Source organism: Nomascus leucogenys, chromosome 19 (assembly GCF_006542625.1).
Source record: "Nomascus leucogenys isolate Asia chromosome 19, Asia_NLE_v1, whole genome shotgun sequence".
Taxonomy (NCBI): domain Eukaryota; kingdom Metazoa; phylum Chordata; class Mammalia; order Primates; family Hylobatidae; genus Nomascus; species Nomascus leucogenys.
In genome coordinates, this window is record NC_044399.1 from 11,905,055 (window position 1) to 11,977,143 (window position 72,089).

At 39.7% G+C, this 72,089-nt stretch overlaps 1 non-coding gene across 1 annotated transcript; it reads right to left on the reverse strand.

Moving 5' to 3' along the window:
* Positions 1-32,270: 32,270 nt before the first annotated feature.
* LOC115831694 lies at positions 32,271-32,374 on the reverse strand. The gene has a single exon (XR_004027200.1). It is a non-coding gene; the product is annotated as a U6 spliceosomal RNA (small nuclear RNA).
* Between the last annotated feature and the right edge of the window lie 39,715 nt (positions 32,375-72,089).

A 72,089-nucleotide genomic window follows, 5' to 3' on the forward strand; every position in this document is an offset into this window, starting at 1 on the left:
TATTCAAGGCCTCAGAGTTTGACAAATTGTAGCAAAGAATTGGTGTAGGAGCTTCAGCTGGACAAAAAAATGGGAGTTTTGAATTCAGCAAGCTCTATGATCTCTTGAATGGAGCCTACCAATTTTACTCTGTGCAGTGCAGGCCCTTGAAAATATCAAATAAAGTTGAAGAGCAAAATGTGTGGAAATTACTTAATTTGTTGATTGCAATGGTTTTCCCCATTAGGACTATTACTCAAGAGTGAGGTTAATGACCGTGCAGGAGCCAGAAAGAAGCAAGAGAAATCTCAGGGAGCTCAGAACACAAAGCCTGATGATGAGAAGAAAATGTTAAGAGAGCAGTACCCAGCTCAAAGGTGGAGACATCATGACAAGGTGAACTCAGGACAAATACAGGGATTCTGCTCTCACTGTGAGCAGCATGGAGGCCCTCATTCTGAGCCCTAACTCCTTGAGGGAAATAGAGAATCGAATAAATCTCAGTCTGGAGTCATGGATTTATTTTTTCTTATTCCAGTTAAGAAAATCATTGGATTTTTAACATTTTGGGCCCAAGGTCTCACTGTGAAAATCTGATGAAAAGTCATGATCATGCCACCAAAAAAATGCACATAAGCATACTCTAGCAAAATTTTGCTTGTAATTTCAGGTATACATAATCTAAAAGCTTTCCTTCCTACTGGTTAAGAACCTCCACTTTATAAGGCCAATAAAAGCAGGTAACTCCATTCTAGGGACTTACCCTGTGACACTCTTTGACAAAAATCATCTAATTGAATCCTCGTCACAACCACATGACATGGGAATCTATATCTCTATTATCTAGAAGAAACAAAGTGCAAAGAATTTCAGTTATCTAGAAAGTGAGGGTGACAGTTAAGAAGTATGAGGCAATGACATTATTGGACTGCGTGGCACCCCTGTGGCCCCTGCTCGTTTTTATAGCTTCATGGAGTTAGGGACAGCTAGAGACCAGTTCTGTCCAATGGTTTGAGAGCAAAAGCAGAGTGTGCCATTTCTGGACCACAGTTAGAATCAGTTTGTGACTCACTGGCTTTCCTCCCCTACCCTGCTGACCATGGAAGCTGCATGTTAACATGGAAGACAGGTTTGCTGCTGCTAAGAAATGCAAATCCTAATTGCTGATGATGTAAAACCACAAGTTTGTTTCTCCCTCGCTCTACCTGTACAAGAAAGGATTGGTGGGGGCCGTGCTCATTGTAGTTACTCAAGTACCCAGGCTGATGGTGGTCCATTGCATAAGTGCCCATGATTGCTGAGATGGGAAATAAAATGTTGGATTGTATACTCTACAATTCAACAATTCTTGGTCTGCCTCTCAGAAATGATGAACATTAATTCCCCTTCATTTCATTGGCAAAGATATTCACTTGCCCGCTGTGATGGCTAGTATTCGATTAAACACCAGACTACGTGGCTGTGAAGTTATTTTGTGTATTTTATTCATATATAGAATCAGTTGACTTTAACTAAAGGCAGTTATTCCTGATCACCTGGGTGGGTAGGCTTAGTGTAATCAGTGACAAGCCTTAAGAGCCAAACTGGGGTTTCCCTGAGACAGAAGGAATTCTGCCTCAAGATTGCAGCATGAGCTCTTGCTGAAAGGTTCATAGCTTGCCCATCTGCTCTATAAATATTGGACTTAAAAACCCCAGCAATGATGTAAGCCAATCCCTTGAAATTAATACATATAAATGTAAGTAGATATCCTAGCAGTTCTATTTCTCTGGAGAATCCTGACATATACAGCTGCACTAAACTTCAGTAGGGCATATCTACTGGGCCTGGAAGTAGAAAATCTCTGATCATCTCTAAGGAACGCCAGAATGTCTGAGTCATTATCTTCCAGAAACTACTTGAGTTGCATTGGGTTCTGTGTGAAAGAAAAATACGTTTACGATAAAACAAGGCTGAAATATTTTTATTTTTTTGTTTAATTTTTTAGAAACTGTATTGACATTTCTTCAAAGGGTATAAAATTAAAAAATAATCACTGGGTATATCTTTAAGAAATAAATACATCCATGTAACCAGTATACAGATTAAGGAAGTAAATATAGCCAACACCCTCAAGAAATCACCTTTCATTCTATTAAGCTGCTGGATTTTTAAGCTGAATTTTTCTTCACACGTATCTTAGCCTATCTTATCTAACGTACAATCCAAATTGAACTTAGTGTAGTTTATTTGTTTTCAAAGCCAACAAAATTGTTGCCACAAAGAGTACCGCTAGGGTCTGTTCCCAACAGAGCACATATATACATAACACATTATTGTTATTGCTAATTAATATTTATCAAATACTTAGAAGCCAGTCACTATGAGCATTTTACTTAATGATAACATAGATAACAATGGTGAAAATATCTCCCAGTCACTGGGCTAATTATCATAGTTTGCCTTAACATTCCTAAAAAGAAAAATCTTGAAGTTAATGCTACCCATTTTACAGATGGGAAAACTGAGGAGGTCACCTGACTTGATAAAGCCAATCTTCAAAGAGAGGGTGATCTAACCCTGTAGCTTACACTCTGAGCCACTATTTTGTACCTTTTCTTGGAGTCGGGACTCTGCACCATGCTGTGCAAAAATGTAGACTGCTGTGCTTGGGGTTTGGGTCCAAGTTGGGAGGCTTTTCTTGGCCCATGAATGACAGGGAGTCCTCAACAAATTTCTCTCCCTTCTGGCTTCTGATTCTTCTCCTTCTGGATCTGTGTAGGCAGATTCAACCTTGACTAGTGATGTACAATGTCAGGTCCCTGGACACTTAGGGTTAGCAAAGCTGGAATTTGTGAGCTGCTTTTCCCCAGCTGTTATTAAAAGTTTCAAAAAATGTAAAAATTTGAAGAATATTTTAACAGACATCTGTACACTCTCCTGCATTTGTTAACATTTTGTCATATTTGCTTCCATCTCTCTGTTTCTCTTCCTTTCTCTCTCGCTCACACACCCACATATGCACACATACACAGAGATACACACACACACATATTTTAGACATCTCTCATATAAACCTTGAACATTTAAGCATCTATCTCTTATCTCTCAAGGACAGTCTCCTTCATAACCACAACTACTATTAGCAGCCCTGGAAAAATTGGCAATAATTTAAAAATATCACCTAGTATCCCCTTCTTGTTAAAATTTTACTAATTATTCCAAAGATATATTTTATAGCTTTTATTGTTTTGAATCAGAATCCCATCAGGGTATGGGATCTCATTTGGTTCTTATGCCATTTCAGTCTCTTATAGTCTGGAAATACCCTATCGAATATAAGTCCTTGGTATCACTAGCTATACTTCAAGTGCTTAATAGCCACATGTGGCTAATGGTTACTATATTGTACACCAAAGATAAAAAATATATTCACCATTACTTGAAGTTTTAATGGACAGGCCTGAGTTGGAACAATTCCTGCGTATTTTCTTTTCATGATGTTGGCCGCCCAAGAGACCTGTTTTCAGGAACAGAAAATCAAACACCACATGTTCTCACTCATAAGTGGGAATTGAACAATGAGAACACATGGACCCAGGGAGGGGAACAATACATACCAGGGCTAGTCAGAGGGTGGGGGTCGTGGGGAGGGAGAGCATTAAGACAAATAGCTAATGCATGTGGGACTTAAAACCTAGGTGATGGGTTGATAGGTGCAGCAAACCAAAATGGCACACATTTACCTGTGTAACAAACCTACACATTCTGCACTTGTATCCTGGAACTTATAGTAAAATAAAAAATAATCTAAAAAAAAGTCCTGTTTTACAGAATTCCCACGTTCTGACTTTGTCTGATCAGTGCTTCTTGGTATCTCAGAACTGAAATTTAGATCTAAATCTTGATTAGATTGAGATTAAACATTTTTGACATGAATAATACACAGGCAATGTTTTATTTCCCAAGGTATCACATCAGAAAGCTCGTAATAACAGGTCATATTACTGTTGCCAATATTATACTTTACTGCTTGGTTACAATCATGATATCTCTCCATTGTTAAGCTATGTTTCTCCTTTGTAACTACTAAGTAATCTGTGAGGAGATATTTTGGTAACGTGCAAAGTCCCTATTTTTCTAAGCAGATATTGCCCAAGCTTTCTGGATCCATCAATGATTCTTGCCTGAATCAATTATTATCTATTGAGGACTGAAAAATTATTTTTCTAGTTACAATTTTATCATTCTTTCTATGTTTGTTAACTGACATTATTTTGTAAAGGGAATATATCTTTTCTCTATTTTTTCTTTCTTTTTCTTTTTTCTTTGTTGGAATGCAACTATGAACTCATAAAATTTTACTTATTTCCGTGATTTAAATCGGGTAGTGTCTTTCTCTCTTATTTTACTCTCACAGCTTCTAAATTTGGCTAGTGAGAGCTCCTTCAATCTGGCTACTCAGTCATTTTGTCATGACCACATTAACCTTCAAGAACTTTCTTTTTTTTCTGACACATCAAAATTTCTCAAGTTCATCTTGAGATGTACTTTCTCTGGCTTAGGCCTGGAGCAGTCATTTCTCCAAGGAACTGGTTGTCTCTTTACTGGAGAATGGTATTTGGCATTCAATATATGTGTGACCAGTTAGTTGTCTGTGACCTATTTTAATATTTAAAAAATCTAACTGCTAATTAAACAGCAAGCCTCTTTACTTTCAAATGGAATTATATCAGTTTTGTAAAAAAGTAATGGGTTGATGATTCTAAACTGATTAGAAACTCTGAAGAGTATTTCCATTGACATAGTTTAATTTATAAGGGGAAACGAGACATTTCACCACTGCAGTAGAAAAAAAAATCTCAATCCCTTTCCTGTTCTTCCTCTCTATTTAAAAGAGCAATGCCCAGTTTCTAGCCATCTTTAATGACGTTTTAAACTGTGATTCATCTTAGTACTAATAGTGTAGCAAGATTATAGTTAATGATTTTGAAGCTTCCAGCTAAGAAAATGTCCTGGATGGACATTGGTATTCCAGATTCTGAGGCTATTTAGTTCTCATGTAAAGGGATCATCTATTATCATGCAGGTCAGTAAAACAAATTTGACAGAATATTTAGGAAAGAACCTCTTCTGGTGAATTTTACACATTATATATATATATATATATACACACACTGTATTTTATATATAGTGTATATATATTTTATATATCTAATAGTTCACCAAATATATATATATACTATATATAATATATAGACTAAATTTATATTGTATATATTTATATTATACAATATATATACTATATATAGTAGTCCACAAAATGTGTGTGTGTGTATATATATATATATATATATATATATATATATATATATATCAAACCTGTTTTATTTCTCTTTTCCCAAACGTTAAAAGCTTACCTTTAAAACTTTAAACATTGGGAGGCCTAGGTGGGCAGATCACGAAGTCAGGAGATTGAGACCATCCTGGCTAACACGATGAAACCCCATCTCTACTAAAAATATAAAAAATTAGCTGGGCGTGGTGGTGGGCACCTGTAGTCCCAGCTACTTGGGAGGCTGAGGCAGGAGAGTGGCGTGAACTCGGGAGGCGGAGCTTGTGGTGAGACGAGATAGCGCCACTGCACTCCAGCCTGGGTGACAGAGCGAGACTGTCTCAAAAACAAAATAAAACAAAACAAAACAAAACTTTAAACAATGAATTATTTGTTATATGCCAGGTGTTCGATAGAACACTTTTTACATATGGCATAGTTTCTTGATTTTAAGATGTCATCAATTATAATACACACCATAAATTAATGAGGACAAAAATGAAACATGTTATAAAATCTATAGTCTATTTTAATAGCTGTCATGACCATGCATTTAACCATCTATAATTTGTTAGAAACCAATTTATTCTTTAGTTTTTTAGTGAAGTTTGATTTAAATCTTTTCACAATAAAGGTAAAGATTCATTTGAATCACCTGTGGCTACTGGAAAACATTCGCAGATTACTGACCATGATGGGATACTGCTTTTCATAATTCATGCTATGACATGCTTTTCAACAACTGATAGACCGATGTCAAAGTATGTTGAGAAGCAACAGGGATTTGTGTGCATTTCCTCTTTGGTTAATCTTGGCATTTTGTTTTTAACCAGATTGAAATTCTTTAGGTAACATATTTTAATCAGTTTATTGAGATATAACTTACATATTGTAGCCATCTAAGTATGCACAGCTCAAAGCATTTTGAAAGATGCATATACAAAAGATAATGTTGCTACCATTGAAAGACAGAATATTTCATCATCACCTTAAAACTTTCTGTGTACACACTTTTAGTCCCTCAACTCCAGGAAACCACTAGTCTACTTTTTGACCCTGTAGGTTAGCTTGTATTTTACAAATTTTTAATAACAGAATTATCCAGAATTTTTGTATCTAGCTTCTTTTACCTCATGTAATTATTTTGGGATTCATTTATATTGGTATATTCATTTCATTTATTTTTTACTGAGTAGTATTTCACTGATTGGAAACATATTATCTGGTCACCTGTTGATGCACATTAGGTTTGTTTCCAGGATTTTTGCTATTTTGAACAAAGCTACTATTAATATTTACATATAAGTCTTTGTGTTTTCATTTCCCTTGGGTAGCTATCTAGAAATGGAATGAAAAAGTCATGTGTTCAGTGTAAGTTAAACTTCATAAGAAACTGTCACACAGGTTGCTCAAGTTGTTGAAACATTTAATATTCCCCCCAGCAGTGTATGGAAAACCCAAGATGTCTTATTTTACTGATTTCTAATTTAATTCCATTGTTGTCAGTGAACATACTTTTGATAGCTAATATTGAGTATTAACTTGATTGAAGGATGCAAAGTATTGTTCCTACATGTGTCTGTGAGGGTGTTGCCAAAGGGGATTAACATTTGAGTCAGTGGACTGGCAAAGGCAGACCCACCCTTAATCTGGGTGGGCACCATCTAATCAGCTGCCAGCTCTCCCAGAATAAAAAGCAAGCAGAAGAACATGGAAAGACTAGACTGGCCGAGTCTTCTGACCTCCATCTTTCTCTTGTGCTGAACGTTTCCTGCCCTCGAACACTGGACTCCAAGTTCTTCGGCTTTGGGACCCTTGGACCTTTGATCACAGACTGAAGGCTGCACTGTCGGCTTCCCTACTTTTGAGGTTTTGGGACTCGGACTGGCTTCCTTGCTCCTCAGCTTGCAGACGGCCTATTGTGGGACCTCACCTTGTGGTCGTGTGAGTCAATAATCCTTAATAAACTCCCTTAATATATATGCATCTATCCTATTAGTTCCGTCTCACTAGAGAACCCTGACTAATACAATACTCTTTATTATATCAATCTTTTCAATTTACTGACATTTGTTTCAAAGCCCAGAATATTGGCTGTCTTGGTGAAAGTACCACATGCTCTTGAAAAGATGGTAGATTATGCAATTATTGGTAGTTTCTATGAATATCAATGAGGTCAAGATGGTCAATAGTATTATTCAAATCATCTGTGTCTTTACTGAATTTCTTTCAGGTTGTTTTTCCAATTGCTGAGAGAGCTATAAAAATCTACTGTGTGAAATCAACTATTCCTCCCTTTAATTCTATTTTTTGCTTCATATATTTTGAGGCTCTGCTGTCAGTGACAAACACACTTATGGTTTTATGTGTTTGTGATGAATTTTCGTTTGACTAAATCACTATGTCATGTTGTCTAGTCAGTTTAGCCTGCTATAACAAAATACCAGAGGCTATGTGGTTTACACAAAGGAAATTTATTTCTCACAGTTCTAGAGGCTGGGAAGTCCAAGATCAAGAGCCGGCAGACCCCATGTCTGCTGAGTGGACACTTCCTGGTTTGCAAATGGCCTTCTTTTCCTTGTATCCTCACATGGCAGAGAGGAAAGAGAGATAAAGCTCTCATCTCCTCCTGTAAGTGCATTAATCCCATCCATGAGGGCTTACTTCACCCTTATAACCTAATTACCTCCTAAATACCCCACCCCCTAATACCATCAGATTAGACATTAGGATATCAACGTCTAATTTTGGAGTGGAGGGCACAAACATTCAGCTTATAGTACATGCCCATGTTTACAGTATGCTTTTTCTTGTCATCTAGTTTATCTAATATCAATATAGCCACTCTAATTTTCTCATGCCTATTATGTGCATGGTACCTTTCCCATCCATTTACTTTCCATCCATATGTATACAGTTATGCATCACTTAACAATGGGAATATGCTCAGAGAAATGCTTTATTAGGCGATTTAGTCCTCGTGCAAACATCATAGAGTGTACTTACACAAACCCACACACCCATTAGCCCAGGCTTACACGGGGTCAGGATCATCAATATCACTACCTTTCATCTCCATATTTTGCCCCACTGAAAAGTTTTCAGGGGCAATCACACACATGGAGCTGTCACCTCTATGATAACAATGTCTTCTTCTGGAATGCTTCCTGAAGGATCTGCCTAAGGCTGTTTTACCATTAACTTCTTTTTTTTGATAGGTAAAACACAAGTTTAAAATTGTAAATACATAAACCAGTAATGTAACTTCTAGTTATCATTAGAAAGTATTATGTACTGTATATAATTGTATGTGCTAGATTTTTATATAACTGGCAGTGCAGTAGGTTTATTTACACCAGCATCACCACAAACACAGAATAATGCATTCCATTCCCATGTTACAATGGCTACGACATCACTAGGCAATAGAAAATCTTCAGCTCCATTAGTCTAATGGGACCACCATTGTATATGTGGTCCATCCTTGACTGAAATGTATTATGTATTACATGACTGTATTTATATTTATACAGCATATATTGGGGTCTTGCCTTTTTATTCATTCTAATAATCTGTTTTGAATTGAAATGTTTATTCCATTAGCATTTCATGTAATTATTTACATAGTTGGATGTTGGCCTACTACCTTATTTACTATTCTGTTAATTATATTGTTTGTTCCCACTGCTTTTTGCTCCTCTTGTTTTGCTTCCCTGCTTTCTTTTTATTAGTAAAATTTTGAGCAATTACATTTTACTATATCTATTGGCATTTTAGCTGCACCTCATTGTATTTTTAGTAGTGATACATGGATTGAAATATGCATGTCTATCCTTTCACAATCTGCTTAGATTTTATATTGTGCTAATTCACATAAAATGTAGAAACTTTGCAGCCAAAAAGGTCCAATTAGTCTTTCTCAACCATGCCATATGCTAAAGTTTTCATATGCATTATATCTCATTTTTTTTATAAAACCTACACAGCAATGCTGTGATTTTGCTTTAAACACTGATTTTTGAAACAAGTTTATTTTTAAAAAGTCTTTAATATTTATTCATGTATTGAGTATTTCTGACATACTTTTGTCATGAATATGAGTTTTACCCTGATATTTGCCTTCAGCTTGAAGAAATACCTTTTTTGCATTTCTTGTAGTGCAGCTCTGCTGGCAACAAATTGTATTGTTGTCTTTAACTGAAAATATCTTTATTTGTCTTTATTCATTTGCAAGATACAGAATTCTTGGTTGAAAGTTTGTGTTTGTTTAGTTTTTGCCGACACTTTACAGATATTTTTTCAATGCTTCTGACTTCAGTAATGATGAAAAATACTTGGTAATTTCAAATTGTTTCTCCTCTTTATTTAATATGTAGTTTTTCATATTATGCCAAAATTTTTGACCTTCATCATTTCTGACAAGAACCCTTGGTACTTAAAATTGTTGCTCTTCTCCATGTAACATGAAATATTTCTCTGATTGCTTTAAAGTCATTCTCTTTATCTTTGATTTTCAGTTGTTTGGTGCTGATGTTCTTATCCATGCTTTTCTTCATATTTGTCCTCTTTGCAATATATTGAGTTTCTTGAAATTAGGAAAATTTTGTGCAATTATTTTTTCAAATATTTTCCTGTCCCATTCTGTCTCTTCTCTCTTTCTGAGACCACAACCACGTATATGTTAAACATTTTAATATTGTACCACTGGTTCCTGAGGTGCTGTCTCTCTCTCTCTCTCTTTCTCTCTCTCTCTCTTCTAATGTTTAGTCTATCTCTAGTTCAGATTGGATAATTCCTACTGATCCGTCTTCAAGTTCATTGAGTATTCTCTGCAATTACAATTCTGCAATTACACCCATCCCTCTTTTCAAAATATTTCAGATATTATTTCTTTGGATTCTAAGACTTAATTTTGGTTATTTTTCATATCTTCTATTTCTATGCTGAGATATCCTATGTTTTCAGTTAAAATTAACTTTCTTCTTTAATTTCATTGAGCACATTTAGAGTAACTATTTTAAAGCGCTTGACTGCTAGTTTCAGCATTTGTATAATCTCAATATTTCGCCTCTGTTAACTGTCCTTTCCCTCGAGAATGATGACATTTTTCCAATTCTTCTTAAGTCTGGCAATATTAGATTGCATCCTGAGTATGGAGAATGTTTTGTCAGTGACATCGTGGATTTATTACATTCCTCTGGAGAATGTGATGTCTTTGTTTTAGCTGACAATTTAGTTGGCTAGACTCAAACTGCGGTCTTGTCTCACCCGTGGTGAGCAGCGGCTCAAATCACAGTTTGTTTCTTTATCTTTTAATGGAATTACTTTCAGTTTGTTTAGGGGTCAGCTAGATTCTTACAGCGTTTGCACGCAGAAACTAGGGCTTTCCTTCTCTTACTTTCTCCCTTCTAGGATTCTCCTCACCTTCTGCTGGTTATGGTTATCCTGGGTTCCCTTGTTGTATTCCTCAGACCAGAAAGTCAGTGGGTTTTCCATTGGAGCTTGAGTCATCCCATGCCACGCTGGAATGCAATAACCCTCTGGCAAAATCTGCAAAAACACAGAACTCAAATCATGTTTTTCCCACATTCATCATGTCAATTCCGCTCCAAAATCATTCTGCCTTTGATTTCTATTCAGAGTCTTGTGGAAGTTGTTTTGTACATTTTCCTCATACATGTTGATCTGCTAGAAGCTTACCCTACCATATCAGAAGTGGAACCTTTTTAGCTGAAAATTATACTTCTGGGCATTACATAGTTTCTAGTGGAAGTCAATGCGAGAACAACCTGTTAAAGTTGGCCTTGAATTGTCAGTGAAAAGACAAAGTGGAGAATAGTTTTAATAGGAAGAGACCAGAGACCAGAGCTGGTAAGACAAGCTGGGAGGCTTTTACAAAAGTTATGTCGTGAGAAGATAAGTGCTTGAGATTGATGAGAGGAGGCAGATTTTAAAGATATTTAAGAAGTAAAATTGACAGAGCTCGATGTGCTAGCATTTGGCAAGTGAAAGAGAGGGATATATGAGAATGGGTCTCAATGTTTTGTTTGGATGAGTGACAACATAGATTGAAATGAAAGAAACAGAAACAGCATTTTTTCAAGGGAAGGAAGTGGGTAGAAGGAGTCCAGTTTTGGAAATTCTGAGTTTGAGAAGCTTGTGGACAACCAAAATGAATATGATTATTATATGCAATTTGATGTATGGGTTTGGGTTTGGACCTTTAGCAAGGAAGTCAAGATTCAAGCATGTTTGGCACATGTGTGGCAGTGAAACTCTGGAAGTCAATGGTCCTTTTTTCTTGTGGGCAGAGGCAGCTGATGGAGCCTTGTGGGGAAAAAATTGAAGGGACGTCATGGTGAGCTTCATCTGGTTGAGCAGAGGGCAGCCTGGATTGATTGGCCAGGGGCTTGAGAGTTTGTAGGCCAAGTAATGAACCTGTTTCAGCAATTTAAGCATGATGGCCTCTGAGATAAATAAAGAGGGTGCAAGGATAGCTAGAGAGTGAGACTTTCTGGACATTTAAAGCCAACTGAACGTGTTAAATACTTGCATATCTTCTTAATGCATGTTATTCTGGTCATGAATGAAAAGCAAATAAACAAAAAACAAGGTTTCCCACAAATGTCTCAGCTCTCACCTGCAGCCAGTCCCCCATACTGCATGCAGCATTTCTGATCTGGTGACAGGGAAGGAGTTCATGGTCCCATCATGTTGATGTAGATCAAGGCTGGATAGAGCAATGACTAAACTTATGGTGCGACCATGAATTTCAAAGCAAAGGCTTAGGGAAACACAGTATACCTCCAGTGATCACATTCCGCCCTAGAAAGTCTTAAATTATTTACTCTTTTTATCACTTGCAAGTTCTTTTCTCTGCTATTCCACTGGACTATTTCTCTCCTCTGAATCCTTTAGAGCCTTGCTTTTATCACTTGCAACATTTAAAGTAATCCCTTAGACTTTGGACCTGTCAGTTATTTACAGGCAAATGGCAGAGCTGCCATGTCAACACTGCAGATACAGAATGCTTCAAGACTCCTTTCTATTTTGCATTATTTATGTCACAATGAGCCTAGCTTTTCCTGAAATCCTCCCTCCTCACTCTCTTTTTATAGTCTCTGGAGCTCTGAAACTGAGTTCTGGAGGCAAGAATAGTTCTTATCAGAAGGCAAAAAGAAAAACAACTTCTTTGTAAGGAATAGGGCTATTTTTATTCATAGGCAAGTCCAAATAATGCGTTTCGGTTTTGTCTATGATATCCCATGACACAGTGAGCTCAAAACGTTTTTGTAAAATTCAAGACAGTCTGAGTGCATCCATACTTTGAAACAGGAGACATAGACTGTATTACCTGTAAAGTTGACTTCTGTTGGATAATCGGACCCAGATTTATCTTAGGTATGTACACATGTATGTATGGATGTGTGTTTGTATTATTAAACATGTATAATGCATACTAGGTGGCCAAGCCATCTTTTAAGTGATTTACAAATATTTACTTTTTTAATCCTTGTAATAACTGCATGAAGTTGATCTGTTTATAGTTCCATTTTATGTATGAGCATGCAGAGGCACAAAATTTTGAGGGACCAAGGGCATGATAAAGTAAATAGCTTCCTCAATGTTATGCAATCACAGGGGCAGGATTTCAGTCCAGGTTTGGCTCTGAAGTCAGTGTTTTTAACAAGTGTGCTTCAGTGCTTCTCTTAATTCTGAACCACCCCATCCTCACTACAAAAATGGAAAATTTCAGCAATTGAATTCCAAGATGTTTTTCCCTATTTAAGGTTTATTATAGTGTTAGTCTCTTGAAAACATCATGAAACCTTGATCACTTGTTACCTAACAAATGAATGTTCTCATAGTTCAAATATTTTTAAATTAATAATATTCCGTTCATGCATTAGCGATTACTAAAACACACTGGTCTGATAGAAATGCCAATTATGTGTGAAATATAATGCAGAAACCTGGCCTTACACTTTTAGGCTTCCATTAAAAATTCCATATGCACAGAAAAGCCTTTTCTTCCAGTGTACATGATGGTCAGTGGTGATTTCCTGAGTGTTTTTTTCTCCCCAGTACCTAGGATTGTGTGGCAGATTAAAGATAGCCACACATTCTTTGACACTCTTCCCAGTAAGAGAAGGAGTCCATGTTCTTTCCCTTGAGTTTGGGTGGGTTCTGTAACTGCCTTGGTCAATACAACTTGAAATAGTGACACTAAATCAGTCTCTGTGTCAAGGCTGTAAGAACCTGGAAGCTTCTGCATCCTATATTGACATACTCACTAGAAGAACCCAGATGTGATGCAGGCACCAGATCCAGGTGGTGGAAGATCCTTCAGAGAGGAACCATATCCCCCAGCCCAAAGCCTTGGTTGAGCTTCCATCAGATCCATCATCAGCACTGACTTGCCAGCCACGTCACTGAGCTGTCCCAGTTAATGCTGTGTGAGATGGATAAGCCATTCCCAATGGGCCTTACATATACGTCATCTTCAGCAAAAACAAATGATTTTTGTTTTAAGATGCTAACTTTTTGGGAGTAATTTTTAATGTAGCAATAGACAAAACAAGCAGAGTGTAGATAAGTTGCAAGGGCTACATTAATCTAAGTGTGTCAGTTATAAATACTATAGGCAGGGTACCATCCAGGTTTTGTGGGGCCTGAAGATTATACAGTTAGGGGGAGGCATATTTAAAATTAATTCAAGAATTATGAAAAAAATTAATTTTTTGAGTAAATATTTATTTAGATTGAGAAGATAAATTACTAAAAGATACCAAAAACTTAGAGATTCCAGTCCTTTTCTTCTGAGATTCCTTTAGTCAATTTGCTAGAAAGGCTACTGCTGGCCCTGCTTCCTGACTGCCACTGAGCATTGCTCCCCTATCTAGAGCATTCTATAACTCCCAGCAATTTCCACTACTCAGAGAAGCCTCATGCAGGTGGGGGCCCTGAGAGGCAGGTGGAGGTTAGCTTCTTGGTGAACCTGCCTTTGAACATGAGCAGCCTCTACATTCTGCTTCCTCAGTGATTGATGCCTGTTACAGGCAGAATGTTCGTGTCTCACCAAAATTCCTATGTGGAAGCCTTATCCCCCAATGTGATGATATTTGGAGATGGGGCTTTTGCAGGGCAATTAGGTTTAGATTAGGTCCTGAGGGTAGGACCTTCATGATGGGATCGATGTCCTTGTAAGTGGAACATTAGAGAAAGTGGCCATCTACCAGCCAGAAGAGGGCTCACTTTAGGAACCAAATCTGCTGGCACCTTGATCTTGGACTTCCCAGTCTCCCAGAATCGTGAGAAATAAATATCTATTGTTTAAGCCACCGATTTTATTTTTTAAAAATAGTAGCCTGAGCATTCTAAGAAAATACTCACCAAGATGAGGTAAACATGATCATAAGAAACAGGTTATACAATACAAAAGCATATTTATTTTATCAAGGTAGGAGAGAGAGAAGAAGAAGAAAAGAAAGAGGAGAGGACGTGGAGAAGGAGCAGAAAGGGGAAGAGGAAGAAAATGAGCAGGGAGGGAATATTCCACCTGACAAGAAAAACATTCTCATATAGTATCTGTCGGGTGTATAACTTAGCACAAACTTAGTGAAAGTCAATAAGGCAAAATGTACCAAATGTTTGCAAATATATAGGCACTTACAATGCAGAACATTTAAATTAAAATTCTCAAGCAAAATCTGGATGTAAGATATGGTTATTGTCTTAGGGTCCATCTACCAACCCTGATCAAGATACACATTTTAGTTTAGTTTTGTCTTAGTCCAGGCTGCTGTAACAAAAACCATAAACTGGGTGGCTTATAAATAACAGGCATTTATTTTTCACAGTTTTAGAGGCTGAAAGTCTGAGATCAGGGTGCCAGCATGGGCAGGTTCTGGTGGGGGCTGTCGTCCTGGCGTGCAGATGAACATTCACCAGGTCCTCACAAGGCTGAGAGAGACCACAGGGTCTCTCACTCTTCCTCTTCTCATAGGGCCACAATCCTATGGGATAAGGACCGTACCCTTGTGGCCTCATTTAACTTTAATTAACTCCTTAAAAGCCCTATCTTCAAATACAGTCATATGGGGGTTAGGGCTTCCATATATGAATTTTTGAGGAAAACAAACATTCTGTTCATAGCAAGTTTAGTTCAATTACTTTTTAAAATTCTTTCACTGTGTCCTGCATCTCACTTGGCTCTGGAGATGCAAACGTGACTCAAACTGAACCGTCTTTCTCCTTCATGTGGCAGTTTGAGCATGTCCTCCTGAAATACACATGAACATATATACTTCTGCTGATGTGATCTAGCCCTCTCCGCTACTCTGACACTCACACACAAATTTAACTCCACTAACAAAGAGAACCCATATAATTATATTAGCAGAGTGTTGTAGGTAAACAGAAGGGATTATCCACATCACACAGCAAAACTGTCCAACCATCTCCCTTAAACTCTCACCCTTAACAACCATTCTGGCCACACTCCCTCATCCTAATATGCTTTCTCCTTCTCCTCCTCCTGTCTCTCACTAGCTCTTTCTTTTTTTGTAGTCCTATTCAATTTTTCCGTGTATTTTCTCTTTGACTAGACTCTCATTGTCAGCTCTGCATATAACTTTTCAGCTAACATTCTGAGTTGATTTTCTACTTTTGTAGAACTCATTTGCATTTGATCTACCACCTTGACCAGCAAAACAAAGTCTTCTTGTGCATGTGTGTGCATGTACATGTGTGACAGACAGAGGATCAGAGAGAGAGAAAAAGAGGGAGAGAGAGACCATGTCAGCTTTCTTTTGACTAGTGTTCGTATATCGTTTTCTTATCCTTTGACTTTTAATCTATCTGTATTTATCTACTTAAAATGTTTCCTTTAGACAGCATATAATTAGGTCTATGCTGTTGTTGTTGTTGTGTGTGTGTGTGTGTGTGTGCATGAGAATTCAATGTAACAATCTCTACTTTTTAATTGGGTATTTAGACCATTGTTATTTAATGTAATGTTTTATATCGTTGTATTAAAACCTAGCATCCTGCTAACAGTTTCTTTTTGCTTATCTATTATGTTTCTTTTTTCGTCTTTTTCTGCCTACCTTTGAATTCAAATGTTTTATTATTCCATTTTATGTCCACTATTGGCTTATTAGTTATATCTCATTTTGAGTTTTTAAGTGATTGCCACATGGTTAACAATATCTACATCTCTAGCTTATCACAGCCTATGTTCAAATAATATGGTACTGTTTCATGAACAGTATAAGAATTTTACAACCATATTTCTGATTCATCCCTTGCATCTTTTGCACTATTGCTATTATAAGTTTTACATTTACTACAAGGTAAAAACTATAATTAGTACTATAATTTTTGTTTCAGACAGTAAATGTTTTAATTATTAAAAATAAAGATTTTCTTAAATATTTACCTTATAGCACTTATTTCTCGCTACAGATCCATGTTTCTTTCTATCAACATAAATTTTTGCCAGAAGAACTTCCTTTTGTTTTCCTTGTAATACTGCTGGGAATGTAAGGTTATGTGAGTCTGAAAACTTCTTATATCTAGATTCTTATATTGTTTTAATTTTTGGAAACATTCATGCTGACTGTAGAAGCCCTCCCCAGAAGCTGATGCTAGTGCCATGCTTCTTGTACAGCCTGCAGAGCTCTGAGCCAAACCTCTTTTTTTATAAATCACCCAACCTAAGATATTCCTCTATAGCAACACACAAATGGACTAAGGCAGGTGGGACTGGGGTGCCAGAGATTTCCTCAAAGCCCCTGCTCTGCCTTCAGCTCTCTGATATTCCTGCTTGCCTGTGCCATGGCGGTGGTCACCCTATGCTCCTGCTCGTGCCCCAAACATACTGGCTGCTCCTTCTTAACCAGTCCAGGTTCACAGTGGGTTTGTGAGGACAACTCTGTTATTTGGGGCCCTGTCAGTTTGAGACTGATCCTTATTTCTTGGATTTTGAGGCTTTCTTAACATTCCTGTCTCTCCTCTCCATGGCATTGACACTTTGTCTAGTATCTGTGGTTGCTTTTGAGCTGGAGCTTCCTCTTGTCCCTTAAAATAGTTTGCCTCTTTTCCCTTAGAAAAAAGTCCTTTAGGGTTTGTTTGTTTTCTTTTATCCTTCCTACACTGAAATTGGTTTTTGTTTGTACCTTGGGAATGACGTACTTTACTGCTCCTCCCCTAAGAGCACTGGGGCCCAAGAAATGGTAGTGTTTTGTGAGTGGTCTCTCGGAGCGGTCAAGTACATCCTGCATATGCATAACTGAAGAGCGTCCCTTTTGGTCTCCTGCCCTGCTCCCAGTCTTTCTGGTGAACAGCTGGGGGAGGCCATGGCAAGAAAGTTGGGAGTGAATGCAAATTCCTCTTGTGTCTGGACCTGCAGTTGCTCTGAACTGACACTTGACCTTTAATAATTTGTTAAATTCTGGTCGTCTTCTTCTTACTCACGTGAGTGGCAGCCACTTGTATCTCTGAGTTCTGTTACAAGTGAGAGAACAAGAATTTCATGTTGGAAAGGGGTGCCCTCATTTGGAATTCAGGATATGTAGTTGCCTTGCAACCTCAGTTCTCCGATGGCCTCAAGGAAAGTGACTGATTGTGACCAAACCAGCTACACGGTAGGAGTTATGCTCTTTAAACTTCTCCTCATCCCAAGTGGAAGCAGAATTCTATTCTTTTAGGAGATTAACAATAATATAAGACTCTGAAATGAAAGAGAGAGGCAGGGCAAGGAAGGAAGGAAAGAAGGAAGGGAAAGAGGAGGAAAGGAAGGAAGGAAAGAAGGAAGGCGGGCTGTATATAGCACTTTATTATTCTTAATATGCAATGCCCACATCTTACATTACTAACCAAATTTTATTAAGCCCTCACTGAGCCAGGTACTTATTAAGCCAGGTCCTGCCTATTTTAAGCTTTCATATATGTAATCTCATTTAATTATCATGTCAATCTTATGACATGCATACTAATATTACACTCATTTTACTAATATTTTACTCAGTTATAATACTCATTTTCTAAATCCCGAGACTTAGAAAGCTTGATTTGCTCACGATTATACAACTAGGCTTTTTGTCATTAGTACTAAGCTTGTTCCTTTTTATGTAAGCTGTCTAAACATGTTTGTGGTATCTGTAGATATTATTGCTTTAATTTACAGATGAAGACGCTGAGGTTAAGAAACAAGTGACTGCTATGAGATCATAAAGAAAATGCATAAGTCGTGGAAACAATTAGAAAATAGATGTTTTGATTTTAAGTTGCAAATGCTCTCCATTCCACAAAGATGTTGGAAATGGCTTGAAGCAGGGTCCACGGAGTATCTTCTCTAAATTCTCCACAGCACTTTATACAGCTCCTAACGCATAATGAAACTTAAATAAATCTTACTGAATTAAAAAGAAGGAATAAACATGAGAGGAAGTCATCGAGAATGGAGAGAGGGAGAGAAATAGAAATAGAAGGGAGATTATAAAGATGAAAAGGACAAGAAGAAGAACAGTCCATATTTATAAAATACTTTAGAAGACAAATAAAATTTCCTTCTACGTGCTGTCAGGACATGCTTTTTAATTTGTGGAAGTCACACACTGCAGATGTTGCCTTCTGGGTTGCTGGTAGGATCACCATGACAAAGGCGCTGCCTCATCTATAAATAGACGGTCAGATTGATTTCACATCCTGCCCTGGTTCTTCCGACTGCTTGATGGGCGTGACAACACAATCGATGAGTGATCCCATCCACTCTGCCTGCGCAGGCCTCGCCTGCACTGTCTTCTGGAAGATGACAATCAGGCTCATTAAATCCAGCACAAAGAAGCTTCAAAGACATTTGTCCTATCAGAGAAATTGAGCCTGAGTCCATTACCATTGCATCAAAAGGAACTGAGATTTAATCAGCCATCTCGCCCAAACCTATTGTTAGTAAGACAGGTTGGATCTTTCCTTTGCCTGTTTGGATCGATGTTAACTGGAACTTCAATGGCCAGAGCTGATGTCCGTTCCAGCCCAGGTATAAAAAAGCTGTTCAACTGGACATTGATAGGTTTCCATCGTAAGTTTTGCTTTAATGTATTTGAGGTACCTGGAGCTGTGGCCTGAAAAACTAACCCTGAGTCCTGCCACAGAAATTCTTGACTTTGGGCAAGTCATTTAACTACGCTGAGCCCCAGTGTTTCCTTCCCACTGTGTTTAGGAGCATAGATTATGCACTGGGTCAAAGCCTCTGCGAACTTGAGAGTCTCTAAAAGTCAGTGCCGTCATATATGAATATAAACAACAGTAGCATGTCCCTCAGAAGTTGCTATGAGCATTACATAAAAGGAGGGCCTTGTCCATGGCTTCCTGGTCACATGATGATGAGAATGATGACAAACTAATCATTCAGTGTATGAATGGAAAAAAGCAGTTAAATTGTAATTTTAGAAATATTAAGGTGACAGCTATTATTATTATTATTGTTATTAGAAATATTTAGAGTGCTTAGTCAAGGTGTCTATTAATACGTATTCATTCATTTAATTAGCATGTATTATGGACATATTATGCAATTGAGCTATAAAACCAGAAACAACTTTTGTCTATTATGACAAAGATCAAGAATCACATACTGATTTCTGGTTTTGCATAGACCAGTTCCACAGTGATCTGAGAAGTTTCACCCCTACATAGATGGTCAGATTCAATGCCATTTCTCATGCTGGCCTTCAAAGCTGACACGCTTGTGAACAAGAAAGACCAGGTCTGAGGGCCTAAAGGCAACTTTGAAATTGCTTTGTTAAGTATGTGGAATTCAAAGTTTTTTCCATTTAAACTTAACCCTATACTTGTGAGGGAAGTCTCCATTTATTTGAAGATTTCTTTAATGCTCTGCCATTGTTTTAATACCACGCTTGTTTTACACTGTAGAATAGTATATAAACAGTCACAGCAAACCCAGCACATCTATGTAAAAGCCAGTGATGGAACTGGAGTCCCATTTAGGGCAGGAAACTCTCTAACTAGAAACTCAGCAAATACATGTATTGTCACCTCCCCAGGTGGCGAAACCTGAGCCCCAGAATAGAGTGTGCTGGGCTTTACACAGCCCAGCTCTGAATCTAGATCATAAGAGGCTGTCTGTGTTGTGCTAACCTCCTTCCTCCTTGATGGCAATGCGGAGCCAGGCAGAGGACAGGTGAAGACAGAAATATGACTGGATTTACATGTTATTATAGAAGACATTTGGGACTGATTTTGCATTTTCACTTTGCTATGGTGCTGAGAGGTTTTCTGTATTCTATCTCAGAATGTTACCCCGGCTATGCAAGTCACCTAAGTCAAAGAACTGGTTTGGCAAAACCCAATAACCAGATCAGTCTGAGGTTTTCATTTGTAGCTGGATTGACTTAGGGATGGCGTAGATAACTCCTGGGTGTGGAAAAAGTCCAAACTCTCACTCATGAAGAAATGTCCTTCTCCTAGATGTAACACCTTTCATTCCCCAAAGGATTTAAGCTTCCAGAGCCGAGACCCTTGGTTGGAGAACTGCTTTTAGGAGTGAGTCTTCAGCATCTGTTCCTTTCTGTTCCAAATTTTTTGAGGGTGGTGTTGGAGGAACCCATGGGTTCCTCCAGGGAGATGAATAGCAGAGGGCAGCCTGAAAACAGAGGGAGAGGAGGCTTGGAAAGACCAAGACAAATTAAGTAAGTTATATTTAGCAAGGGAGAAAGCAATATTTGTACTTTGTATCAGAGGCTATATTACCCCTTTCTCTCCAATATTCTTTAATCTTTTAATTTTCACAGCATTCTATTAGAAAGTCATTACTATAATCCCCATTTTCAGATGACAAATGGAGACTCAGTGAAGTTCTGTAGCTGGCCAAGGTCACAGGATTACTAAAAAGCAGAGCTGCAGGAGTCCAGCTCTGCCAGACCCCAAAGCCCCTGATCTCCACTCCACCTCATGCATCCAGGGGTGATACTGTTTGGGTAGGTGGGGACAGTCATCCCTGAAATGCCCTTTCTTTTCATATCTGCCATCTAGAGGAAATTCTTCCTCTGAACCAGCCCCAAATCCTCTGTTCAGCCTCCCTGTAGCTTCAAGCTGTTCTCCCTCCCTGTCCCCTGGATTCTGGTATCACATGTCTATATCACACACTGCAGATAGCCCAACCCCCACAGTTTAGGGGAGTATCTCATTGTATTTCAAGCAAAAACCTGATTTCATGTGCATCTTATGCCTTTTTCTTGAGTGGCGAATATCTTGTCCACATTAAGTGCTCAATAAATCCTGCTCTGGATACTAGCAGATGTGGATAATTAATGCTAAGGAAACCAAACAGTAGCCCAGTGAATTTCTGTGACCAAGATACTGATCGTTGTCTGAACTGGCATGAAAACAGGGTTCATCCAGGCACACACACCCCTGGGCCATGTTTGCACAACTCTTCCATTTGCATTACCTTCTCTCCTGCAGATAAATAGTAGATGACCCATTACCAATGAATGGAGCTCATTCTGTTCTTTCTCATGGGAAAGTAAAAAAAATCTCACTCCTTTAGAATGTGGCTTCCAGAAGAAGGAGGTGATGTGAAGGTCGCAGTAATCCCAGAACCAGGCAGATGGGTGCACAGGACTGAACTCACTGTATGTTGTGGCTGCTACAGCACACAGTTGATTTTCCACAACAACTTAGTCTAGATACTGGGAATTTTCTGTTTATGGCTGCATTTTCTCATATTTGTGGGATTCTACTATGTTGAATTACAAGGATGAAGTGAGATGGAGGAAAATATCATTTATTATGAATAGAGGATATCTAATTCAGTCCTTTGTTCACATTCACTCTTTGATATCATTTAAAAAATACATTATATGAATATGCCCTAGCTCTTGTGTTTTTTATGCTTCACCTGTTAATGAACATTTGGGTTATTTCCAGGTTTTGGTTATTTTGAGTAACACTGCTTTAAAAATTCATGTAGAACTGTTTGTGTGAACATATGTTTTTATTTGTCTTGAGTAAAACTCAGAAGTAGAATTGTTGAGTCATATGATAAGTAGATATTTAAAATTATAATACCCGCCAAACATTTTTCTGAAGGTCTTATGCCATTTTACACTCTCACCAGCAATGTATGAGTTCCAGTTGCTCTATGTCCTCATCAACACTTGCTGTATTGCTAGTCATTTTAGCACATGCCAATCTGGTTGACATGCGACTTTGCAATAATCAAAGAGCAGACATCACCACCATACCTCTTCAGAAACACAAAACTGACTCAGAAAAAGAACAACTGGTGGTATGGTTTGGCTGTGTCCTCAGCCAAATCTCACCTTGAATTGTAATAATCCCCATATGTCAAGAGTGGGACTGGGTGGAGATAATTGAATCATGGGGGCAGAATTCCCCATGCTGTTCTTGTGATAGAGAGTGAGTTCTCACAAGATCTGATGATCTTATATGAGGCTTCCTCCTTCGCTCAACACTCATTATCTCTCCTGCTACCCTGTGAAGAGGTGCCTTCCACCATGAGTGTAAGTTTCCTGAGGCCTCTCCAGCCATGCTGAACTGTTAGTCAATTAAACCTCTTTCCTTTATAAATCACCCAGTCTTGGACAGTTCTTTATATAATAGCAGCATGAGAACACAGTAATACAGTAAATTAGTACTGCAGAGAGTGGAGTGCTGCTATAAATATACCCAAAAATGTAGAAATGACTTTGGTTCTGGATAATAGGCAGAGGTCTGAACAGTTTGGAGGGTCCAGAAGAAGACGGGAAAAATGTGGGAAAGTTTGGAACTTCCTAGGGACTTGTTGAATAGCTTTGACCAAAATGCCGATAGTGATATGGACAATGAAGTCCAGGCTGAGGTGGTCTCAGATGAAAATAAGGAACTTGTTGGGAACTGGAGTAAAGGTCACTCTTGCTATGCTTTAGCAGAGACTGGTGGCATTTTGTCCCTGCCTTAGAGATCTGTGGAACTTTGAACTTGAGAGATGATTTGCAGTAGCTGGGAGAAGAAATTTCTAAGTGGCAAGGCATTCAAGATGAAGCAAAGCAAAAAGTTTGGGAAATTTGCAGCCTGACAATGTGATAGAAAACAAAAACCCATTTTCTGGGGAGAAATTCAAGCAGGCTGAAGAAATTTGCATAAGTAACAAGGAGGAATGTTAATCACCAAGACAATGGGGAAAATGCCTCCAGGGCATGCCAGAGACCTTTGTGACAGCCCCTCCTATCACAGGCCTGGAGGCCTAGGAGGGAAAATAGTTTTCTGGGCCAGGTCCAGGGCCCCACTGCTGTGTGCAGCCTTGGGACTTAGTGCTCTGCATCCCATGGCTAAAAGAGGCCAAAGTACAGCTCAGGCCAATGCTTCAGAGGGTGCAAGCCTCAAGCCTTGGCAGCTTCCACATGATGTTGGGCTTTAAGAGGCACAGAAGTCAAGAATTAAGGTTTGTGAATCTTTGCCTAGATTTCAGAAGATGTATGGAAACTCCTGGATGTCCAGGCAGAAGTTTGCTGCAGGGACACAGCCCTCATGAAGAACCTCTGCGAGGGCAGTGCAGGAGGGAAATGTGGGTGGGAGCACCCACATAGAGTCTCCACTAGGGCACTATCTAGTGGAGCTATGAGAAGAGGACCACTGTCCTCCAGACCCCAGAATGGTAGATCCCCCAACAGCTTGCACACTGCATCTGCAAAAGCTGCAGACACTCAATGCCAGCCCATGGAAGCAGCTAGGAAGGGGGCTGTACCCTGCAAAGCCACAGGGGCAGAATTGTCCAAGGCTGTTGGAGCCCACCTCTTGAATCAGTGTGACCTGGATGTGAGACAAGGAGTCAAAGGAGATCATTTTGGAATTTTGAGGTATAATGACTACCCTATTGGATTCTGGACTTGCATGGGGCCTGTAGCCCCTTTTTTGTGGTCAATTTCTCCCATTTGGAACAAGTGTATTTACTCAATACCTGTATCCCCATTGTATTTGGGAAGTAACAAACTTGCTTTTGATCTTACAGGCTCGTAGGCAGAAGGGACTTGCCTTGTGTCAGATGAGACTTTAGACTTGGACTTTTGTATTAATGCAGGAATGAGTTAACACTTTGGGGGACTGTTGAGAAGGCATGATTGTGTTTTGAAATGTGAGAGCATGAGATTTGGGAGGGTCCATGGGGGAAAATGATATGGTTTGGCTCTGTGTCCCCAGCCAAATCTCACCTTGAATTGTAATAATCTCCATGTGTCAAGAGTAGGACCTGGTGGAGATAATTGAATCATGGGGGTAGCATTCCCCATGCTGTTCTTGTGATCGAGAATGAGTTCTCATGAGACCTGATGGTTTTGTAAGAGGCTTCCCCCTTTGCTTGGCATGCATTCTCTCTCCTGCTGCCCTGTGAAGAGGTGCCTTCCACCATGATTGTAAGTTCCGTGAGGCCTCCCCAGCCATGCTGAACTCTTTCCTTTATAAATTACCCAGTCTCAGGTGTATCTTTATTAACAGCATGAGAAAGGACTAATACAACTGGCAAAAAGGAGTTCACATTGTAAATAGACAACTAAACATTTAGCACTTTTCTACCTAATTTTGCTTCTGGCAAGAGCATGAGCTCTAGATTTCAGTCCTGGCCCTGCCACTTACCAGCTTCATGGCTGTAGGCAAGTTAGTCACTCTGAGCCTTGCTTTTCTTATCCTTAAAAAGAGGCAGTTATACCCACACTAGTGGGTTGTTGAGAGAATTACATTTTATTAAAAAGTAAATAGAAGAATGTGTATTGAGGATTCAATAAATAAGAGGAGTAGTAATTATTTTTATTATTTCCATGGCCAGTAGGATTTTAAAAAAAGTGTTACTCTTTGCAGGTAGTTCAAAGACTATTTGGAAGGACAGAGAGGCAGACAGGCCATGCAGGTGAGGTCAAAATCAGTACCTCCTTCTGAGACTCCTCAGAAGGAAGAACTACTTCAATCAATCAGGACTCAAGGCAGCAAGGCTGGTGTTGGGGGAGGGAGGGAAAAGCGAGGAGGCTTCTCAGAGAAAGTAATGCCTGAGCAAAGTTATGGGACAGTGAGCATCGCTGAGCCGTTACATGGTTTAGAGGCAGAGTTTTAAATCCTTTTAGAGTAGGTCTTCTTTCTAGGGAATAAAATGTAAGACATGAGATTCAGATTCTTGTGGATTTGGTTTTCTTTATTAATGGTGCCTAATGGCCTGTAATTAAGGCACAACTTGTTAGCTAAACCAACAATTACCATTTGTTTGAAGTGCAAAAAGAGAATAATGAATGGCTTTATTCAGCAGTTTTTCCCTTCTTTAATGGTTTGAGCAAGAGTTGGTTTTCAATCTCTCTCTTTTTCTCACCCTCTCCTTACCCTCTCACTTTACCTTCTCTTCCTTCCTATTTTTCTTCCTCACTCCCTTATCCTTCACTCCACCCAGACACAGACACACACACATACACACATAAACACACACACACACACACACACAGAGGAATTCCTCAGCTTATATATAAATTGGCTCTCTTTTTAAGCATTTAGGGAAAATTTCCCATCATTTAAACTTATTTCACAGCTTTCGTTACCACTCGACCTTTGCCCCAACACCTGATGTCAGTTTAAAACGAGTTCCCAACTGGAGGCAGATGAGGCTGGGTGGGAAGGATGGAAAAGCCAAGTGGGCCTGGTGTGGCTTGGTTAGAGGCCGGGCTGCTCTGACGCTCAGCTCAGCTCTAGTATGAGACGGATTTTCTGTTTGAGAGAAACATTGCTGCTGTAACATAGGCAGAAATGAGAGAGAGAGAGAGAGACTGAGACTTGGGGTAGTGTCTTTGGAGACAAACACATCTGATGCAAATCCTGGATCTGGCCCTTATTTACTCTCAGTGGTGAGTTTTTAACCCCTCTTTCATTTTTCTTACCTTTAAAATCAGATTATAGACACATATACACACATACTCATACATATATGCGTGTTTATGTATGTAGGTAGGTATACGGAAGACTTTACCAGAATTGAATGAAATAATATGAAATTCCACAGTATGATGCCTGCCACATAGTGTCGCATGTATTTTAATAGCTATTACTTATTTTTATGAGCTAATTCGCCCCCACCCCAAAGTCCTCAGCCCCAATATGACTGTATTTGGAGATAGGGGCTTTAAGGAGGTAATTAATTAAGGTGGTCATACGGGTGGGGTCCCTATTCTGATAGGATTGGTGTCTTTATAAGAAGAGGCAGAGACACCAGAGTTCTCTCTTTCTCTCTCCCTGTATGCGCAGGACAAAGACCATGTGAGGACACAGTGAGAAGGCAGCCATCTGCAAGCGAGGAAGAGGCCCTCACCAGAAACCAAATATGTTGGTGACTTAATCACAGATTTTTAGCCTCCAGCACTGTGAGAGAATAAATGCCTTTTGTTTAGGGCTCCCAGTCTATGGTGTTTTGTTATTTAGCATGAGCTGACTAAAATAGTTATTAAGTGTCACCTCTTGTTTTACCTCAAGCACCTCAGAGTGACTCCTATGGGACAAAGAACAGAAAGCCTTATCATGAAACGAGTGGGGAAGGGTCTGGGTTTTAGAGGATGAGGCGCTCACTACTCAGAACATTCACCTGTGGATTCCCTCTCACCCTTGCTGGTCCCAGAGACCCTTAGCTCTAGCTTTGTCTAACTCTTTAGAGTTTTGAGGTAATGCACAAAAACAGATGCACACAGAAGAGGCAAACCTCTGTGTTCATCATTCTTGCATTGCTGTAAAGAAATACCTGAGACTGGGTAATTTATAAAGAAACGAGGTTTAATTGGCTCACAGTTCCACAGGCTGTACAGGAAGCATTGTGCTGGCATTTGCTTGGCTTCTGGGGAGACCTCGGGAAACTTACAATCATGGTAGAAAGCAAAGGGAAAGTCCACATATCACATGGCTGGAGCAGGAGCAAGAGAGAGAGAGTGGGAGGTGTATTAGTCAGGATTCTCTAGAGGGACAGAACTAATAGGATAGATGTATATACAAAGGGGAGTTTATTAACATGTATTGACACACATGATCACAAGGTGAAGTTCCACAATAGGCCATCTGCAAGCTGAGGAGCAAGGAAGCCAGTCCAAGTCCCCAAACCTCAAAACTAGGAGAGCTAATAGTGCAGCCTTCAGTCTGTGGTCAAAGGTCCAAGAGTCCCAAAGCTGAAGAACTTGAAATTTGATGTTCAAGGGCAGGAAGCATCCATCACAGGAGAAAGATGAAGGTAAAAAGACTCAGTCAGTCTAGGTCTTCCACGTTCCTCTGCCTGCTTTTATCTTAGCTGAGCTGGCAGCTGACTAGATGGTGCCCACCAGATTGAGGACGGGTCTGCCTCTCCCAGTCCACTGATTCACATGTTAATCTCCTTTGGCAATACCCTCATAGACACACCTAGGAACAATACTTTGCATCCTTCAATCCAATCAAGTTGACACTCAATGTTAACCATCACGGGAGGTGCTGCACAGTTTTAAACAACCAGATATCAGGATAACTCACTCACTATCATGAGGACAATACCAAGGGAGATGGTGCTGGACCATTTATGAAAAATCACCTACCACCAAGCCCCACCTCCAACGTTGGGGATTACAATTTGACATGATATTTGGGCAGGAACACGGATGCAAACCATATCACCTCTCCTCTGCAACTTACATAAAAACCATTTTTTTTTCCAGATTAGGTGTGCTCCAGATTACCTGAAGAATTTCAAAGTGTGTCCATGGTTTCCCAAGGTAGAGGCATATGTTTTTACATAGAGGGCTTCAGTGAGTCTGTAATAACAGAAAGAGTGAGGAGACAGGATTTTTTTTTGAGGTTAAATAAATTAATACTGTGTGGGCCAATGGTGGCAGTGTGTAAGGAAGACAGAACTGTGCAAAGTCAGTAATCAAACATGATCAAATCATGCTGCTGCAGACAACTGTTCCCCAGAGTTAGAAAACCAAGCTAAAAATATGACTTCTTAACACTCTGCACCTCCGGTGCACTCACTGCACAGTCTATAGCTGCAGGTAAAATTCTACCACGACAAACTTAAAGGTGGTGAAAAGGATACCCCCTGCCATTTCATGTTGTGCAATTGCAGGTTAAGGCTTAGCATAGACCAGAACAAAAAAGAGCCATTTGCAGATTCTTCATACACATAGTCCCTTCTTTGCCCCTCTCTCACATAGATCATAAGGGGAAATGAAAATAGCCTGGTATATAAGATTAACTTCTCTGGGTCCAATTTTTAAAATCTGCCAATGTATAAGCTAGCCTATTGCTCGTCAGAACTCCTCTTCTGTTAAGTCAAACTAATAATTCGTATCTCTCAGGCATTAGGATTAAATGAAAATATTACCTATGAAGTCTGTAGAAAACTTCCTCGCACATGAAATCTGCTCAGAAATGGTCTGGTTTGTTCCTCATCTCATGACATTACTGTATTTGTTCAACATTCAGAGAGAGAGCAGAATGCAAATGCATAGGTCTTGAAGTCAGAAGATTGCTTGACAAAATGACCATAGGAAAGACTTCAAGCCTTTCTGGGTTTAGATTTCTTCATCTGTACAATGGAAATGATGTTCCCTATGCTTTTTTGGCTTGTATTTCATTTAAGTTTAAATGGTATAGCTGGAAAATGTTCATACTGTAAAGCAGTATACCAATGGTTGGTAAGGAAAGGGCTTTGAGTTGGGAGTACTTTACACCTCAGAATCATCTGTACATTAATAGCATAAAATTCAAATCCTCTAATCTGAAAGATGAGAAGTTCTAGGAGAGAATCGGGTATGGTACAGGCATGGATTTTTCCTGAAAATAGTTACTTTCCCAGGTAATACTGAAATTTCCTTCTCAGTGAGAACTATCTCAGTGCACAAAGATATATTTGTGAAGTATAAATAACGGTGCTATCACTAATTTCAAGTCTTCTGCATATATTATTTGGTAAATTATAAAGTAGAAGTTATTGTCCCTATATTTAAGATAAAAATATTTTTAAAACTATGAAACTATTTTAAGAGAAGATGAATCGATATCATGGAACTTGAATTCAGAACCGGGCTTGTCTCACTGGATCCATCCTAACTCTGTGCCCCTTAGAGCATCTTATAGTCCATTAACTGATCTCAAAGGCCAAAGGCTCAGGGTGGAGGCTCGAGTTTTACTCCACAGACAATATAGACCTATTTCTTTGATCATAACGTTATGAGTAACAGAGTAATAATGAAATATTAAAGGAAACTTAAGTAGATCAAGGCATATCCTAAAACTTGTGAGATCAATGTCTAAAAACTGCCCTAGAAACACATCAGTAGTATTCTGTAGGATGTATATGGGTGGGAGATGCATTATATAAATTGCACAAATCATGAAATATAACTTAAAAGTAATTATTTACCAATATAAATACCACACTTAGTAAGCAATAGAAAAATTACAATCAAAGATAAACTATAAGAATCATCTCATGGAGAAACTCACAAATGAATACTCTGGAAAGTCATCACAGATGGCCATAAAGAATTCCGCCCCTCCCTGGACATACATCTTACTGTTCTTACCAAGGGTGGAGTTAGTTTCCTCTTTTCTTGAGTCTTTACTGGCTGATGACTTGTTGTAACTAATATAAAAACGGCAGAAACCACCCTGTGGTCTTCCAGGCTTAGCCTTTTAGAGTCATGGAAGATGGTTCTTTTGCCTTCTTGACACCCAGTTGTCTTGCAAAGAAAATCCAAGCCATCCTGCAGAAGAGAGATTACATGAAGAAAGCTGTGAGGATGAGAAACCATAAGGGGAGAAGGTTCACATGGACAATAGAGATGCCCTAGTTGACAGTTAGCCCCAAAGCCCCAGAGAGCTGAGAGAAACAAGCCACCAAATGAATGCAAAACCACTTGAATGGCCATAGCAGATGCCACTGTGTGCTATGTTGTAAATGTTTGTGTTTCCCTCAAAATTCATATATTAAAACCTAATCCCTAACATGATCGTATAAAGATGTGAGGTCTTTGGAAGGTGATTAGGCCAAATGAGATTCATGCTGTTATAAAATAAGTCTCTGAGCTGTCTTGCCCCTTTCACCATGTGAGGACACAGCATGAAGGCGCCATCTGTGAAGCAGAGGGGAGCCCTCACTAGACACCAAATCTGCTGGTACTATAATCTTGGACTTCCCAGCCTCTAGTGCTCTAAGAAATAAATTTCTGTTATTATAAGTTACCCAGTTTAAAATGTTTTGTTATAGCAGCCTGAAAAGATCAAGACACTGTATGGAACAGAAGAGCCACATAATCAATCTACACCATGATCAGAAAAAGTAAATTATTGCTGTTTAAAACTATGGAGTTTGGGGGTAGTTTATTATATAGAAAAAGTGACTAAAGTTAAACCTGCAGTCAAGGTGTCATTGTTGTGCTGCGAGGTGGGATAAGCTAGCATGCGTGTGTACGTGTCTGGCTGATGGGAGGCAGATATCTGCAGACTTTCCCTGATGCCATTCTATAGAGTCTCCTGGTACCGTTGATGAATACATAACTGATCTGTTCAGCAAATGGCTACAATTTGTTTATGATGTGTCTTGAGAATGTTCTGCTTAGCCTTGTCTCTGATGTTTGCAAAAGTTGTGAATGAAAGCTAACTGTAGTTCACTCCATAGGGCTTCTGATTAAAGTTATACAGCAATCAGCTCCCTCAAAGTCCATCACGTGTTTGGATCCCATTGAATTCTATGTTTATCCCCTAGATCAAAACTACTACATAGACACTTGCAGGAAATGCTTCACTTGTTCCTTAACAAAACTGATGTGAGGCAATCAAGCCACTGAAGGGAACACAGAGCAGGTCATGCAAGAGGATTCAATTCTATATGAGATATTGGGCTGAGGAATTAATGAAATTTCAAACCCAGACTCAATGCTCTACCCTTAGTGTCACCTTCTTTGTGGAGAGGAGAGGACCAAGAAAACATGTAGAATTAGCTTCCCTACTTCAGACTTCTCAAATAAACCAGTTGTGTGTATTATTAATAATTTTCTTTTAAATTTTTTTTATTTCTTCTAAAAAAATGGAATACACATGCAGAACATGCAGGTTTGTTAGTTTGTTACATAGGTATACGTGTGCCATGGTGGTCTGCTGAACCTATTGACCCAGCCTCTGAGTTCCTTCTCCTCACCTCCACCCCCCAACAGGCCCTGATATGTGTTGTTCCCTTCTCTGTGTCCATGTATTCTCATTGTTCAACTCCCAATCATGACTGAGAACATGCAGTGTTTGGTTTTCTGTTCCTGTATTAGTCTGCTGAGGATGATGGCTTCCAGATTCATCTGTGTCCCTGCAAAGGACATGATCTCACTCCTTTCTATGGCTGCACAGAATTCCATGGTGTATATGTATCACATTTTCTTTATCCAGTCTATCATTGATGGGCATTTGAGTTGAGTCCATGTCTTTGCTATTGTAAATAGTGCTGCAATAAACATACGTGTGCATGTGTCTTTAGAATAGAATGATTTATATTTCTTTGGGTATATACACATTAATGGGATTGCTAGGTCAAATGGTATTTCTGATTCTAGATCCTTGAGGAATTGTCACACTGTCTTCCAGAATGATTGAACTAATTTGCATTCCCACCAACAGTGAAAAAGTGCTCCTATTTCTCCACAGCCTCACCAGCATCTATTGTTTCCTGACCTTTTAATAATCGCCATTCTGACCGGCATGAGATGGTATCACATTGTGGTTTTGATTTGCATTTCTCTGATGATCAATGATGTTGAGATTTTTTTCATGTTTGTTGGGTACGTAAATGTCTTCTTTTGAGAAGTGTTTGTTCATATCCTTTGCCCACTTTTTGATGGGGTTGTTTGTTTTTTCCTGTAAAATTGTTTGTCTTGTAAATTCTGGATATTAGACCTTTGTCAGATGGGTAGATGGCAAAAAACATATGGAGTACTTCACGAATTTGTGTGTCATCCTTCCACAGGGGCCATGCTGATCTCTGTATCATTCCGATTTTAGTGTATGTGCTGCCAAAGTGAGCACTTATTAAGAATTTTCTATTGCTGTGTAACTAGTTTCCATAAACTTAGCATCTTGAAACAATGTAAGTTTGTTATCTCCTAGTTTCCATGTGTCTGAAGCCAGTAAAGCTTTGCTAGGCCTATGCTCAGGATCTCCTAAAGCTGGAATCAAGGGAGTATCTGAGCTGCATTTCTTCTAGAGCTTAGAGTCTTTTTGTCCAAGTTCATATAGTTGGAAGAATTCAGTTCCTTGTGGCTGTAGGACTGACGTTCTTGCTTTCTTGGTGGCTGTCAGACAGGGCTGCTGTCAACAAGTACAGGCCACCCAGAGTTCCCAGACACCTGACCCTCTTGCAGGCCTTCTCATAACATAGTAACTCATGTACTCAAGGCCAGGAAGAGAATCCGTCATTTCAGCTTGCTGTGATGGAGTCTTACGTGACGTATCATGATCATGGGAGTGGCTATCCTCAATTTGTCGTATCTTACTGGCTAGAAGTAATCATGGTTTCCGCTTGCACTCAGGAACAGGAAATTATGAAAGGACATGACTTATTGGAGGTCATCTCAGAATTCTACCTACCACAATGTGTTAGGAGAGGTTGCTCCCACATTATTTTCAGATAAATATTGCAATCACAACACCAGCAGTGTGCAGAATAGCTCTCACATTCTTTTTTTTTTTCTTTTTTTTTTTTTTTTTGAGACTTGATCTCACTCTCTTGCCCAGTCTGAGTGCAGTGGAATGATCATAGTTCACTGCAGCTTCGACCTCAGGGGCTCAGGTGATCATTCCACCTTAGCCTCCTGAGTAGCTGGGACTACAGGCACATGCCACCATGCCCTGATAATTTGTTTTTTTAATGTAGAGACAGAGTCTTTTTATGTTACCCAGGCTGGTCTTGAGCTCCTGGACTCAAGTGATCCTCTCACCTCAGCCTCCCAAAATGCTTGGATTACAGGCATGAGCCACCGCACCTGGCCTCAGATCATTCTTGACCCCTTTATGAGAAGGCATACTCAAAGCCATTGTTGAACTAAAGGATGAAGACTAAGTTCAGTGGTAGAAAGGTGTGAGGAAGCACAAAGATTCTGCTGTAAAACTGCAAATTCAAAGGACCAGGGGCATTGGAATGAAAATTGCTACATGAAAATCTGAAGGCCTTGAGTGCTGCTGAAAGAAATGTGTCTTCCTCCTTAATTGTTTTAAATATTGAGGCATCCATTGAAAACTTTTCAGTAATTATTTTTTTCTGGGTCTTCTTAAATTAGGATAAGTAGCTGTATGAAGATGGATCTAAATAGTGAAAGGGTATGCATTGTGATGACTCCTGTCAACAAGAATTTTCCAGTGAAGATTGTATTTACTTGTGCGGAGGCACATTTTAACTGGGCACCCATATTATGCTAGGCAATTTCATGTAAAGAACCATATTTAATCCTCACTGTGAGATGATGCTATTTTCACTTTCAGTTACAGAAAACAAGGCCCAGAGAAATAAACAATGTCCTCCATCTGGATTGTGTCTGCTGTAGGAACAGGAAGTAGGCTCTGCTCATGTCTGGGTATCCACTGCTTTCAGATCACAGACAATCAGTCACTGCTCATCACACAGCTGCTAAGTGGTGTGATCAGGACTGAAACCCCAGTGCCTCTGACTTCAAAGCCTATGCTGCTCCACTGCACCACAGCATCCATTTCATCAAAGTCAGGAATTCCCCCGTTTTATCTTGAATCTCTATCAGCTGGCCCTGGGTGGTCGTTGTTCATGTTACTCATCATCTGTGTTATCAGTAGGAATGCTTCCGGTAATACAGAAAGGGGACCATGCATCAGAAAATGGTTACAAAGTGGCAAACACTGACCTGACTGGGGATGTAGTCGAAGGGCAGGAAAAGATGGTGGGACAGGTCAAGGACGTGAGCAGAAAGGCACTCACGGTGGGAGCAAAATATAAAGAGGCACCAAAACACTCAGTGATCCTGATAAATAATATTTTAGTGCAATATTTTAAAAATCAGAATTTTTGTAAAAATATCCATGGTAAAGAAAATATCAACATTGTAATTAAAGATGGGATCGCACCCTGCACTTGCCAGGCTCACTCACTTCATCCTCGTTACCTTACAGCCCTGAGAGGAGGCAGAAGCCATAAAGAATGAGACCAGAGGAAAATACCTCTCCTACTCCCATTTCTCCAGGTTTCAAGGGACAGGAATGAGGGAGAAGCAAGGGAATTCTCATCTGCAGAGGTCAGGTTTCAGAGAAGTTACCATGATCTCTAGGAAAAGCATAGAAGCTTACCCATGGGAAGATCAGGAATCAGGAGACCTGTGTTCTGGTCTGGGTACCAGCACTAACTCACTGTGTGATTTGGGGCTAGCCCTTTTCTTTGGGCCTCAATGTACTCATTTTTAAAATGGGAGTTTTGAATTGAGTGCTTTCTGGGGTCCTTTCCAACTCAGACATTCTAGAAGGCTATGGACTAGCAGATTCCAGGGAGAATACTCTGTCCTTTATGTGGAAGTGCAGAATTCCAGAGAAAACTTCAATGGGTCAAATATGGACATCTTCTGTCTATTAGCTTTCCTTGCCGCTTTTCTCTTTCGTTTAGTGGTCAGTGGGCCACAAGAAGAGGCTAGTGGTCGGTTTCCACTGGTCCCTAGAAGTCAGGTCCCATGGAAGGTTGAAGTACTTAGCTTCTTCTAACTCTAGAACATCAGAGCTGACAGTATAACATTGGCCAGCTATGCCATAAGTCAGTTTGTACTAAAGATAATAACTACTGCAATTAGCTGGGCATGGTGGCACATACCTGTAGTCTTAGCTACTTGAGAGGCTGAGGTGAGAGGATTACCCGATCCTGGGAGGTAAAGGCTATAGAGAGCCATGATCTTGCCACTGCACTACAGCTGGGGTGATAGAGTGAGACCCTGTGTCAAAAAAATCAATCAAACAGACACACAAAGATAATAGCTGCTGTGTATGGATATGTAATTTTGTAATGATAGCTGAGAGGCTGTATATCATAATGGTCTGCTCCTGCACACAGCTGCTGGTATAGTGTTCTGTTTCTGCCTCTTACCAGATGCATTGGTCAGGGGGCTGCCAAGATGCAGAGCACACAGACTATTTCAATCATCAGAGAGAATTTAATAGGAATTATTGTTAAAGAGGTATAAAGTTGTTAATTAGGTAACTGAAAGTGTAAGAAGAAATCTCAAAGGTATCACAGAGGTAGCAACTGCAGGACACATGACAGCCCCTACGACTGAGGGAACAAAATGAGTGTGAGGTGGTTAAATCTTTGAACCTTAGTAGAGGGCCCCTTGGAACAAAAACAGAGACCTCCGAGAAGATGGCTGGCCGGCTGGTGTTGCTTTGGGGGCACACGATTGAGCTTGTCCTGCAAGTGGAAAAAACTGTAAAGTGGGTTCAGCTACTGCAACTGGAAAAAATTGCTCCTGGCAGGGAGAACAAGTGTTAATGGTGGAAAGGCAAGTGCACAGAAAGTGAGGCAAGCAACAAACAGGAAGGGGCACGTCCCTCCAGCCTTGTAGAACATAATGGGAATCCAGTTGGCAAGGCAAAATGTGCTTTTCTGAACCTTGGCCCCAGCTCCACAAAGCAGCATACAGAAGGGTGGGTTTAGAGCTGAGAGTCCGTAACTTAATAACTGGCACACTAGCTACTTGACCTTAAGCAAATCACCTGACCTTTCTGTGCATGCATTTACTCATCTGTGAAAAACGAATACTAATGAAATCTGCTGAATAGGGTTGTTATCAAGGTTAAATTAGTTAATATACAAAAGTGCTTAGAACGGTTTCTTCAGTGCCCAATAAGCTAGTAGGTACTTAAGTTAAAATAAGCACCCAATAAGATTTACCTGTGTGATGGTTAATTTTAATGAGTCAACTTGACTGGGCTAAGAACTGCCCAGATAGCTGGGCAGGTAAAACATTATTGCTGGGTGTGTCTGTGAGGGTATTTCCAGAAGAGGTCAGCATTTGAATCAGTAGACTGAGTGAAGAAGACCCACTCTCACCCATGTAGGTTGGTACCAGCTAATGTGTTGAGGACCTTAACAAAACAAAAAGGCAGAAGAAGGGTCAATTCACTGTGTGTGAGTTGGGACAGTCATCTCTTCCCATTCTCAGACATTGGCACTGCTGGTTCTCGGCCTTCTTATTTGAACTAAATTACATCACCAGCTTTCTTGGTTCTCCAGCTTGCAGATGGCAGATGGTGGGACTTCTTGGCCTTCATAATTGTGTGAACCAATTCCCATTATAAATATGATATGTCTGTGTGTATACATACATATATATACACACATATATATAATGAATGTGTGTATACATACGTATATACACACACACACACATATATATGTGTGTGTATATGTGTGTGTATGTATATGTGTGTGTGTATGTATATGTGTGTGTGTATATATATGTATACACACACACATACATATGTATCTTCTATTGGTTCTGTTTCTCTGGATAACCTTGAATTATACAATCTGGTATTATTATACAAAGGAAAGAGGAAAGAGCAAATATATCTGCCTTGCCCAAGGCATTAGATTCACATTTTCCTTACATTTTGTGGCTTAATTTCCAGAGTACTTCTCAGAAGTGAATGTCAACTTCCTGATGTTTATACTCGAGGAGAATGAGGTTTCGAAATCTGAGTAGTTTACTGAAGGCACTCACATCGAAAGATTTTATGAAGCTGAAATTCGAATCTAGATGTGCCCTATCCAAAGACCACCCTCTTTATACAGCAACACGCTGCTTCCCCTGGATCAAGAAACACAAGGTAATTCTCATTCTTATTGTACCACTCACTTATGAAGAGTTAAGCTAGACTTTACTGTCCTTAAGCCTCAGATAATTCACCTGTAAAATTAGAATAAAACACTTACTTGGAACACTTGATCCAATATTATAAAAATAGCATGATCAATCTCAATGGCAAGTCCAGCAAGATAAAACAGTAAGGGGAGAACACAAAGTCCTCTACAATAAGGTCTGCTCTAACACAACATATGTGTTTCTATAAATTACAGCACTGTGGGAAAGTACGCCAGAAAAAACACAAGACTTATGGAAAAAATGGGGTTACAACACTGAAAAACTTGATCAATGACACAATCACCAAGAAAGGCATCTAATAAAAACAGTAGTGGAGTTGTGCACGTGTTAAATGGTTAAGATGTACTTAAATACCAGAATATACATGGCATTTTCCTTGCAGAAGACCTGGAGTTTGCTCGTGGAAGTGGGTGCCAGCAGGGGGCAGCTTGGGAGTCCCTGTGAAGTAGAGACTGGGGTTGATCAGAAATCAGAGAGAAAGTTCTAAAACCAGATGTGAATGGGTGTGGCTCATAACACACCCAGTGATCTGCGGTAGCCAGTAGACGCATGGAGGTGTGTGTGTGTTTTGCATATTCCTAGGAACCCTGGGGTCAGCCGTATGCAGTTTTTAACAGATGAAATAATGCATTACAAAGATATATTTACATTGTACTCAAACTGTTTCCTAATATACTGATTACGCCGAAAGAAATGCAGAGTTTCAAAACAAATGTTACAGCAAAACTGACTGTTTTTAGGTCCAAAAACTTAGCCAGAAAAATACACAATGAAAGAGACATGAGTTAACAGCCATGTGGGTTAGGACGTCCTCTGAGTTGGCAATTGGCAGAGCGTGGAACCAGTGTACTGGGTTAATGAAAACCCAGATTGCAGTGAGAACATATATCGTATGACAACAGCAGCAATAATAATAATAAAGAAATTCACAGACAGGGATCTGGGTGAAGATTATGCTAATTAATTCAACACACAGTTAGAGAGAATCTCTTCTGTCCTAGGCAGAGCCAGCACCTTCTCCGGAGGACAGCCTGATCTGCCTACATGACTGACCATAGAAAACATTGGCTATATCTTAAGGCTTATGGATGCCATTACCTCCACTGTGAGGAAGGTGCTATGGGGATTAGCTACGACAATTCTCCTGGACACTTCCTAGAGCAGGTCAGGGGCTGGACTGAGACCAGGGTTTAAGGCAGTTAGATCCTGACCGAAAGTATTTTCCACTGGACAATGCTGCTGCTTCCCTATGTCTTCTGTTGGGAGAATCTGTGTCTTCATTGCTCTGGTAACTCAGTAAGTCGTCAATGCTAAGTTCTCTTTAAGTGACTAACTAGGCCAGACTCTCTTGGGCAGAATGACATTAATTAGTCACAGCATGGTCTGTGTATAGATACTTTGGACTAGAACCAACATCTGTTGAAATAATGATGTTAAAACTAAGCGTTTATTCTGCGGAGTTTCTGCACTCCCTCCTGCCCCTCCCCGATAGATGCATTCCCTCCATCTTTGTACGTGCAGGGCCTCATTTTCATATCACAATGTGGGGTAATTGTTGTAGGTTCAACTGCCTGTGTCCCTCACTAACTGAGAGTTCCCAGGGAGCAGAGACTGGGCTTTATTCATCTCAGCACCACAGGGATCTAGCGTGGGGTTTACACATAAAAGATGCTTATGATGTCAGCTCCATGAGAACACAGACCATGTGCTCATGTCAGCCCTTGGTGTCTAAGCCAGTGTCTGGCATCAAGGAGACGTGCAGCAAATATTTGTTGGCTGAAAGCATGATCCTTAATGAAAGGTCATTTCCATTACATCAGTTAATTAAATAAAAATATATCTGTTCAAAATTATGTGGTCAATGAAAAAAAAGTCCAAGGGCTCTTTAATGATGTGGGAAAATGTTCACAGTATAATGCTGGGTTAAAAACATAAAAACAGGCCAGACATGGTGGCTCACTCCTATAATCCCAGCACTTTGGGAGGCTGAGGCGGGCAGATCACCTGAGATCAGGAGTTTGAAGCCACCCTGGCCAACATGGTGAAGCCCCGTCTCTAACTAACTAAAAATACAAAAAAAAAAAAAAAAAAAAAATTGCTGGGCATGGTGGTGTGCACCTGTAGTCCCAGCTACGCAGGAGGCTGAGGCAGGAGAATCACCTGAACCTGAGAGGCGGAGGTTGCAGTGAGCCGAGATTGCACCATTACACTCCAGCCTGGGCAACAACAGGGAAACTCCAACTCAAACAAACAATAACAACAACAAAAATAACAGGCTGAAAATATGTAGATTCAGAATGATACTCATCATGTTAAAGAAACGCCCTCTGGTTCACATGGTTATCTCTGGGTTCTGAGATTTGGGGTGACATTTACTCTCATCATTATACCTTTAGGTCACTTTACAAATTATTTAAAATAAGCCTGCGTTACTTTAAAAATGGGGAAGAAAATGTTTTAAGAGCAAATCATTTCATCAGGTGCTTTAGTTGGTATGTTTGTTCAGTGTGGTAATTTAAGGGATAGGATGACTTCTGGAAAGGGAACATTTCACAAAATTGTTTTCTTTGCCTTCAGAGGGCCAAATTTTCTATCAGTTTGATGATTCTGGTAATTCTCACATTAACTGGTGGCCTCCTTAGCGGGTGGTGCCCTGAGGAAGAGCATCTTTATTTCTGGGTTTCTATTACAGAGGCAAGAAGGAATCCAGGAACAGAAGGGCCTTCCAGCCTTGTTTTATATTGCTTTATTTATTTTAATTGTGTGGCTTTGCTCTAAACTGTGCTGGGGGGTGGTATAAAATTAAAATACACCCACATTGACTAAATCATTGACTGGCAATAATTTCCAGAGATTTGTTTGTTTTTGTTTCTGTTTTTTTTTTTTTTAAACTGAATTCTATGTTCTATGGAAAGCATTAGTTTCATACCTTTATTTTCATTTCATTATAATGTATGCCATTTTAAAATAGAAAAGAAAAAACCATCTCTATGAATATAAATCCTTTTCCTAATAATAGATATAATCACTCAACATAATAGACCAGAGGTCAGCATAATACTCACCACAGGCCAAATCTGGCCCATAGCCTGCCTTTATATGGCCTATTAGCTAAGGCTAGACTATTAGCCGAGACTGTTTTTTCATGGTTTTAAATTACTGAAAACAAATTTTTTAAAAAAATAATGTTTCATGATGTGGGAATTACATGAAATTCAAATTTCAGTGTTGATAAAGTTTTATTGGAACACAGCCATGCCCATTTGTTTGCATATTGTTCATACAGCTGGATTTTGCTCTGCAACAGTAGAGTTGAGTAGTTTCCATAGATACCAAATGGTTTGCAAACCTGGAATATGTACTTCCTGGCCCTTTGTAGAAACAATTTGCCAACTCCTGTAATAGGCCTAGGTCAGTATTAAAAGGAAAGTTGGAATAACTTCAACCTACATAAAGGCGAAGCTAGATCAGACCGAGAAACAGTCAGAATTCTGAGCTAGAAGACATTGGGAAGGCATACCATTGAGTCCCATCGGGACGTGGTTCAGGCCTTCATCCTCTCATCTGGAATGACCCCAGCAGCCTGGGAACCTGTTCCAGCCTCTCATCTTGACACATGTACTGCATGCCTACAGTCCAATCCACCCCTTCCTGCCACCCTCACACAACTGTGCCAAGGTTCTCTTTGTAAAGGGAAACTGTGGTTGCATTTCTTTCCTGCTTACAGCCTCCAGGGCCACTGGATAGTTTACGGTAGTGGTCCTCGCTCTGTGCTTTGAGGAGTTCTGGATTCCTTGGAGGAATGTGTGAGGTACAGAGACGGTGTGGAAGGGTTCGTTGAGTAAGCAGGTTGTGGATCTTTCTCTCTGTGCCCCCATTTCAACCAGAAAAGCTCATTTTTGCTTTATTTGTGTATTATATTTAATTTGAAGAGTGGATTCTGTTGTTAACAAAATAGCTGGAAAGCCACTAGTGGGTAAAGTTGAAGCCTCTTGTCCTGTTCCTGTGTGATCTAGTGTGATAGACACGGTGGTAACCAAACATTGTTGTTCCCTTTCATTTCCAAGTCTCCCTTGCAGGGAATGGCGTTATTGCCAACGAACGTTGAGTAGAAGTGACTCCATCACTTCTGGGCTGAGAGAGCTGAGAACCAGTATACTGCCTCCGTTTCTCCTTTACCTTGGTAACCTTGCAGGCTACTTGGCAGGATGTTGTATCTAAGAGTTGGCAGATCATGCAACAGCCCAGGTCCCTGAATGGCCATGTGGAACACGATCTCCAAGCAAACTTTTATAGTAGAAAATCCCTGGAATTTGGGGTTTATTACTAAAGAATAGCTTTGCATCTGGCCCTTGTTTATCTGTCATTTATTACTTGGCTGGCTGACTTGTTAGGTGGTTGGTTGCTTAATTAATTTAACAACAACAACAAACATATATGAAGAGGCTAGTATGTATTATGCTAAGTAGTGAGAATATAAATATCTATCAGCTGTAGCTGCCAACCTCAAGGAGTTTATAGTTGAGTGACTTTCTTTCCATAGCTCACTACGTAAGCACTATCCTGCATCTCCGTCATTCTAAACTGTGTATCCCTGAACTCACCCAAACAATTCATTCATCCATCCCTTTGCCTAAACTGCTTCTACTGTCTATGGACTGAGAAATTTCAGAATCTGAATAACTAATAGCACAACATGGCTAAAACACACTCTAATAGTTCCTATTGGTCACAGACCTGTTAAATCATTATGAAAGAAAGAAAACACAGAGCCCAACAGAGTCAACTTAGCCTAAATCAGGTCAATCAGTGTGTCACATGACCCAAGGAAGAGTGAAAACTGCGATCACTCATTCTGATGCCTTCATTTTAGGGTGCAAAACATCCAGACACTAAGAAACACATCTGGAGCTTTTCTGTCTGCGATGATGGGAATGTTCTACATCTGCTCTTTCAAACCTGCCAGCAACTAGCCATATGTGACTATTGAACAGTTAACATGAGGCTAATGTGACTAAGGAACTAAATTTTTAACTTTTAATTTACTTTTAATTCGTTTCAATTTAAACAGCCATGTGTGACTAGTTGCTACCTCATTGACCAATGTAGCTGTACTAGATATTTAGATCTGTTTATTTATTTCTTTATTTATTTTTATTTTTTGAGATGGAGTTTCGCTGTTGTCACCCAGGCTGGAGTACAATGGAGTCATCTCGGCTCACCACAATCTCCACCTCCCGGGTTCAAGTGATTCTCCTGCCTCAGCCTCCCGAGTAGCTGGGATTGCAGGCCTGTGCTACCACGCCCAGCTAACTTTGTATTTTTAGTAGAGACAAGGTTTCTCCATGTTGGTCAGGCTGGTCTCAAACTCCCGACCTCAGGTGATCCACCCGCCTCGGCCTCCCAAAGTGCTAGGATTACAGGTGTGAGACACCGTGCCTGGCTGATCTATTTATTTAATTCTTTTTGTTACCATAGCCTAAATATAATAAGTTTAAAAGATACAACCATAAGCACATTTTCAAATAACACAAAAGAGGTTATCACCAGCTAAATTCTAAAACTGAATTTTCTCTACCAATACTTTTCCTTTAAACTTCTTTTGGTGCTTCACTCAATTAACACAGCTCTGGGTTATAACCCAGGACCCTAGACCAAAAATCAAGGTGGACAGACTCAAGTGGTCCCCTCTGTCTCTAAGACCTCTGGTATCAGGGTGTTTCTCAAAACAACAGAGCAATAAATTCAGTAGTAATATTGGAAGTATTCAAATAAATATTTTCAAAATATTTATGCATCCTTTTAATAAAATAAAATATTAAAAGCTCAATATATGGCAGGCGCTATTATTCTGGGTATTCGGGATACATCAGTGAACAAATCAGGAAAAGATCCCTGACTGTCTGGAACCTACATTTTAGTAGTCCACACAATACATATAATAAATAGGTGAATTGCATGGTATATTAGAAATGCTATTTAGAAAGAAATAGTGCAGAATAAGAAAGGGATAAGCAGTGATATTTTAGCAAAGACTGACTGAAAAAATGAAAGAGCCATCAGCAAATCTGAGGAAAAGCATTCTAGCCATAACTTCTATTTCTCTGAGAAGTGTCATACTTCAAGGCCTCACAGAAGGGCAGGCATTGGCCTGGCCAGAGTCCTGGGTGTGTCTGAACCATAGATCAGGGCATCTGTACTTGGAGGGTGTGGACAGGAGGCAGGTGCATTAGTGAACTGAACAGGAGGTGATCTTGGAAGTCTGGGTCCTTCTGGGCTGATGGCACTTTTATATTAAATAACTTCACCCTTTCCCGATGCATCTCTTAGCAAAGAAGCATGGGATGTAAAGAAATGATACAGATAGGAGACAGGGAACTACTGGGTAGAAGACCGTGATTCCCTGGCAAAGGCCCCACCCTCAAGACTAAAGACTCACAGCCCTAAATGAGGACAGGCATTCCTGTTTTCACACCCAAAAGCTACCTTTTGGCCAGCCATGACTCCTATCCCGCACCCATATAAACCCCAAACCCCAGACTCCAGAAGCAGACCAGCAGGCCAACAGACCAGCATATGAACAGTGGAATGACAGAAAGATGCAGCAGAGAGAGAAGAAGAGGAACATCTGAAATGCCAAGAGGAGTTTGACTGGTGGCAGTTAGAGTGGAGTCCAGCCACTGGGTGGCTGGCTCCAGGGGAAGATCACCTTCCCACTCCATCCCCACCTTCCAGCTCCCAGTCCATCCTGCAGGAAAGACACCTCCACCACTTAATAAATCCTCACATTCATCCTTCAAGCCCTTGTGTGACCCAATTTTTCCAGGATGCTGGACAAGAGCTTGGGATACAGAAAGCTGTCACGTTGGCCTTCTGCCTTTGCAAAAAAGCAGAGTCCATTGAGCTGGTCAGCACTCAAGCCATCTGTGGACAACAAGGCTAAAAGAGCTTTGTAACACTGGTGTTGTGGCACCCGTCCCTAGACACTACTCTGGAGCTGGAGCCCAAAGTGCTCGCCCCAGCCTCTGCATCTGCCCATCTGTGTGCTCCGCCTCCTGCAAGGGGCTTGAGCAGCAGAGTGACCAAACAGGTGAGCCACACCCCTGTTGCATTTCCTGCCAGGGGCATTGGGGAACTCTCCTGTTTCAGAAAAATACATACACCACCTTCTTGGTTACCATGACTTCAGGCTTCTAGATGGCTTCTCACCTTCAAGGACATGGGGAGCTTTCTAGATATCACTTCCCTTATATTATAGATCACAAAATGATTTCACTGAATGATTTCTAAATGCACCGTCTACCTCTAATAATCTCTAACTCTTAGAAAGGTTGAAAACACACCAAGTGAGTTAGTTTGCTAGCGCTTCCATAACAAAATACCACAAATCGGGTGGATGAAACAACAGAAATTTGTTTTCTCACAGTTCTGGAAGCCAGAAGTCCAAGATCAAGGTGTCAGCAGAGTTTGTTCCCTTGGAGGGATGTAAGGGAGAATCTGTTCCAGGCCTCTCCCCTAGCCTGTGGGGGTTTTCTGGGAATCTTGGTCATTTTTTGGCTTACAGACTCATCACCCCAGTCCCTGTCTTTGTCTTCACATGGTGTTCTCCTTGTGTGCATTCTGGGTCCAAGTTTTCCTTTTCTTGTAAGGACACCAGTCATATTAGATTAGGGGTCCAGCCTGTGCCAGGATGACTTCATCTTTACTAACTAATTACATATGCAATCACCCTATTTCCAAATAACTTCACATTCTGAGGTCCTAGAGCTTGGGACTTCAACATATGACTTTTAGGGGGACACAATTTGACCCATAACAAAAAGATAAGACCAATAAATGGAAAGTCTGCTCCAGAGTACGCCTGTCCCTCTTCTTTATAATGCAGGAAGGGTTTGCCCCAAAACATGTTACTCTACACCATTGGGTGGTCTTCCCAGGAGTGCCTTATTGAACGGCTTCAGAAATCATGTTGACATGAAAGACACTGATATTATAATGATTTTTAAAGTGAAAAAGAAAAAAAAAATTTGGATCTTTTTTCTTCTAGAAATGGATGTCTATTTTCAAAATATTGCATTGGCAGCTTCAGCAGAAGCAATCTATCGCCTGAGAAGGAGGAGCTGAGCCAACATGCGCATGCAGATATCAATACAAGTCTGGAGTTATACATAAGCAGAGGGAGTTCTGACAGGGAGCTGGGCAGCCTGCCACACAAGGAGCTCTCTTACAAAAGGCAGTGTTTCATTTCCCTTACAAATGGCTAAAGGGTTGTGCTCGATATGCCTAGAAGCTGGGGCAAAAGAAATCTCTGGTCTATTCTGCGAGTAACATGCCATTGGGACAGACCCAACTAGAAAAATAACAATTCTCTAGTTTTCAGAATTGATCAATCTAGTGTGGTTTTACCCTAAAATAGGGAAGGTTACATTTTTAATTCTCTTTTATAGATTCATCAAGATTCAGAAGGCATAAGTGACATATTTAAGATAATACAGATTTTAAATGGCAGAAATCAGTAGTTCAGAAGAATTGCAAAGTTCATATTCTTTGCATTGACTGAGCTGCTTTCAGTTTTGAAAACGGTTAGTTCGAAATCTGAAAACTAGAAATAAAGCTCAAGATCAATATATTTCTAATCATGAAAGACCAAACAAAATAACTCACAAACTTCCTAAAGACATGAAGAATAAAAATCTCCCCCTGTATAAAATTACGATTATAGGTTCAAGAACAGCAAAGTGTTTTGACTGTTTCCTATGTGTTTTCACACTGAAGATCTCATTTGATCCTACGTTTATGGCATGGTTACCTGTTGAACAAGGAGGAAACCAAGGCCCGTGTAGTAAATGGTGAAATTAACACGCCACTGCAAGGATGTGGCTAAGCAGAACTCAAGCCTATATTATTTAAAGCAAAGCCAAATATTGATTCAATTAATCTACCTTTATTTTTATTTATTTTTTTTTTTTTACCATTTATTTGCTTTGATCCTGGATTTTTAATAGAGCCTGCAGACCTACAAAGAGAGCTTATAACAACCCACCATGACCCTTAGCATTGCTGGCTGATCCTCTAGGGCTTGCCCTCCTTATCCTGGCTTTCAGCTTCCACCCCTCACACCAGCTGCAGGTTCTTCTTATTTATGCCATTAGGGGTGTGTATGTGTGTCTGTGTGTGTGTATGTGGTAGGTGAGGCTCTTATCTGGCTTAGCTTCCTTGGTCCATGTTTCTTCAACTCCTTAGCTATGATTAAGAGACACCTCTCTCCCCATCTTACCCCTGAGCAACCCACATTAAGTGCTATCTGGCTGCCTCTCACTCCCCTCAACCCTCGGCCCCCCTGCTTGTGAATGGATAGCAGGCTGGGTGGGGCGAGGCGGGTTAAGGCAGTGGTGTGGCTTTGTAGCAGAGGGACCCTCCTCGTCAGTCTCTGCATGGACAATGCCTCTGTTGAGTAGCCAGACTCTTAGTTCAAAGAGCTGATAGACACAATTCAAACGTAAAAGGTGGGTCCCTTCTAAGGTCATCCTTGACTTAGACTTGTACAAAATACCTGCAAGTCTGGGCTTCTCTTGCTTCCTTGACTTCGTGGACACTTGGAGGGCAGAGACCACCCTCTTGTTCATCTTTGAATGTTTAGCATGTTCCACTAAAACACGTTTTAGGTTTTTTCAAAACAAGTGAGTGAATGGATCTGTAACTGAATATGTGGACCCTGTGATTGCCTGCTGAATGGGTGCTATAAGAAATCTTTGGAAGAAGAAAGCAAAGTGAAGTGTTGCAAGATGGTGTACGGCACAGAGTAATGTATGAGGTGGCAGGAGAACAGGGTTGTCCTCTGAGGTCTGGAGGGCCTATGGGATAAATCCATCCTAGAATTTGCTGGCAAAAGTAAAAAACTTCTCTCTCAATAAACTGTTTTTACTTTTTTCTTTATCAAAACAATGTAACATATTCAATCTATCATATTTCTTGTGTAGTTTGGCCCTATAGCATATGGCATTGAAATTAAGATAAAAAATTAGTCTGTTTTAGAATACAGGGACGAGGAGAGAATTTAACTTCCCAGTACCCCTGAGGGGTTCTTGGCCTCTATATGCATTATAAGGATTGCATTATAATATATTTAATTTGATTTTAGCTAAACTTTTTTGGAATAGAGTTAATAATTTTGAATAACTTTCTGCCTATGAATGCTAATTCAATTTCTAAACAAGAAAATCATTTTAATTCAACTCTTTCAATGTCAAATACATCTGAATGCTTTCTGGATGATTTCTGAAAAATTTGTAAATTGGTTGGTGACTATTTCATTGACTCGAGTTCTTTTCCACTAGGATCTTCAACTCACAAGCTCAGTCTAGAAGGCCATCTCCTCCAACTCTATCTCATGCCTTGATTTAAACCCCTCTGACGCCAGGACAGGCACTGCCTCCTGGGGCCTCCAGTTCATAAATATTGACAGGTTATACCTTAGATAGAGCCATTCTTTATCTATCTCTAGGTTATTGGCCCACATTTGGGGTTAATGCTTAGCATCATGCAGAATGTGCTTTTCTCTGGACTGTATGAGCACCCTTAGAGGTCCATCTCGGTCTGCTACAATTGGGTTTAGCATATGGAGAATTATCACCATGATAGGAGATGATTTTGAATTCTTTCTACATTCCAATTTTTTCCCCTAAATGTGTTTCAATTAGTCTGTGTTGTTGGGCACCGCAATTACTGTTTATTTTTATTCTATGTTTTTCCAAGTTAACTAATTATAGATTCATAGTGTCTCTGGGCTAGGTTGATAGTGGGAAAAATGTTTTGCAGAATCTCTCAATTGTGGCTGCTGGAGCTCCAACCACACACAAAAAGAGAATTTATCAATTGTATGGAAGAAAAGATTTAGGCTCAAAAAAGAAAGGTCACTTGTTCAAGACCACCCCGCATGTTAGGAGCTGTGCCCCTGAGAGAACAGGGGCATCTGCCTCCTCTGTCCCGTGCTCTTCCAGCCATAGTCTTCCCCACTACCCCTGCCGGGGCCTCAGTGAAGCTTTCTCCATCATGCTTCAAAAATCAGTGTCTGTCTGTGCACTAGGTCGTCTGTTCATTCGCATTTTTATTCACATGTATATCCAATACTTAATGGGCACCGGACACTGAATGGGCATGTTTACCTACTATCTGACTTAGCCCTGACAGCAGTACTACCAATTCAGCATTTCAGCTCCACTTTACTAATGAGGAAACTGGAGAATGGGGAGATAAAAATGGCATTTCTCAAATCACATAGTTGGTAAATGGTAAATCTATAATTCAAACTCAGGTCTGCTTTCTGCTCAAAAGGGTGCTCTTCAATGCCAGATATCATGGCTCCACTTCTCAAAGGAAGCACAACTTCTAAACAGGTGGGTCCCTCTTTTGCTCTTCTCCTGCATGTACGCTGGACAGATTCAAAGGTGTCCCTCATTTTTTCCATCTTTCAGGAGGGATGTCCTAATCACCCCCTTTCCACAGGATCATTCTCTCTTCCATCCTGGCCTGCAGGGAGCAATTTGAACACCCTCCCCAGTGACTTCCCCATCCTCCAGCCCCATCCTGGTGAGGCCCTGGAGTTCTCACATTCCTTCCCACTGGGCCTCACATGCTCCCCTTCCTGCAGCTCTTTCCAGGCACCCCCACCCTCTCAGATGTTTACATGTTCAGGCTCCTTTCTGCCACAGGGTAGCCTTGGCCTCTTTCAGGAGATTGCTCCATATAATTGTTTCTGGCACACAGCTGGGGACAGGCCCAGCCTTTCTCCCAACCTTCCCCCTCGCCTCCCCCCACGGCTTCTGAGAGCTGGATGTACCAAGAAGCCCACTGGCTGGCTCAGACCCACCCTCATGACTGAGCCAGTCTTGACCCAGTTAGAAAATATATCAGGCCCATGGCAGTACTCAATTCTAACTTTCCGTGTGATTTAGACAAATCACCAGACTTCTCTGTGTGCTTCCTTATACTTAAAGTACCAATTCCAGTACTTGCTTTATAACAGAGGGAGGCAGTGAGCATCAAAATAGGTTTTAAAAACAACAGTGATAACAACAGCAGCAAAACATTAGGCACAGGCACATTGTTTTTATTGATGAACTATGGGCTGCCTGTCACACATTGGCAATGGGGAGCTGAATGCTAACCAACCATCCCTGCCCCCAAGGAGTTCTTAGCTTCAGGAAAAAAAGAATAACAAAAAACAGCCATGTGAACAATGAGCTCTGCAAAAAGTCTATATGTTTATAATACTTGCAACTAAAAGCCATTTCATTCCACAGCCTCTTTTGAATTTATTTTTATAACAACCCTGCTGGGTACATGCTATGAATATTCCTCTTCCAACAGAGGAAACTAAGTCCTAGCAAAATGGAATCATGAATAAGAGCAGAGTCAGGATTTGAAAGGAGGGGATTTTGCTGTTGCTTTTTGTTTGTTTTTGTTTTGTTTTGTTCCTAAAGCCTTTCATTGCTTTTGATCACTTTTCAGCCCCGAGTCACAGATGGCTGTGCTTTTCCATCCGGGCCACTCAATCTGATGGTAATGCACCATTTCTAAGAAGAGTTCTCTACTATTTCCCATGATATTTCCTTCCAAGTTGTTGACACCATTCTGCAAATTTTGATGCTGGTGGTAATTTCTTTAATGAAGACTATTTGCTTCATTGATGTCAAATTACTGCCCTACTGCCCTTTTTTTTTGCCTTTTTGTGCACACAAATAGATTTTTGTTTTAATATGGAATCATAAAATCATCTCTTCAAATATATTTTAAAGGCAGTTAAACGCAGTATGTGTAATACTAATCATATAACCTAATGAACTAAAGAGGTGATAATGTGTACAACTCTGATCCCACATGTGACCCCAGTAGCAACTACATCGCAATTGCCACCACCTGGCTAGCAGCAATTTTAAGATGCATTCTGATATAAAAGATGTTAGAATCTGAAAAGTACATGATTTAGAATGCACAAAACACAGTATAGTTTTTTCCTTTTAGTAAGAACTCTGGATTTTTTTTGGCTAGCCTGTAAGATCCTTTGAAAACTGGGTCTCACATATGCATACTTGGCATCTAGGATGCAAAAGAAAAATACGGGAAGCGAGAAGCTACAGTGTGCCAGAAATAGGTTATCCATTGTCACATATGTTGTTTAGTGGGCTTATTACAATAGCCCAAGGGTAGCCTGCGCTTTCCCCACTTTACAGAGTGTTTTTTAAAAGTATACTGGGTACACCTTACATAGCTTAAGACACATAAGAGGCATTCAATAAATGTGTGCTGGTGAAATGAAAGAATATGTAGAGATTAAATAACTTGGTCATGTTCAGGCAGTTAGTTGACATTGAATCAGAAAATTGACTCTTGACTTGTTTGACTCAAAGGCCCATTCTTTGGCAATTGCTAGTCTGGCTCCAAGGGTCTGGCAACTAATGGGAGACAAAAATATTTACTGTGTCAGTTGGAAGGAAGAAGGAAGGAAGGAGGAAAGAGAAGAAAGGAAAAAGGAAAGAATAAGGAAGGAGGAAAGGGAGGAAGAAAGGAAGGAGGAGAGGGAGGGAGGGACAGAAGGAAGATCGAAGGAAGAGGTGAAAAAAAGAAAAAAGGATGAGAGAAAGATAATAAGAAGCAAGAAAAAAACAAGTAAAAACTGAGAAGAGGGAAGGAAGAAAGGAAGGGAAAAGGGAACAAAAAGACAGGGGAGATGGAAAAAGGGGAAAATGAAAGAAAAGGAAGAAAGCAGGGAAGAAAGCTGTCAGCAATGGCTAAACATTAAGAAACTTGATTAGAAAGATAGTGTTTTTGCAAAGCCAATGTTGGCTTTCCTCCAGATTTCACTAGTTTTACAGTTATTCTAGAAAGTTCTCTAAACATCACATTTTGAAGGAAGAAACCAACCCTGCAACTGCTACTTGTTTTCAGGTTCTTGACCAACAGAGGCTTAACGAGTAACATATTTGCTCAAAGTGAACTGAGGAAATGAATACCTAAGAACGCCTCTCGCTGGTCAGCTAAGTGAGAGAGTAAACCACCCAGGATGTTATATGTCCTGTGCATATGTTTACACTGGTGACTTGGGAAGAAACTAAAAGTTACTTTGTATGGTGAAACTTCCAGGTACAGTTTACTCAGCCTATTCAATACTGGATAGCATTAGGAGATATACCTAATGTTAAATGACCAGTTAATGGGTGCAGCACACCAACATGGCACATGTATACATATGTAACTAACCTGCACGTTGTGCACATGTACCCTAAAACTTAAAGTATAATAAAGAATAAAATAAAAATAAAATAAAATAAAAAAATGCTGAGATCCAAGCCTAACTCCACAGCACCCGTGGGAGTGCTCTTTAAAGAGGAAGATGAGCTTTGAGCAATTTTTTTTTTTTTTTTTTTTTTTTTTTTTGAGACAGAGTCTCGCTTTCTCCCAGGCTGGAGTGCAGTGGCGCAATCTCCGCTCACTGCAAGCTCCGCCTCCCGGGTTCACGCCATTCTCCTGCATCAGCCTCCCGAGTAGCTGGGACTACAGGCACCCGCTACCACGCCCGGCTAATTTTTTTTTTTTTTTTTTTGGATTTTTTAGTAGAGACGGGGTTTCACCATGTTAGCCAGGATGATCTCGATCTTCTGACTTCATGATCTGCCCGCCTCGGCCTCCCAAAGTGCTGGGATTACAGGCGTGAGCCACTGCGCCCGGCCAACTTTGAGCATTTTAACCACAATTCAGCATAATGAGAGAGATGGTGGCTGTTATCATAGGCAGAGATTTTCTTTCTCCTTCATTTCCATTACTCAATAATTCTTGCTTTTATTCTGTATTTGTTAAAGCTGCCATTAAGGTCAGAAAAATTCTTTATATAGAGAACAAAACAACAACAAACACCAGTGTGGTACTGGAGGAGTACTGGAATAGGAGCCAGGAGGTCTTGGTTCTAACCTTGCCTTTGCTACGGGTTTGCCACCTGACCTTGGACAAACTGCTTTGTCCCTCTGGGTCTCCTCACAATCAAAATCCATGAATATTTAAGCTGTGACACATTTGGAGACACACTGCTGAACAGATAATATTATTATGCAGCCCCAGTGTCTCAGAGTTGCCATACATAGTCATGGAGAGCTTTCTATACTTTCAGAAATAGCATCTTGTTTTTAGATAAGAAGTTTTAATTGAACTATAAAGGAGTAATATGCATTTCTTTTCTTTCTCCATTTTTCCTTTTTTCTGAGGCAGGGTCTCACTCTGTCACTCAGGCTGGAGTACAGTGACAGGATCACAACTTACTGCAGCCTCGACTTCCTATGCTCAAGTGATCCTGCAACCTCAGACTCCCAAGTGGCTGGGACTACAGGTGCGCACCACCACTCCCAGCATTTTTTTTTTTTTTTTGGCAGAGATAGGGTCTCACTATTTTGCCAGGCTGGTCTAGACCACCTGGGCTCAATCAAGTCTCCTGCCTTGACCTCCCAAAGTGCTGGGATTACAGGTATGAGCCAGGGTGCCCAGTAGCAGCACCCATGTCTGATAGAAACTTTGGAAAATATGGAAAAAAGCAGGCGAGAAGGAAAAGGTAATCCTATCATGCAGAGGAAACCATGATTGTTTTGATGTACTTTTGATAGTATTTTAAATATATATATTTATAAGCATATTGGGGAACATATTATATTGAGATTTTTCAAGTTTTTAAAAATTATTTATTACTATAAACAATCTCCCATGCAATTAGTCTTTCAAAAATGATTTTTAATGACTGACCACATAGGACTCCATCAAATGGATTAAGTATAATTAATTTGAACATTTTTCTATTCTTGGTCTTTTCAGTTATTTGGGCTACTTTTGCTCTTATAAAAATGCTGCGGGGACTATGCATTTGAAAATATGAACATATTCATGCCTTTTCAAATAACAAATGGAAGGATAAGAATTACTGGGTTAAGAAACTAGGCCAATTTTAAATTGTCTTGCAGAAAAGTTGCAGCAATTTATCTTAACAGATGGTTCTGAGAGTGTTATTGTACACCTGCTTACCAATGTCAAGGAACATGTAACAACAGCAATAAGGATAACACAACACATTCTCTAACCTACTGAGAGCAGAATTTATTTTACTGATGTGTTCATATTCATTTCACTGATTATTAGTAAAGTTAACATTTTTATTTCATATTTGCTTGCCACTTGCAAGACTTCTTTTGTAAAGTGCCTTTTGTATTCTTTGAACACTTTTCTAGTAAGGAGAAATGGATGTTCATGCTTTTCTTATAGCTTTAAAGCCCTTACATGATGAAGATATAAAACACCGCTATGCTTGGGGTAGATTTTTGTTGCCATATTTTATTTTATTATTGTTTAAGGTGTTTTGTTTATAATATCTAAGGAAATATATTTTTAGGACAGAAGTCAAATTCCCTGAAGGCATGGAAATATATCACTTCCCACCAGAAATACATTCTTTTGGTATTAGCACAGAGCTTTTAAAACAATAAACATGAGATTCACATCAGAATTGTCTCTCTCATTTTTTTTTAAGTGAGGCACAATTCTCGGCCCATAACAATAGCAAAGTCTATAATTTTCATCTTTTAAGTCTATAGCTTTTTAAAAAATAATGCAAAGTATCTAAAGAAGAACGCAAAAATCACTTTAAAAGTTATGTTTTCCGTCTCTTCTCTCCATGAAGCAGAAATCAGTGTGAAATGGAAGTCATCATGAAGTTAGAACATTCTTTCATGAGGGAGTATTACTGTTCCAGAAGAGCCTAACAAGATATAACTGGAGGGATGGAGCCTTTCCAAAAATTGGCAAAAATGAATAAAAGCTTTGGTCTGAATCCCATGAAGCTAATGGATTAATGCTTCTTAGAACTGGGAGCTTAAAATTTGGATTTTTAAGCATCACTAATTTTTCTTTTATGAACCCTGTCCCATTTTAACCCTGTAGGATTGTAAGTGTATGTATGCATTCTCCTCTTTGTATTGATATCCTGAATACTGACATGCCTCCTTCCCTCCGTCAGCCATGGAGCTCGCCTCTGTGCTCCCCAGCTGACCCCTGATCAGCACGGGCTGCCATGGTTTTTACTGTTCGTACTTTTAATGTTAAGCTATGGCCTAACCAGCTCTTGCATGCCATACACCTGGCCCAGATCCTCCATGCAGGCGACCTAATATCACATTTGCCTTCCTACAAAAAGGAAAATAAATTCAACCATGTATAACATCTCACTGAGATATATCTACTGCTAACATTCTGCTGCCCTTCCCTCCAACATTTCTTCCTTCCATGCTATGTACAAATATTATACATGCTACTGTTTTCCACTGGTTCATTTGAAATTATGTTGTCATTATTTTCCCAAACTATAATTTTTAGTGGGTATAGGAAAATTAATTGAACTATCCTCAACAATAGATAGAAATTTAGGATGCTTTCTATTTTTCCCTACTTTTGGTAGCATTGACAGAACAGCCTAGCATTCATGGCTTTGATTGCAATCCAGTTACTTTCTTAGGGCAAATTCCTAGAGGTTCCAACGTTGTCTTATGTGGATATATAATCCCCTTAGCATACAGATTAAAAACAATGTAAAAGAAATCAAAGCTTGTTTGTTTGTTTAGAAATGTTTACATTGAGAAGAATGTTTTAGTACATACCAATATTTTACCTTGTGTTTTATAGGATGCGTATGCATATTTCCAATTTCTAAAAGTAATAATTATGACCTAATTTTGCATAACAGGAATTTGAGGAGCAGAGGGAAGGGGAAAACATTAACACAGTTTCTAATACAAATGCCAAGAGGCTCCAACTAGAGAATTATTTTCACCAGAGTTTCTAACCCTTGACTTCTAGGCCTTTCTACTCTAGGAGAAGTGACAAGATTTCCCCCAGTCTGAAAACTAAGGAAGAGAATCCTGTTTAGCTGAGAGGAGAGGAGAGGCTGGCAGGGGGGCTGATGCAGATGATAGGGCTCCCGGTGATAAGAGGTGAGAAGAACAGTCTCTGTGTGCCTGGGGAAGAGATTACCAGAAGTCTGCTATCTGTTTGTTAGCAGATGTCGGACAGGCAGGAGTGGTGATGGCAGGTCTTTGGGGAAGGATTATCAGGAGTTAAAAGCTGTCTTCACCTTGGCTGCTAAGAACTCATCTCAGATCTTCTTAGAATTCCAAATCGGACTTTTCTCCTAGCAGTGGCTACATCCTTAACCTCAAAAATACCAGTATTAGCAGATCTACCTCCATGAAATATACAATTCTTGACAAACTAGTCCCAGCCTATCATGTCCTGCTTCTCCCTGCTTCCCTCTCCCATCAGTGCACTTGACTCTGTTCTGTGTTTCCTGGTTGGAGCTGTCATGGCGCTTCATGTCTCTAGGCCTGTGCTTAATGCTATTCCCTCTGCCTGGAGGGCCTTTCTTCCATTTGGCTAGCTGGAAACTCTGCCTTACTCCTAAACTCCTGAATCATTTTCCTTCCTAGCTCCATAGAAATAATTGCTCTCATTTTGTTCTTCATCAGAAGAATTGATGCTGGGGACATGCTTCCACCACAGCAATATTTCACTGCAGCATAGGTTGTGATGTTGTCTTTCCCATGAGTCTGGACTCCTTGAGGGCAAGATCTGTACCTTAAAATGATCCTTATAATTTTAGGGTCTCGATTAAGTCTCTGACAACATGGATAGCAATAAATATGTTTTTATTGAGGCAAAGAAAGGAGAACACATAAAAAAAGGGGGAGAAGGAAAAAAGAAAGAGAGGAAAAGATAAATGCCAATAAAATGTTTACTGGATTGAATTTAAGTGGCAGTTTATGTTAAAAGTGTAAGTACAAGTATGTTTGGATTTGGTGTCTAAGACCTGGAGCTGTATGAACGTGTGAAAAATCTCTCAAACTGAAGATTAATTTAACTCTCTGGAACATGGCCAAGAAGAGATTAAAGGAAATAAAAAAAGGCCTATGAAGAACATGCATAAATATATGAGACCCATGCACGAAATCCTCTGAACAGGAGGGTTTTCCTACTTGTCACGACCTCTCTCAAAGAGGGATTTTTCTCTGTTGTTTACGTATTTGTCTTCTGCCCCGAGAAGCTAAGTGTATTTCTAAGAGCATATATATTTCTTTTTTTAAAGCATTAAACGTTATATGAATCATTTGCATAAGGGGGGTTACTATTTCATTTAGGAAATGGCATTCCAATTCCCAGAAGTACTAGTGTGTGGAGATTAAAATTCAACTGCAATGCAGTGCACTGCTCTATCACATACCACGTGGGGCGTTCCGGTCTCCCAAAAGCCATCTGCAAATGTGTGAATTAAGAACAATGAGATGTGTACGACTCCTTACCAACCTCCTGTGAAAGTGAAGTGGAGATTTGTTTTCACAAAAATTCAATAGAAAATGTCAGATTCGTAGGCGATGGAAGGGAACTTTATTCCACAAAGTCACTTTGAATTGAAACTAGACCTCCAGTCAGAATGTCCGAGCAGACTCCTGATCTCAACTTAGCTGAGTTCTACCGAGGATCATGCTTCCCCATGCATCCATCCTTCGTTTTCTCTACTATTGTCTATTGTTCATGTGTCTTTTCAGAGGTGTTTTAGTCTAATACAGGGAAATACACATATATGCGTGTATATATATACATATATGTATAATACTATATATTATATTTATGTCACATATATTTATATATACAGTACCCTTGTTCTACATGCTCACCCTCCTCCATGATTTTTGTCTCCTTTTTGATACAAATGGTAAATATCACATCCACTGTTCTGCAACTTGCCAAAGTGCCATTGTTCACTTAACAATATACCTCTGAGAACATTCCATATCATTATGTAATAAACTAAGTCATTCCCTGTTATGGATGCAGAGCATTTTAGTGTGTACGATCTTCATTTCACTAGTCCTATATTGAGGTACATTAAGGTGGTTTCTAATCTTTTGTTATCATAAGCAGTGCTGCAGTGAATAACTCTAAATATACTTCATTCTGCATGGTTGGTTTTGTTTAGTTTTAAAATACGTTTGTAGAGGAGAAATTGTCGAATCAAAGTCTAAGTATGTTTATAATTTTCTTTTCTGGAATACTTTTTATATCATTTACTCTTTGACTAGCTAATACATGTATGTGCTACACAATTCAAAAGGAACAAAAGGATAAATCCATGTATGTGGTACAAAATTCAAAAGGAACAAAAGGATAAAGAGGGAGAATGAATCTCCCTCATTTTCTTGGAGGAACCATTTCCTCTTTCTTTTTTATTTTTACATTTTAATTATTTATATCTTATGTATGTTTGTTTCCGATGATATTCAATGTATGCGTAAGTAAGTAGTGTGTTTGTACACATGCATACATGCAGATATATGAATATGTATGCATGCATATGTAAGTATGCACATACACATTTGTGGGGGTGTGAATACAAGCATATATGCTTATACATACATGCATATGTATATGTGTGTGTGTGTGTTTTCAGCGTTTCAGTGTATGAGTTCAGAAAGCTGTTAGCCAGATACTGGTTAATAGATTGGCATCAGACATCTGTTTACTCACTGATCTTTGAAACATGCTTCCTTATTGGCTCATGACTCAGTCTCAGTTATATGTGATGATACTTAGGCTTGTGATTGTGTAAAATATGGGAAGCCTCACATGTTATTGTTTGGGTGATGATTTGACAACGTGTCAAATTTTTACCTAACGTTGATTTTTGCTTATGTTCACCAAGATCAGTGTAGAATATTTGAAGCAACATTTTTGTCAAATGTAAACAGCAAAAAACACAAAGCCTGGCAAAAATTAATGAGCTTTTCAGTGTTAGACTGCTTAAATCAATTATGGTATATCCTTAAATGCTGTGAATTGTCTGTAGAAAACAAACACAATGTAACAATACCAAAAGAGCTCCAAAAAAATTCTAGGATAAAAAAGACAAGATGTAGAACGTGTAGTAGGAATTTGTTGTGAAAATGAAAAAGAAGCTATATGCACATATGTAACTTTTATGGTGGTGGCCTTTGAGAAGAGCAAAGAGTGGGTATGGAAAGACCTTTTCATATAGCACTTTCTGTACTCTCTCTCTCTATATATATATATACACATATATATACACATATACATATATACATATATACACATATATACATATATACACATATATACATATATACACATATATACATATATACATATATACACATATATATACATATATACATATATACACACATATATATACATATATACATATATACACATATATACATATATACACATATATACACATATATACACATATATACATATATACATATATATACATATATACACACACACATATTATTTTCAAAATATATCAGTAGATGTCAATGGTAATATATCTTGGGAGGGAGCTAATGAGCTGTTGTCTTTTGTCTTGGCTTTTACTCCTCCATATTAAAATATATATATATTTAAGATGAAAACAAAAGAATCATAAATGTAAGAGAAGAAAAGAACTACCCAAACTTAAAGATGTAATGTGGCTTTTAGCCAAATAGTGGTGTTTATGTCTTTCTCTGGATTGGTTTCACCAGAACCGCACTGGAAGCTACATAGAAATGCAGATTTTAAGGATCAGTCCCTGGAGATTCTGATTCAGGAGAGCTAAGGTAGAAGTCAAGGTACATCGAGGAAATGAATAGCAGCAGCAACAAAATGTTGGTGCCTAGTTTCATGCGGGAACCACTAGCCAGGTCAAATGCTGTGGCTCAATTTCTTCAGTAAGTAATTCTCAGATTTGGAGTTAGGATGCCAAGTTACTACGTCTTCTCCTGTATAACCAACTCATTGTTATCATTTTGATATATTTGTGGAATAGTATAGTGTAGTGGAAAACATCGGGCCTTTGAAGCCAGAAGTAACTGGGTTTGAATTTTGACCCTAAAATGTGCTCACTGAGTAACAGTAAGAAATTATCTAACTTCTCTGACCTAACAAGGCTAGAATAAGAATCAGAGATACTACATATAAAAACAAAATATGTGGGATATAGTAGTGCTCAGTAAGTGATAGCTATTATTATTTCTAGAGGCAGAAAAAATACGTGTGTATCTTTTTTCTTATTTTATATGCTAGCATATAACAGATGTTGGCAGTAAAATTATCTGTGTTTAAAATACACTAAGTACAAAAGCACTGGAAGAGCCACAATTTAGGGCAAAGCAGGGGCTCTTATGCAGGCCTACTCTTATACAATAGCTTTCAGAAAGCTACCTATCAGGGCTCTCAGAGGACTTTTAATCACGCTCATCTCAAATGCAGTGTGATTCCATCCCAGATTATAGCAGCAACTGAAATCCCAGGGAGTGGGAAATTGGTAATCAATCACAGCATCTAGAATTTAGAGAGGAAAAAGTTATATTCAACATCATTTTGTTCACCTCCTTGCCCAGATGTTGAGTTCCCTGGGGCATGCAGGCATATTTTAAAGACTTGCTTTTAAATACTCCAAGGGTGTTGTGATACTGAGTAGAGACAGTTAAGAGTTGGAAGATACCTCAGGGACTACCTCCTTATTAGTTTGTTCATTAATTTATGCATCCAGCACACATAACTCTAGCCCCCCATGATTTAGCATTTATCGTGAGCTAGGAATTATGGGAATCACTTTCCATCTATAATTTCCAATCCTTCAGCCACCCATCAAGAGAGGTGTGGTTGCCACATCTGAAATTTGAAAAACTGCAATTCGGAGGGTTGAAGGAGCCTGCCTGAGGTGATGTCATTCACTAGGGGTGGAGCTGGCATTGGGAGCCATGTTTGTCTGGATACAGAACCCGTAATCTCTAACTCATTTTACTTAGAGTACTCTCTAAGTACACTACATGCCGGACAGCTGTGCAATGAGCTTGTGCCCACTGAATAGCACAGCGATGTGGGAAGTGACCTTGTGGCCAGGAAGGATGAGTGGCTGGCTCAGGAGAGGTTCTTCTAGTTCTGCTACTTGAAAACTGAGTGACTTGGGCCCACCTCTCAGTTGAGCTGCCCTGGTTGTAGGGTTTCAAATGAAATAGAAGTCCAGTAGAAGGGAAAAGATTACTGAGAGCTTGGGATGGGAGGGGCTTGTATTCTTCCTGGTCCCTTTTGCTCTAATCTCTTTTCTCTCGAGTCAAGTTAAGGTTATTGTTCTGTCTCATATTGCTGTTCCTATTTCACAGTGCATTGTCTGAGATGTGAAGTACACCTTTGTTTTTCTTTTAGATTTTTCACCTCAAAATAGCATGCACATCAGATATTATTTGAATGTGTGGTAGCATTAACAGGCTATTTTCTGGTCCCCTTTCCTTATTAGAAATTTAGTTCTCTATGTTCTATACTCAGCTCCTTGCTGAACTTATACATTTTTTCCCCATAAATCCTATACATTCTCTTTCAGGGCCATTAAGTCCCATAAAGATGATGATTTGGGGAGACCCACTTTCCAGGGCAGCAAGCCGTGCTAAGAGATGAATGGAGAAGCATAGGTGGATGGAGCCGCATGGACCACCTGCTCTCAGAGGGTCTTGGACTCTAAGTGAAGGCATGTGTGCCTTATGGAGTAAAGCACAGCTCTGCTGGAGGGTTCCACACAGAGGAGAGGCTGCATTAGCTTTAGAAACTTCCCTCTAGTGACTGTTAGAAGATGCATAGAGACCATCTTCTACTTGTTGAAATGATATCATAACCATGATACCATATCCCTTCCTGTCTCTTGGCAAACTACATGGCCTTGCAATTACTATTAAAAAGCAAGAAGACTCTTCAAGTATTTTGTAGACCATCAACAAAATGATCAAAAGGTCACATGTAAGGTTCGGTTCAGGTTCAAGTTCAAGGTGGGTAGTAAATTTTCAAAGGTGAGGTTTTCTAAGCAGGGAACTATCAGCTATTACAAAGGAGGCTTATGTTTTTGGAAACCAGAGTTTTGATTTGCACATATTTATTTTCATTGCTACCTCCCTCCCTTTCCCCAGCAGCGCCCAATGTCTACCACCACTGCCCTCACTTCCATCTTCTTCCAAGCTCTCTATCAGCCCTGAAACCTCAGGGAAGAGGAGACCAGTCTGTCTCACCTTGGCCTCTGAAAGCTAAACAGCAGGCTCCTGTCTCCATGTATAATGAGGAAAGCCCCAAGTCAGGAAGACTGGTGCTGAGGTTTTATGGAGGCTCTGGGCCAAATGGCTTAGCCAGGAATTCAACCAGCACTGCCCTCTGTCCCCTGGGAGCTGCAAAATGCAAACAGTGCTGGTAAAACGGGAGAGCAATTTCCCAAGCAGGAGACTGGAGCTTTTAACGAGCTGAAGTGAGCCTGCTGCTGTCTTCCCCTGGTCCTCTAGTCTGGCTAATTAGATTCCTGGCTGCACAGAGTCCTTTGATGGCCCAGAGACACCACACAGGGTGGAGGCTCAGGGGGTCAGCAGGCCTGGATTGAGTTGACAGTAATGAGTAAGCCACACGATGGGATTTCAGGCGTTTTGGAATATTTCTCTTCCTTTTCACCCTCTCCCCATTCTTCTTTCCTCCAAGTCATGCCTCAAATTCCAGTAATGACAGTTTTTAATTTTTCGAAGAAAGATGTAATGGCCAAATGAGGCATGTGCATTTCCCTGAAGAAAGATATGATATACTCTCAATTGTGTCATTCATGTATTCATTCTTTCTTGCTTTTATTTTTTTCTTTTTCATTGACCTACTGAGTTTCTAGGCTAGAGTTTGAGACACAGGGATGGCTTTGTTTTATATTTAAGGAAGAGAGATAACCAAGTACATAAAAAAAAATCACCAAATAACTAGGAAAGTGACCACAAGAGCATTGCAGATAGAATGTAGTAGTTAATGAAAGTTGGGTGTAAAATATTATAGGAGAAATTGGACTGAGTTTTATAATTTCTTTAATGTTAAAACACACAAAAAAATAGCAAAATCAATGAGAATTGATGAGTTGAAAGGATGGAAAGGACATTTTGGAAAGTTGGAACAATACGAGCAAAAATGAAATGCTTGAAAATGACAAGGAAGTCCAAGTGGTTCTGCATGATGAATGTATGAACTCTGACCTGAAGGTCCCCCTCAGCAGTCAAGAGCCTGTCTCCATGTCTTCGATGTGCTTGAGCAGGTAACAGGAGGAAGGGCCTGCTTACTCTCAGCTCTGACAGCCATCCACGGCTAGAGGTACTTGATATAATTTTCAAAATGTGGGTCTGTGGTAGACTGAATATTTGTGTCCCTCCCAAATTCATATGTTGAAGTCTTAATCCCCAGTGGGGCTGTGTTTGGAGACGAGGCCTGTAAGGAAATCCATGAAGTTAAATGAGGTCATAAAAGTGCGACCCTGATCTGATAAGGATTCGTGTTCTCATAAGAGGAGACACCACAGAGCTTCCTCTCTCCCTCTCTCTCCATGCACACACGAAGGAAAAGCCATGTGAGGACACAGTGAGAAGGTGGCTGTCTGTAAACCAGGAAGAGAGACCTCACCAGAAATGCAATCAGATGAAAATTTATCTTGGACTTTTCATCCTTCAGAACTGTGTGAAGATAAATTTCTGTTGTTTATAGCTGCACAGTCTATGTATTCGTTTGTTTGCTTTTGTTACAGCAGCCTGAATTGACTCATACAGGGTCCCAGGAGCCACTGAGATGGTGGTTTTGAACTTACTTTTGCTAGCAGAGGCATGCATTCTTTGTAGGAAAATCACCTCCTTTTAATTGTTGTTCTTCCCAGGGATTTCCTGCCTTTCCTTTAAGATGAATAGGTATCCCTTTCCTTTGCCATGAGATTCCTATTGGAAGATAATTCTTTTCCTGTGCTTAACGTCAGGCTTGGTCAGGTGACATAATCTGGCTAATAGATGATGAGTGAAAGCAGCTGTAAGAATCACTGCCATGAGAATAACATGTTTCAGGCAGAAGCTGCCTCTTTAACCCAGATCCCAGCATAAAGAAGGATGCATGAAACTAAGTCATAGCTGCTGCAGTCAGCACTCAGTGACTGCAGCTGATATAAAATGTAAGAGAAGCCATAAACCTTTGTTGATCTTGGGGTTGTTTGTTACTACAGCATAATGAAGAGAATGCTGACCCATACTATCAGCATAAACTGTGGTTCTGATGACACACACTATATAGCTTCCTATTCCTTTCTTTGTCTCACGTATTTAGTCTATCAGGCTTTCCCCATACCACCTCCGTCTGCCCTTTTTCATAAGGATAGCTTTTTTTTTTTTTCTTAACTCTCAGTACTAAACTCAGGCCTCCATTTCACCAGACGCCTTCTCCCAGGGCTTTGTAGGTCATACGCTTGTTGATGTCCCTAATGTCCTGTGCACAGCTTCATCACTGCATTCACCAAGAAAAACAGAAAGAACCTGCCTCTGTCTCCTCAGCCAGACTTTAGAGGGCAGAAATCTTGTCTGATTCATTACTCTTCACAACATCTGGCTAAGAGCTGGCACATAAGCTGTTTTTTAAAATGAGCCATCTTGGCCAGGTATGGTGGCTCACGCCTATAATCCCAACACTTTGGGAGGCCGAGACAGGCAGATCACCTGAGGTCAGGAGTTCGAGACCAACCTGGCCAACATGGTGAAACCCCGTCTCTACTGAAAATACACACACAAAAAAAAGTTAGCTGGGGATAGTGGTGCGCATATGTAATCCCAGCTATTCAGGAGGCTGAGGCAGGAGAATGGCTTGAACCCAGGAGCCGGAGGTTGCAGTGAGTCAAGATTGTGCCACTGCACTCCAGCCTGGATGACAGAACGAGACTCTAACAAAAAAGAGCCATCTCTGTGTCACAGGAAGTTCCATCCCTAGAATTTCTGCTCTGGTAGATCCAGTCTGTTCAGACACCTATTGGGCTCAAGAGCCCCATTCTTTGTGGATTAAGGAAGGCTGTGCCCAACGTTACCATAGTGAGATCAGGGAGTAGAACCATGAAGGTAAAGGAAGGAAATTCAATGCACTGGCTACATATCAAAGTCATAAAGAAGTTTGATTAACAAGATGAACATGTCCTCCACTGCACAGATGGTGCCACATCTTCAGCTCAGCAAGACTGACCTGAGGGATTTCCAGGTGTTCGTGTCAAGGCAAAGAGGGGCAAGAGAGAAAGATCAAGAACAAGTTGGCAAACATGCAGTTCTCCAGCCCACAGACTGCCTCAGTTTCCTACACAAATGTGCTCGTACATACACACTTGTCACAAATCAAAAGATTGACTGGGTAAAGATGAAATAATCTAAAATTGCTATACTAAAATCAGCACAGATAAAATGTTGTGCCTAGCACAACATATATACTCAGTATACATGGTTTAATTTTTGAATCCGATTTTAATTCAGTCTAATAATAAAAAGACTAGCAAAATGATGCTATTTTGAAACAAATGATAATTAGATTGAAATTGGTATTTAATTCCTCAGAAGTATTTGGGCTTTGAAGGAAAATAGTATTTAAAAAATACTTGTCTACTTTTCCTGTGTATATTGCTGTGCTAAATTTGAGAAAACAGAGATAAAAAGACAAATTTGCCTTCTTCAAGTACCTCTGAGTCAGATGAGGGAAACAAATCTCAAAACAAATGCGTTCAAACATTCGTTAGAGTTGCTGTAATAGGCTTTTCTAAAGGGAACAATGGAAGTACAAAGAGGGAATCATCAATGTTAACTTGATAGGTCAAGAAAGTCTCAAAGAGATAATAAATGGTATGAGTTTTGAAAGATAAGTTAGTACTCGACGGTGACTATCAACACATACTCATAAGACTGATTTGTGGTATAATATGCATGGACTGTAGTTTTAATAAAGAAAAACATCTCGAAACAAATGAATTTCTCTGGGGATGTGGAGAAATTATGCCAGAGAAAATATCTGATATGTAACACTTGATTCAATGTAATTGATTCATTAAACAAACAATCTTACTGACATCTTCTGATTTCATGGTTTCTGCCTAGATTTGGATATCGGTGAATAAAAAGAGCTTCACTATAACATCACAGACAACAACTTCCCATTTGTCTCCTAGCTTAGTGATTCAACTTAGCTTAATGGAAAGAGAAATGGACTTGGTATTTGAAATACTTGATCTCTACCCTTTCCTGATTGTGTTTCACTGGGGAAATACCTAGGACTTAGTTTTTCATCTGTGAAATGGGAAGAAAAGTAACAAAAAATTATTAGTGTAACATAAAAAAATAACAAAATAAGGTGCTAGATACATAATAGTCTATAACATGGCATAGTGACTTACCATATTAATAAAGCCTATTACGAATCTAATGACTTGCTATTTCCAAAAATGAAATCCACAAGTTATTTAAAAACTATGAAAATTTACTGTTCCTTATGAACACTCAAAACACTTTTTCTAGAGTCTGACAGTAAATTAAAAATAAAATTTTTAATGCCAAAACAGATCACGCCATGCTGTCATCTTGTCTTCCTCTTTACTAATTCCTTACTACGTAGATAAAAAGAATGGATTAAAGAACATTTGGAAATAAAGTACATTCTCTTTTGTATTATGTGTCCTCAAATAAATATATATATTTTTTAAAAGCCCAAGAAGTGTGCAAAATATTCTCACTTTGGTATTAGATTTAACTTCCAGAATCCAAATACATTTTCATTCTCCTACTCAAAAGACCTTGTGCGGCTTTCCATGTCACAAATAGGTAAATTCAGGCCTTTACAGGTGTTCTTTGGCAGTGATAGAGTATTCCTCCCTGTCCAAACTGTGGTTCTGGAAGGGCCAGCTGGTAAGCAACCAATCCGCAGCGCTTGTTGTGAGTTCAGTAGTTGGCCGAGCCCCTGGGTTTGCTCTTTTGTTGGCTGGCTGAGTTCAGTAGTTGACTGAGCCCCTGGGTTTGCTCTGATGTTGGCTGGCTGAGTTCAGTAGTTGACTGAGCCCCTGGGTTTGCTCTGATGTTGGCTGGCTGGGTACCACAATGGCTCCTGCTTAGGTGGTCACAAGATGCATCTTCCGGCCAGGCAATTCTGCTATTTAGGATCTGTAGTGGATCAAGGCTGCAGGCTGGTCTCCGCAGTTACGCAGCATCGTTGCTCAAGCCACATGGGACCAGAGACCATGCTCCTTCAAAATGCACAATTGAGGATTGCCTCCCTGTCTGTGTGGAGCCAGGGGGTGGGCTCTTGGCTGAGTTCAGTGGGGGCTTGACCTCTTGGATAAAGCAGGTCTTGCCCCTGTGCTTCTCCAAGATCTGCAGAGGTAGGAGTCTTCCTGCCTGGGCAGGGTTGCTGTGCGCTTTCTGGCTCGATTCTCATGGTTTGACACATAGCTGAAATGTTTGCCAAATAAAGAATTCAGCCATGTATGGTCTTTGAAGAACCAGAAGAATGCCTCATACAAAAGGGTTCCCTTCAGGTATTTATTTTAGGTTAACATTCATGATGTATCCTAGGGCCTTAACTACATTGGTTTATATGTGGGTTGTTTTGTGTGTGAGTGTGTGAGATACGTTTATATCTATTTCTGGAAAGATAAATATACATGACTCAATAGTTTATATACTAATGTGTATGCACATTTGAGGGGAGCAACTGATATTTAAGAGAAATAATTACAAAACATTTAAGATTGATTAGGTTACACCGAGTTGCAATATGGTTAAACCACACATAGTTTATGTCTTTAAATGATATTGTTTTATTTTGATAACTCATATGTGGGAGGAATATTTTGTTATGTTACTAACCATTGTGGTCCTTTTTCTTTTTCAGGAATATGTCCTATTAGCCTATTGACCTCCTGCATCTAGGAAGCCAATCCTATTCCAGCAGAATGCAGAGAGAAAAAGTGACAGATCTAGGTGACCTAGGGACAAAAGAAAAGATTCAGAATGGGGCTGGGCACAGTGGCTCAAGCCTGTAATCCCAGCACTTTGGGAAGCCGAGGTGGGTGGATCACGAGGTTAGGAGATCAAGACCATCCTGGCTAACACGGTGAAACCCCATCTCTACTGAAAATACAAAAAATTAGCTGGGTGTGGTGGCGGGCGGCTGTAGTCCCAGCTACTCAGGAGGCTGAGGCAGGAGAATGGTGTGAACCCAGGAGGCGGAGCTTGCAGTGAGCCGAGATTTTGCCACTGCACTCCAGCCTGGGTGACAGAGTGAGACTCTGTCTTAAAAAAAAAAAAAAAGATTCAGAATGGTATTTAGCTAGTTAGATAAAATTAGTCATCCTCTTGATCAATTATTAGATAAAGATTGCCTGGCCTGGAAAGATAGGAAGGAACAGAACAGAAGAAGGATGAAGGCAGAGAAGCTGGGGATTCCCAGGAGAGGAGTGGATGAAGTGTCTTTGAGAAGAACTGAGTAACTGAGGGTAGAAGAGAATCAGTGCCAAATGCCAAAAAGAGGGCAAGGCCTTGATTTTCCCTGCGAATGAGGTGGTCAGAGAAGGAATATCAGACGGGTTTACTGAGGCAGAAAGCTCCAGATCAGTTTTATAAAATCTACTTGCCCGGAGTGACATGGGAAAATACAAAATGTTTTCCCTGGGCCTAAGAGTTGTTCAGATAGAATCCAAGAGCAGGCAAACAACAGGGCTCTCACCAGGTAAGAAGAAGCACATTGTCACTTATGCCAGTATGGAGAGAGGGCAAGGGCCAATGACAATTGTAGCACTCTGAATGTTTGTATTTTACCATCCCCATTCATATGTTGAAACCTGATCTCCACTGAGATGGAATAATTGGGAAGTAATTGGGTTCCTTATAATGGCATTAGTTTCCTTACAAAAGAGCTCAGAGGAGCTTGTCCCTTCCCTTTTGCCATGTGACGACACATAGCAGGTGCCTCCTAGGAGAAACAGACCCTCATCAGACACCTAATCTGCTGGTTCCTTGATCTTGGACTTTGCAGCCTCATGAACTATGAGCAGTAAATTTCTGTTGTTTATAAATGATGCATTCTTTTAAATTTTTTTTTAAATTTCCATAGGTTATTGGGGAAAAGGTGTTATTTGGTTACATGAGTAAGTTCTCTGGTGGTGATTTGTGAGATTTTGGTGCACCCATCACCTAGCAGTATACACTGCACCCAATTTGTAGTGTTTTATCCCTCACCCCCTTCTAATCATAGAAATGCAAATCAAAATCATAATGCGGTATCACCTTACTCCTGCAAGAATGGCCATAATCAAAAAATCCAAAAATTATAGATGTTGGCACAGATGCGGTGAACAGGGAACACTTCTACACTGGGGGTGGGAATGTAAACTAGTACAACCCACTATGAAAAGTAGTCGTAGATTCCTTAAAGAACTAAAAGTAGAACTACCATTTGATCCAGCAATTCCACTACTGAGTATCTACCCAGAGGAAAAGAAATCATTATACAAAAAAAGATATTTGAACACTCACGTTTATAGCAGCATAATTCGCAATTGTAAAAATGTGGAACCAATCCAAATGCTCATCAGTCAACGAGTGGGTAAAGAAACTGTGGTATTTTTATATGATCGAATACTACTTAGCCATAAAAAAGGAATGAATTAATGGCATTCACGGCAACCTGGATGAGACTGGAGACTATTAATCTAAGTGAAGTAACTCAGGAATGGAAAACCCAACATTGTATGTTCTCACTTATAGGTGGGAGCTAAGCTATGAGGATGATGCAAAGGCATATGAATGGACTTTGAGGACTCAGGGGATAAATGATACATTCTAAGGCATTTTGCTGTAGTTGCCTGAATGAACTGAAACAACAATGAAGATGGGACCTATTAGCTCTTTCCAGTACTATCAATGGCTTAGAGCAGTGTATGTGCCTGATAATTTAGAAAGAGCACCAGGATGAGGGTAGGAGAGCCACTGAATAGACTTAAATTAAATGTCCACTCCCTGGTAAGATGGAAGTTTGCAAATATGCATAATAAGTTCAGGTATAGGCAGATTAAGTAATTGCATTTGTTTCATTCTTGAGCTTTTGAACTTGGTACTTTTCAATATATCTACATGGGGTGGATAGATAAATAGATCGAGATATCAATATATCTAGATATTAATATATCTATATAAATCAATATATACCGATCTATATATGAATAAATTAATGTCTACATAGGATATCTTTTTTTATTTAAATAAAAAAAGTTTGAACTAAATAATATATGAGTTCCCCTTCAGTTATGGCAATCTACAATCTTGATTCCATAAATGAGAGCTTTATAACCTGAATGTATTTATTTTTATCTTATGTAGAAGCCAAGATATTCTGAAGATTCTTGTAAACCCATTCTTCAATTAAATTCCTCCACCTAGCTTCAACTACAATAATACATGCACAGCATACACATACCATTTAAGTAAAATGTTAAAATCCAAATGCCACAGCATGTCTTCTGTAGTTGGGCCCCTGTTATCTCTGTATCGCCTTCTGCTCTTGTGTCAGTCACTGGCCCTTCTGGTCTGGGGACAACTGTATCAGCACTTGTGTTGGAGCCTTTGACCTTGTTACTTCCTCTGTCTGGAGTGACATTCCCTTAATGCTGCATAAAAGGTTGCTTCTATTCTTTGAGATCTCAGGACAAATATCACCATTTCTGCAAGGCAATCGTATTGACTGACATACCTGCCCTCTACATCTTTTTCTTCTTTAACACATGGCCCTGTCTTGTGTCCGTGTCCAAGGCTGCTTGGTTTGGGCATTGCCAATGGCTGCAGACTGGGAGGATGAGTGTGGGTTGAAATCTGACTCACAGCTTCCTCCTCAGCTCTAGAGCAGCATCTTTGTGTTAGTAAGAGGCAGTATTGAGTAGACAAGCCTTTCATCGCAGTGGGAATGGTATTTTTCTTCTCTGTTTTGTCCTCCCAGAGGAAACAGTTGTTTTTAATTCATATAATGGCCTATGAACTAGCACATATTATCTCATATTTTTGTGTTTGGTTTGCTTATTTATTCATCTGCTCTATCTTAACTTATTTATCATCTGCTTTTACCCACTAGTATTTAGATTCCACAAGGATATGGACCAAGTCTCTTTGGTTCATCTCTGTAATCACAGATTTTAGAATGTTGCATGGCACAAATTAGTTGAGAGGATTAGATACCAGGAAACCACCTCTATTCATTATTTAAAATATTATTAAATTCACATGCTATGACTTTCTAAGGAATGCCCACCATTTCTTATACTATCTATGAATTCCTTAAATGGACCTAAGTCTTGCTCCCCCACCAATGCCCCACATGTTCTGAGCACTCATCCTTTATTCTTTAGGTTTGCTCTGACCATAATGTTCTTCCTGCTCCCATCTATGCTTGAAGAAGTTCTACTTTCCTGGAATAAATCTTGCATTTTCCAAGGAGGCTCCTTAGGTTTTGCCCCCATAAGTCTCCCTCCTTTTATGCTTACCAGAGAAATTTTCCAGTGCTTGGGAAATTCTCAGCAAAAAGCCCAGCCTATAGCAGATGCTTGACAAATGCCAGTTACCTTCTCCTGCATCTTGGAATTGTTGATCTAGCCTTTGTCTGTTTTTATAAGAGTAACTTATTTATAGATCATACATCCTCCTTCCCACTGCAACTATACAATTAACTTCTAGAGAAAGAGGACCGTGGGCTTTACATCTTTGTATTACCTACTAGGCACGTGCTAGAAATACTGAATACTTTGTTTTTCGTAAAAAAATGGCATAATTCTTAAATCGCTTTAACAGTGGACCTCACAAGGACATTGTGCATGGCAGTAGAGTTGGAGAACACCTGTGCACCCCTCATTATTCTGGTGCATAGACAGAGGTGGACTGTTATACAGCAATTAGAAGTAACGAATATGTGGCTGATGGATGGACATTAACAACATAGTGCGTGGTGAAAAAGAAACATAATAGGATATAAAAAACAATGCCACTTACAGGAATTAGGATGCATGCCTATAAAACGATAGCACACACAGTGTATAAGGACACACAGATGTCAACATTAATCAGAAGAGAATTGTTGCTGATAGTGGGGACAGGAGAATTGGGAGTGAGAAATGGTAAGAAAGGAAAATCAAAAAGTAAATAAACAAATACATTAACAAACATGCGGGTCCTTCCGCATGCACTTGTTGATAAGAAGCCATGAACAAAGAAGCGTGGTTAATGCATGCCTCTGCCTTTGTTATATCCAAACAACAAGGGATAGCAAATTCCATGAGAAACAATCGCAAATACCCTCTCAGGAAGCAGCCTCTGGTGCTCTCCTTTCTCCCCCACTCAGCCGAGGGATGGTGCCCATTCTTGGAGCATTTGGAGGCCCTCTGTTTACTTTCATCATCGGTCCTCTCTCAAGAAATTTCAGTCTTCTTTGCATTTGTTTGTGCAAACTTGGCAGAAAACGCCTGTCTTAATCTACTTTATATTTTCAGCAACTTCCACAGCACTAGATAAGTAGTAAGTGTCAATAAATATTTGTTAACTTCATAAATTGATGATGAGAAAAAGAGGAGTATTGGACATAAAATGATAGAACTCATCAAGCTTTGTCAAGCTGGTCCCAGGTGAGTGCACTCTTTCTTTTTATCTCGATGTGTGTATGTGTGCGTGTATATGTATATATACATACATGTTAGTGTATTTTATAAATTTTTTAAAATATACTGTATATTTAATACCTAAATACATAATATTTTATAAATTCCTCTAAGGAATTTATACTTAATTCTATACTTAACACTTTAATATGTCATATTTTATAAATTCCTCTAAGGAATTTATACTTAATTCTATACTTAACACTCTAATGTGTCATATTTTATAAATTCC